The sequence below is a fragment of the Eulemur rufifrons genome, chromosome 9, assembly GCF_041146395.1.
Source record: "Eulemur rufifrons isolate Redbay chromosome 9, OSU_ERuf_1, whole genome shotgun sequence".
In the NCBI taxonomy this organism is placed as follows: domain Eukaryota; kingdom Metazoa; phylum Chordata; class Mammalia; order Primates; family Lemuridae; genus Eulemur; species Eulemur rufifrons.
Genome location: NC_090991.1, coordinates 51,934,056 through 52,003,082, shown reverse-complemented (window position 1 = coordinate 52,003,082; position 69,027 = coordinate 51,934,056). Strand labels below are relative to the sequence as shown.

The 69,027-nt window shown below is 49.5% G+C and overlaps 4 protein-coding genes, 1 long non-coding RNA gene and 3 other non-coding genes across 11 annotated transcripts; 3 read left to right on the top strand and 5 right to left on the bottom strand.

Moving 5' to 3' along the window:
• The first annotated feature begins 20,338 nt into the window (after positions 1-20,338).
• Positions 20,339-36,326, top strand: ST6GALNAC2 (ST6 N-acetylgalactosaminide alpha-2,6-sialyltransferase 2). Its single transcript, XM_069481738.1, has 9 exons — positions 20,339-20,463; positions 23,559-23,619; positions 28,380-28,554; positions 29,189-29,357; positions 29,775-29,913; positions 32,383-32,486; positions 34,248-34,331; positions 35,229-35,328; positions 36,159-36,326. Exons 1-9 carry the CDS (start codon positions 20,339-20,341, stop codon positions 36,324-36,326), a joined length of 1,125 nt encoding a protein of 374 aa, XP_069337839.1.
• Positions 33,387-34,247, top strand: LOC138391772 (testis-specific serine/proline-rich protein). The gene has a single exon (XM_069481739.1). The coding sequence runs from the start codon at positions 33,387-33,389 to the stop codon at positions 34,245-34,247; it is 861 nt and encodes a 286-aa protein (XP_069337840.1).
• A 2,363-nt stretch (positions 36,327-38,689) lies between the features above and the next one.
• Positions 38,690-42,802, bottom strand: LOC138391770 (uncharacterized). 3 transcript variants are annotated; one of them, XR_011234856.1, is made up of 6 exons: positions 42,750-42,802; positions 42,158-42,239; positions 41,568-41,665; positions 40,225-40,353; positions 40,066-40,133; positions 38,690-38,794 (listed from the first exon to the last, which is right to left on the bottom strand). It is a non-coding gene; the product is annotated as an uncharacterized lncRNA (long non-coding RNA). The 3 variants fall into 3 exon arrangements; XR_011234854.1 differs by having other exon boundaries at positions 40,091-40,133; XR_011234855.1 differs by having other exon boundaries at positions 40,091-40,133; positions 40,225-40,341.
• LOC138392757 (small nucleolar RNA R38) lies at positions 39,957-40,029 on the bottom strand. Its single transcript, XR_011235034.1, has one exon. It is a non-coding gene; the product is annotated as a small nucleolar RNA R38 (small nucleolar RNA).
• Positions 40,475-40,558, bottom strand: LOC138392758 (small nucleolar RNA R38). Its single transcript, XR_011235035.1, has one exon. It is a non-coding gene; the product is annotated as a small nucleolar RNA R38 (small nucleolar RNA).
• LOC138392756 (small nucleolar RNA R38) lies at positions 41,746-41,823 on the bottom strand. The gene has a single exon (XR_011235033.1). It is a non-coding gene; the product is annotated as a small nucleolar RNA R38 (small nucleolar RNA).
• An 11,499-nt stretch (positions 42,803-54,301) lies between the features above and the next one.
• On the bottom strand, positions 54,302-56,773 carry PRCD (photoreceptor disc component). Its single transcript, XM_069481831.1, has 3 exons — positions 56,700-56,773; positions 56,353-56,421; positions 54,302-54,323 (listed from the first exon to the last, which is right to left on the bottom strand). Exons 1-3 carry the CDS (start codon positions 56,771-56,773, stop codon positions 54,302-54,304), a joined length of 165 nt encoding a protein of 54 aa, XP_069337932.1.
• A 2,903-nt stretch (positions 56,774-59,676) lies between these two features.
• On the top strand, positions 59,677-68,469 carry CYGB (cytoglobin). 2 transcript variants are annotated; one of them, XM_069481736.1, is made up of 4 exons: positions 59,677-59,837; positions 64,199-64,430; positions 64,774-64,937; positions 67,248-68,469. In XM_069481736.1, the coding sequence occupies exons 1-4, from the start codon at positions 59,695-59,697 to the stop codon at positions 67,279-67,281; spliced, it is 573 nt and encodes a 190-aa protein (XP_069337837.1). In that variant the 5' UTR covers positions 59,677-59,694; the 3' UTR covers positions 67,282-68,469. The 2 variants fall into 2 exon arrangements, with proteins under 2 accessions (XP_069337837.1, XP_069337838.1); XM_069481737.1 differs by having other exon boundaries at positions 64,774-64,949; positions 67,248-67,293.
• Positions 68,470-69,027: the final 558 nt, after the last annotated feature.

The window sequence follows — 69,027 nt, the reverse complement described above, 5'->3', positions numbered from 1 at the left end:
TAGACAGAGTCTCACTCTGTTGCCCGGGCTAGAGTGCTGTGGCGTCAGCCTAGCTCACAGCAACCTCCAACTCCTGGGCTCAAGCGATCCTACTGCCTCAGCCTCCCAAGTAGCTGGGACTACAGACATGCACCATCATGCCCAGCTAATTTTTTCTATATATATTTTTAGCTGTCCATATAATTTCTTTCTATTTTTAGTAGAGACGGGGGTCTCGCTCTTGCTCAGGCTGGTCTCGAACTCCTGAGCTCAAACAATCCACCCGCCTCGGCCTCCCAGAGTGCTAGGATTACAGGCGTGAGCCACACGCACTCAGCCTATGACTTATGCTTGAGGTCTTCATGGGTCAGGCCAAGGTGAGATGTGAGACTTTACCTGAGACCTCACCTGGATTGTCCCTTTCCTCTCTCCCTTACAGGTGTTTCCTGAAGAGTCCTCCCTCAACAAACCACAAATCCCTGGCTCGGGCTCTGCTTCTGGGAAAGGCAGCCTAAAGCTGGAGGTCTTTCTGGGTGGTTTGTAACCCACACAGCTGACCCTAGTTCTGGCACCTAACCAGACATGCCTTTCTTATTCCTGGTCTCATGATATTATCTAGTCTCTCTTTCTTGTTGTGAAAACTCTCTACTAGAAATAAATTTTAAGCTGGCTTACTTGGAAGCCTAGTTCTCTTATAAATGTGAAATAAAATTTTAACAGGAACACACAACCAGTTCAATGAGAGAAGCTGTCGTAATACACAGCTCCCACTCTTTGCGTTGACTCATTCCAGTTTAGACCAAGAACCCCAAGTGCAAGTTCATGTTTCCAAACCCTAAGGTCTCCAGCCAGGTCCTCTTCCCACGAAGAGTGCATTTGGAAGGATTCAAAGCCTGGCCAGGAACAGAGCGTTTTACCGACGGGCACACCGAGATTTGTCCGTTGGGTTTGTGGCATAATTCGGCTCATTATCCTCACCCTCTTTCCCTTCCTCCTTTCAGGAGTCACCGATGCAGGTACTCACGCAGTTTCCAACTGATCTACCATTAATTAATATTGTTCCTCCCTCCCCACAGTCCTGGGGCTTATGCGACTAATTCATCTGTTGTAGAGGATTTAAAAGGTTAAAGTATAACCTCGGTAATGCTCACAATTCCTGCGTTGTCTACCTCTGTTCCACCCAGTTGCTCCTGGGTCAGCGGTTTTTGTTCTTGCTCTTTTTGCAGTGAGGAATCATTTGGAGTTTTTTGAAGTTTATGAAAATGACAGGCAAGAGGATGCAGAATTTCTTCCCCGGTCAAGAGTGCATGAGAGAGATCAAGAGGAAGTAAGAACCAGGACAGATGTTTGTGTTAGTAATGGAAATTCTGAGGTGTACTTAGAGGGGCTGGTGTCTTATCCACTCTGATCCCATGGTAGTCCTTACATGTCCTGTTGACCGGTATTTACAGGAAAGGTTAAAGTCAAACACTCATGCTCACAGAAGGAGGAAATTACACCTTACCAAGCTTAAGGGTTTGTACTTGTCCACAAAATTGTTTGCAAATCAGTTTATACTAAAATGTGGCATTCTATCACATTCTGGGCAGGCATGAAGAGCAGTGCTGTGCTGGTACCTGGGAGCCAGGAAACCAGAGGCGTTGTCCTGACCCCCTTCACGCACGCACGCACGCACATACACACACACACACACACACACACACACAAGCGCTCGCGCTCGCGCTCCGGCTTTCTCAAGATCTCTATGCAAATAGCACAGCCAGGGTGATGCATGACATAGTTTCTACCATTAGCCAAGCTTGAGGGCAGGAAGGAACTTGGTTCTGCACGCCCTTCCACTCCGTGTAGGCACCACACTCTTTCTGAGTGTGGGGGTAGATGAAAGACAATTTCTTGGCATAACCAAACCCAGCTCCTGGGTGGGGAATTCCTCTCTCACGGATGCATCATACTTACCTGGCATTGCTTGTCGTTTGGGGGTGTCAGATAACCGCAACACGTATCAGTGTCTCAGAGTTAGGGGCTAATGTAATCAGAAGAACTGTGTCAGGTAATCTGATTTGGGTGCGAAAGAGAGGCTTGCCAAGAAAGGTGTTTGGGATAAGGGAATAGGTAGGTTTCGAGCTTAGGCAGACACCATTTACACAACCAGAGCAGAATCACTCATCACGGTGCTTGCCTGGGCGTGGAGACACACATTGCCTCTGGCTGCGGGAACTGATGAATTTATAAATACACCCCCACAGCTCACAGGAACCTCTTTCTCCTACCCTATTAGCTTCCAACCTCTAGTGTTGGAACAAGAGAGTCCAGTGCTAGGCTAATTCTCTTAACCCTTTTAAAGAACCTGCTTTTGCCACTGGAGGCTTGTAGTATTTCCTTTTTCTCCTTGGAATTCAGGAATTTCACCAGGGTAGGTCTAGACATTTATCTTTGCAGATAAGTGAGCCTTTCTAATCTGCTAACCCAACTCTCTTTTTGTCAGAGCAGGAAATCTTTATCACCAACCTGCTAATGTATCTGTTTTCTCCACCTTCTCTTGTGTTCCCTTTTCACCTTGGGGCTCTCTCTGTCCTCCAAGTCTCTTACTTGTTGTTTTATAACATATCTTTTTAATTTAGTTTTTCCCTGTGTGCCAATTATTTGGATTTCAACAAAGACTATTGTCTTTTTTCAGGTCATCTAATGAATTTTTAAATCTGAAAATTCATGGGAGGTTTTTTAATTATTTATTAAAAAAAGCAAGACTAACCATATGCTGTTTACAAGATGCCCATTAAATATAAAGACAAAGATAGATTAAAAGTAAAAGAATGAAAAAAATATACCGTGCAAACACTAATAATAAAAATGCTGGAGTGGCTATATTAATGTCAAACAAGGTAGACGTTTGTATAAGGAATATAACCAGAAATAAAGAGGGATATTTTATGACAATAAAATGGTCAAAACACCAATAATATAGAACAATCCTTAATGCATAACAGAGCTTGAAATTACATGAAGCAAGAACTGACAAAACTAAAGGCACAAATCCAAACCCATTTTGGAAGCAAGTCAGGCATTTTCTTCTAAAGTTAAACATATACTTTCCTTGTAACAGAAATTCCACCTCTAGATATTTACCCCAGGGAAATTAACACAAAGATTTGTACAATGATATTCATAGCAGATTCATTAATAATAGCCAGAAACTGCAAACAACCCAAATGTCCATCAGCAGAATAGACTAAAACTGTGTAGTGTGTTTATACAATGGAATAAACACCTACTATAAAAGGGAACAAACCACTGAAGCGTGCAATTACAAAGAATACATGCTGTATGATTGCATTTTTATGAAGTTTGAGAACAGTCAAAACTAACTTCTACTGAAAGAAATCAGAGGTGTGCTTGTCTATAGAAGGAGTGGTGGATTGACTGGAAGGTCATGAGGGAACTTTTTCAGGTATTGGGAATGTCTATATTTTGATGAAGTTCGTGTTACGTAGGTGCATTCAATTATCAGAATCCATTGAACTGCACCGTAAGATGTATGTATTTCACTGTGCATAAACTATTGCTCAATTTAAAAATATGGGATGGGGCCGGGCGCAGTGGCTCACGCCTGTAATCCTAGCACTCTGGGAGGCCGAGGCGGGAGGATCGTTTGAGAGCAGGAGTTCAAGACCAGCCTGAGCAAGAGCGAGACCCCGTCTCTACTAAAAACAGAAAGAAATGATCTGGACAGCTAAAAATATATATAGAAAAATTAGCCGGGCATGGTGGCACATGTCTGTAGTCCCAGCTACTGGGGAGGCTGAAGCAGAAGGATTGCTTAGGCCCAGGAGTTTGAGGTTGCTGCGAGCTTGACGCCACGACACTCTAGCCCGGGCAACAGAGCAAGACTCTGTCTCAAAAAAAAAAAAAAAAAAAAAAAAAAAAATGGGATGGAAAAAAGCAATGTAATCCACATTAATACAGGAAAAAGAAAATTAATGTGATAATCTCAGTTGATGCAGAAGATGCATTTGACAAAATGCAACACCCATTCATGATTTTTACATTTTTAGCAAACTAAGGGTAGCTCACGCCTATAGTCCTATCACTTTGGTAGGCCAAGGTGGGAGGATTGCTTGGGATCAGGAGTTTGAGGTTACAGCGAACTGTGATGACACCACTGTACACTCTAGTCCAGGCAACAGAGCAAGACCTTGTCTCATAATAAACGTAATAAAATAAAATTTTTCACAAACAAAGAATAGAGGGTAACTTCTTTAATCTGATAAAGAACAGCTACCAAAAAAGTTAAGCTGGCAACAAATATCATTCCAAATGGCAGAATATTGAAAACTGCCCCCCAGAAATTGGGAAAAAGATAAAGATACCAGTTATTGCCACTACTACTTAACGTTAAATTGGATGTCCTACCTATTGCAATAAGGCAAAAAAAGGCATAAAATGTATATGGAGTGGAAAGACATAGTGTCTTCATGATATGATTGTACACATAGGGAAAATCCAAAATAATCTAAAAATTATTATAATTAATAAGTGAATTTAGCAAGATCTCAAGATACAATTAAACAAACCATTGTATTTCTGTCAGCAACTAACAAATAAGAAATGAAAATTTAAAAATAACATTATTTACAATAACATTAAAAAGCATCAAACACCTAGGACTAAATCTAAGGAAAAATGTGCCCAACTCTATGCTGAAAACTACAAACTATTATTGAGAAATTAAAGAACCCAAATACATGGAACTATATGCAATGTTCATAGATTGAAAGATCCAATAGCGTTAACATATCACATCTACCCAAATTATAGATGTAACGTGATGAGGATCAAAGCCCAACAGGATCTTTGCAGAAATAACAAGTTCATTCTGAAATGCACGTGGAAGTGCAAAAGGTCGAGAATAGCCAGGACAACGTTAAAGAAATACCCTCCTGGAGGATATTTCTGGAGGCCCTCCTGCCCAGAGACCCCCACCCCAAGGGAGGCATCGTGGTATTGGCGCAAGGGTAGAGCAGCCTAAGGAACAGAGTTGAGCCCAGACAAGATGAAGAAAACCGAGAGACTTGTCCCCGGCAGAACTACCCTGAGAGAATAACTGAAGGGAGTTCTTCAAACAGAAAGGAAATGATGAAATAAGGAAACAGGGAACATTGAGATTGAAGAAAGAACAATGGAAAGAGTCCACATATGGGGAAATATATTAATAATAGACTATCGTTCTCCCCTTGAGTGTTCTAAGTTATGTTGGATGGTTAAAGCAAAAATGATGACATTATCTGAAGCGGCTCTAAATGTGCGCAGAAGAAGCATTTTAAACAGTTGTACTGCATACAGGCGGACTCAGTGGTGCACACCCGTAGTCCCCGCCACCCGGGAGGCTGAGGCAGAAGGATCATTTGAGCCCCGGAATTCCCGGGCAACATAGGAAGATCCTATCTTTAAAAAAAATGTATTATAAATGGGGGAAGGTAAAGGACCTAGTTGAGGTAAAGTTTGTACACTGCACCTCAAGCTGGTAAAATGCAGAAATGAGATCAGACGAAAAGGGTGTGATCCGACACAAATAGGCTGGGTGGGAACACACAGCGAGGCCTGTCTGTTCAGATTCTTCCTGGCCTCTCTGTGCAGCATCCTTCCTCCAGGGTGTGGGGCACGCCCCTTCTGAAATGGGGGTCTTATGACCCACGATCAGACAAGGCAGGGCAGAGAATTTCTTTACAGCCCGAGGCCGGGGAAGATGAGAGTATATTTTTAGTTGCTAGGACTGCCTTGGGGAGGAAAGGGAGCAGGTGAAAGGAAGGCATGAGGAGTTCAGAGGGAGAGATTCTGTCTTCTGAGGCCTGCTTCTGAAGCCTAAAGTGCCCCAGCATTATAAGAAAAGACTGTGACAAAGGCTATGGGGGTCATAAGCCTGGAACCATGGATGAAAACCAGTATTATAGCCCCTGCCCTATTATACATATGCTTTAATAATTTATATTATATATGTGTGCAATATCACACCAACGTTTCCAACTTAATCATTCCATAATTTCGTTTAGTCTAGATTCCAGTGTTCCTGTGATTGCACTGTGTAAATGCCACCCACAGCTGGGCCACGTAAGGACCCATAAGTACTTTTCTTCTCTTGCATAGCTTCTCCCTCCCGACATTTACACCTGCTATGTTTGGGGATTTGCTTTGTTTTCTGTGCACTCCTCAGTAATTCCATCCCCAATTTTCTGCCAGTCGTCTGAATATCCAGTCAAGCTGTTAATTCACACTCGAGATTCCGTCGTTTCCTTATTTCAAAGAAGGAATTCTCTCCCTGGACTTCTGACTTCTTGCAATTTGACCTGTATGTCTTCCTCACCTGGCCCACGTGTCACCGTCGTCTTGGCAACTCTCTTCCTGCCGAATCTCCTCTTTGTGCCCCATGACTTCTTCCTAGTGTACATTCTCATGTTGGGTGAGCAGGTCCTCCGGTGGCTTTTGAAAGGGAGTGTGAGAGAGGAAAAGTTCTGAAGACATTAACTCTGAGAAAGCCTATTTCTCCATGGCATTGACAGTTTGGCCAGATACAGAATTCTAGGTTGTAAAATTTTCCTTCAAGGCTCTCAAGGCTCCATGACTTTCTAGCCTTCGGTTTTGCCTTTGAGAAACTTAAAGCCATGCTTGATCTTTTTATTGTGACCTGTTTTTCCATCTCTGGAATCTTGTAGAATCTTTTCTGGGCACTGGGGACCCCTTGACTCTGGAAAGTCATGTCCTTTGATTCCGGAAAATTTTATGGAATTATTTTCATTGATGATTTGAGGTATCGCCAGATCTGTATTTTATGTAAATCACACTGGCAGCTAGCTGAGTAGAAGGTGAATTTGGGAGGACAAGATGGGAGGCAGGGAAGTGAATTAGAAGACAGTTGTAATCCAAGTGGATTAGTAGGGTTGGAGAGGTGAGCACAGATTTGAAAAATATTTAGGATCAAGATTCAATTCAATGGGTTCAATTTGGATTCCAAGTTAATTTTTAAAAACACTGTGAACAATTTTAATACAAGCATCATAGACAGAAAAATTATAAATTACTATTATATATTTTGAAATAGTTAATGAATTATATGTACAATATTTATGGCAGCACAATTAAGGTTAATGATGAAATAGTTTTAAGTTTTATAATTTTAACATTTTTGTTTCCTATTGTTACCAAGACCAATTAGAATGGCGCAAAATTTTATCACTTGTACTGTGTGATACAAGTAGGCAAATTTAGGCCAGGCGCGGTGGCTCTCGCCTGTAATACTAGCACTCTGGGAGGCCGAGGTGGGCGGATCCTTTGAGCTCGGGAGTTCGAGACCAGCCTGAGCAAGAGCGAGACCCCATCTCTACTAAAAAATAGAAAGAAATTATATAGACAGCTAAAAATATATATAGAAAAAACTAGCCGGGCATGGTGGCACATGCCTGTAGTCCCAGCTACTCGGGAGGCTGAGACAGGAGGATCACTTGAGTTCAGGAGTTTGAGGTTGCTGTGAGCTAGGCTGACGCCACGGCACTCACTCTAGCCTGGGCAACAGAGTGAGACTCTGTCTCAAAAAAAAAAAAAAAAAAGAAGAAGAAGAAATATTTTTATAAAAAAAAAAAAAAACAAGTAGGCAAATTAAATAGCTATTGTCAAAATTAGTTTCTCATTCATAACAAAATAACATTTATTTTTTTCAAAAAGTTGACATTTTCAAGAAGTTCAAAAAAACTTCTCATTAATGGGTCTATAGAAAAATATAAAATGGAAACTTTTTTCAATCCTGATAAGCATTAGGCTCTAATTGTGTGAATCACAAGTGCTAATCCATTTTCTGACTGATCTAGAACATCCTGGCTCATATTCAAAATTTAGTCATCAACTGCATTTTCTTTTTGCAAACTCAATTTCTATGCAGCTTCAATTCAATGCATCAAATTGCCTTTTTATAAATTCTTGAAATACAACTGGAACAATTTTCATCATTGTTTTTTTTTAATAAAATAATCATCTAAAAATGGTTTGATTGAAATGACAAAAAACCAGCCTCTGATACATAATTAGAACATCCAAAAAATTTTGAGTAGGAACTTGCTTGAAATTCATGCCATTTCAGAGGCTGAGAAATAAACTGATTTTAGTAAAAATATGTTTTTACAAAGATGCTTACACATGATTGTTTCAGAACATAGAGTATTTGAAGTTTTGATCTCTTGGTTTTGCAAAACCATAATCCATAGTCCATCTTAAGTGAAAAACGTGTACATATACTTTTAAAGATTTTAATTCAAGGTAATGATAACCTTATAGTTTTATATTTTCTAATGATGTGTATTTCAGATGTAAACAAAAGAAAAAAATTAGCTTTTCATTATGGAAAACTTCAAACGTACATGAAAGTAGAGAGAACATTGTAATGAACCCCATGTCCCCATCATGCAGCTCCAACAATTATCGACCCATACCCAATTTTATTCCATCTGTATTCCCCACCCAGACCCCACTTATAGCCTGAACTTGATTATTTTTACAGAATCTGACATATTGTTTCCTCTGTAAATATTTCAGTGTATTTCAGTATTACTGAAATATTTTACATTCTTATTATAGATAAGAACTCTTTAAAAGAATAACCACAATGCTATTATCACACATTTAAAAGTTAACAATTCCTGGCCCAGCACGGTGGCTCATACCTGTAATCCTAGCACTCTGGGATGCTGAGGTGAGAAGTTCACTTGAGCTCAGGAGTTCGAGACCAGCCTGAGCAAGAGTAAGACTAAAAATAGAAAAAATTTAGCCAGGCAACTCAAAATGGAAACAAAAAATAAAAATTAGCCAGGTGTGGTGGCACACACCTGTAATCCCAGCTACTCGGAGACTGAGGCACAAGGATCGCTTGAGCTCAAGAGTTTGAGGTTGCAGTGGTAGGCTGACGCCATGGTACTCAACTCTATCCTGGGCAACAGAGCGAGATTCTGCCTCAAAAAATAAATAAATAAATAGAATAAAAGTTAACAATTCCTTAGATTCACCAAATATCCAGTTCATATTCAAATTTTCCTGATTCAGAAAATAGAATGTAAGATGACAAATCAACAATGAAGCTAACATTAAATCAAAAAACATTGCAAGAGATTCACTTCTAGTGTGAGGAACTCTGCAGACCAACTCCCCAGTGAAACATATGAGAAATATAAAAAGACAATCACTTAAAGTATCTGGAGGCCAGGTGTGGTGATTCACACCTGTAATCTCAGCACTTTGGGAGGCCGAGGTGGGAGGATCCCTTGAGGCCAGGAGTTCGAGAACCCCCATCTCTACATAAAATAAAAAAAGTTAGCAGGGTGTGGTCGTGTGCATCTGTAGTTCTAACTACTGGGGAGGCTGAGGCAGGAGGATCACTTGAGTCCAGGAATTCCAGGTAACAATGACCTATGATCTAGCCACTGCACACCCTGGGCAACAGAGCAAGACCCTGTTTCCTAAAAAAAAAAAAATTAAAAATAAAATAATGTATCTGGAAATGATCCTAAGAGTATATGGCAAATGAAGAAACATCTATTCAAGAAAAGCTACTAAAATTTGATGTCTGTGGTATTCGAACCAAATACCAAATAAGGATGGTATTCGAACCAAATACCATCCTTATTTGAACTGCACTCTCTCTCCTTACTCCCAGCTCCATGAGAAAAAAACTCCACCTCAGATTGTTGTAGCCAAGAACTGAAGGCTCCCCTGCCCCAGCTCCCAGTCAGAGGGCTTTATTCCTGGGAGAGGCAGGACATCAGCATTTCACATCCTGTCCCCAGCTACCTATTGCTGAGGGTAACTTAAGAGCAAGAGGACTCCCTCCTTGTGCTTAGCCCCTATGGAGACTCTACTGGGGGCACGATACCACTGAGGATACTGGGGTTTATGGGGCAATGGTTCCATCCCAAGAGAGGCAAGCCAAGAAGACCTGAGGCTACTGCCTCGTTTCCACCTGGTGCTCAAATCCTAAAACAGGGGTATCATTTAGAGGAAGCACACCAGGGTCTCCACTGCAGCCTCAGAGCCCTGATTTTAGAAATTTTGCCTGGGGGAGAAGCAAGCTATAAAACAGATAGGTCCTAATCTCTCCCCAACGGAACTGGCTTCATTTGCAACAGAGGGTGAAGTTCAAGCCTAAGTGTGCTCTCAAAAATAGTGGGGCTTGTGGTAAAAGGCAATTGGGAGGAGATTAGTGTGATAAGCAGACGTAAATTCTGGTCTCTTCAGTTAGGCAGAAGGCCAGAGTCCACCCCAGATGCAGAGAAAAGAAAGTCTCGGAATTATTGACTATGTTGATGATTATCTGCTAGCATAGTACGATGGGTGAATAATCAAAGTGACCTAAGGCAGGTCCTAGGTCCAAGGGAAGGCAGAGTAGATTTAACAAACACTGCCCAGCTATATGAAGTTAAATTTTACAATGCTTATTTAGGTTGTAGGAAATTGTACTTTGTTCTAACTGATGCTATCTGCTTCTGTAAACCTGCTTGCTTTTTACTTGATTGCTTAAAATAGTTAATCAGATAGGACCGGAGAGTCTTTAGATGATCTCATAACCTTAAAGCTGGAAATTGTTGCCTAAGATGTCCCAAGATGTATATGTTTAATGTTCCATATGTGCAATGGTGAAGGGTATATAAGTTGTCACAAAACCCGTGCTCAAGGCCGCACTCCGAGCTCCATAGGATTCCCTGCGGGAGAGCGTGCTGCTGGCCAGCTAATAAAGACTCACTAAATTTCAGTCTTTTGTGGTTGACTTTTTCCACTGTGGTCTATAACAATTAGTAGATTGAACGAACATACAGGCTAAAGTGTAAGCCAGTTACTGTGCAGGAAAGAACTGGGGAAAGAGATAAGTGGGAGGAGCCTCCTGCTGTCAGAATGAAAGTCAAACACTAAAAAGGAATGATTCCTTCAGAGGAGTCTCAATTTGATTGAATTGGTCTATAGAGCAATTTCTGCCCAGGGCATTATAAACAATAGAGCAAACAGCCGGCAATTAGTGGAGTTTAACAACTGGGTGTGGTCAGGGAAAGAGATGAAGAAAACCTAGCCAAAACCACTGCCTTCCCAAGATGACTGTGAACTTAACCCCAAACTGCACCTCCCTGTGGAAGAACAGCAGAGGTTTAACATGGCAGGGGGTGGGGAGACAGACTTCACCAAAATAACCCGGCCAGTCACCACCAAACAAAGAAGCAAAGAAACAACAAGCGGGAGGTGGGAGGGGGGGGGTACCAGTACCTAGAGTTGCTACAATATCTTATATAAAATGTCCAGTTTCCAACAAAATACATGACATAAGCAAAGAAGCAGGAATGTATAACCCTTGTACAGGGAAATAAGCAGGCAAGGAGACTGACTGTGGGAGTGGCCAGATGTTAGATTTAGCCAACATGAACTGAAAGTAGCCATTATAAATATTTCAAAGAACTAAAGGAAACATGATTAAAGAAGTAAAGGAAGGTATGATGGCAATGTTGCATCAAATAGAGATTATTAATAAAAACATAAAATATATGTTTTTATTAAGGAAATTCTGGAATTTCAAGATACAATAATACTAAAATGAAAAATCCACTAGAGAGGCTCAACAATAGATTTGAACTGTCAGAAGAAGGAATTAGCAAACTTGAAGATAGATCTATAGAGTTTATGGGATCTGAAGAACAGAGAGAAAAAAGAATGAAGAAAAGTGAACAAAGCCTCAGAGAAACATGGGACATCATGAAATACACCAACATAAGCATTCTGGTAGTACCAGAAGGAGAGGAAAGAGAGAAAGAAGCAGAATTTTTTTTTCAAAGAAATAATAACTGACAACTTCTCAAATTTATTGAAAAACACTAACTTACACATCCAGGAAGCTCAACAAATGCAAAGAGATCCACAGATACATCATAGTAAAATGCTGAAAATCAAAGACAAGGAGAAAATCTTGAAAGCACCTAGAGAAAAATTACTTATCACTTACAGGGAACCCCAATAAGATGAACGGCTGACTTCTCAAAAGAAACAGTGGAGGCAAGAAGGCAGTGGGATAACATACACAAATATTCAAAGAAAAAACTGTCGGCGGGGCACGGTGGCTCATGCCTGTAATCCTAGCACTCTGGGAGGCCGAGGCGGGTGGATCGCTCGAGGTCAGGAGTTCGAGACCAGCCTGAGCAAGAGTGAGACCCCGTCTCTACTAAAAATAGAAAGAAATTATATGGACAACTAAAATATATATATACAAAAAATTAGCTGGGCATGGTGGCGCATGCCTGTAGTCCCAGCTACTCGGGAGGCTGAGGCAGTAGGATCGCTTGAGCCCAGGAGTTTGAGGTTGCTGTGAGCTGGGCTGACGCCATGGCACTCACTCTAGCCCGGGCAACAGAGTGAGACTCCGTCTCAAAAAAAAAAAAAAAAAACAAAAAAGAAAAAACAAAGAAAAAACAAAGAAAAAACTGTCAACCAAGATTCCTATATCTAGCAAGTTATCTTTCAAAGATGAAGGTGAAATAAAGATATTTCCAAGTAAACAAAAAGTGAGAGAATTTATTGTTAGCAAACACACCTTATAGGAAATTCTTCAGACTGAATGCAAATGGTAAATCAAATACACCTGGAACAAACCAATGTACATAAATCAGTAGCATTTCTACAGACGAATACCACTAAAGCCTAGAGTCAAATCAAAGACTCAATACCATTCACAATAGCTACAAAGAAAATAAAATGCTAGGAATATACTTAACCAAGGAGGTAAAAGATCTCTATAAGGAGGACTACAAAACTCTGAGGAAAGAAATCACAGAGGATACAAACAAATGGAAAAACATAGCATGCTCGTGGATAGGTAGAATAAACATTGTTAAAATGTCCGTGTTACCCATAGTGATTTACAAATTCAATGCAATCCCCATCAAATTACCAAAGTCATACTTCACAGATCTAGAAAAAATAATTCTATACTTCGTTTGGAACCAGAAAAGAGCCTGAATAGCCAAAGCAATCTTAAGCAAAAAGAACAAATCTGGAGGCATCACATTGTCAGACTTCAAACTATACTACAAGGCTATAGTAACCAAAACAGCATGGTACTGGTACAAAAATAGAGATATAGACCAATGGAACAGAAGAGAGAACCAGACATAAAACCATCTACCTACCATCCACTGATCTTTGACAAAGCAGACAACAACCTACACTGTGGAAAAGAAGCCCTATTCAATAAATGGTCCTGGGAAAATTGGATAGCCACAGGCAGAAGAATGAAACAGGACCCCTACCTCTCACCATTCACGAAAATTAATTCAAGTTGGATAAAAGACTTAGATCTAAGGAATGAAACCATAAGAATTCTAGAGGGAAATATAGGTAAAACTCTTCTAGATATTGGCCTAGGCAAAGAATTTATGAAAAAGACCCCAATGGCAATCATGGCAACAAATATTAATAAACGGAATTTGATTAAACTAAAAAGCTTCTGCACAGCTAAGGAAATAATCAACAGAGCAAACAGACAACCTGCAGAATGGGAGAAAATATTTGCAAGCTACACATCCAGTAAAGGGCTAAGAACCAGAATTTACAAAGAACTCAAGCAAATCAGTCAGAAAAAAAAATAACCCTATTAAAAACTGGGCAAAAGACATGAATAGAAGCTTCTCAAAAGAAAAAGACAAGTGGCCAATAAACATATGAAAAAATGCTCAATGTCACTAATCATCAAGGAAATGTAAATTAAAATCACAATGAGATATCACCTTATCCCAGTTAGAATGGCATTTATCAAGAAGTCCAAAAACAATAGATGCAGGTGTGGATGCAGAGAGAAAAGAATACTTACACACTATTTGTGGAACTGCAAAGTATTACAAACTCTGTGGAAAACAGTGTAGATATTCCTCAAGAACTCAAAGTAGACCTACCATCTGATCGAGCAGTCCCACTATTGGGTATTCACACAAAGAAAAAAAAAGACTTTTTATCAAAAAGACACCTGCACTTGAATGTTTATTGCAGCACAATTCACAACTACAAAGATGTGGAATCGACCCAAGTGCCCATCGATTCATGAGTGGATTAGTAAAATGTAGTATACGTATACCATGGAGTACTACTCAGCCATAAAAAAATGGATCAATACCTTTTGCAACAATCTGGATGGAACTGGAGACCATTCTCCTAAGTCAAGTGTCTCAAGAATGGAAAATCAAACACCACATGTACTCACTATTTAATTGGAACTAACTGATAAGCACACATGTGCACAGAGGGAAGTAAAATTGAGTGTAAATCAGCCAGGGGGGAGGGGAGAAGAGGAGAGGGGCAAAACCTACCTAACAGGTACGTGAACACTATTTGGGGGACAGACATACCTTTAGCTGGGACTCAAGCATTATAAAAGTGATCCATGTAACCTAAAACATTTGTGCTCCCTTAATATTTTGAAAAAAATAGACCTGAAACAAAAAACAAAAACACCCATAAATGGAATTATGTAATTACAAAATACCATATAATTTTATAATTATATAGCCTATAATTAATTTATATACAGTCATCCTTCAGTATTTATGGGAGATTGGTTCCAGGACCACCCACATGACCAAATCCATGCATACTCAAGTCCCACAGTCAGCCCTACAAAACCGGCGTATATGAAAAGTTGGCCCTCCACGTGCTTGGGTTTTGCATCCTGAAAATACTGCATTTTTTAATTGAGTTTGGTTGAGAAAAAGCCACATATAAGTGGACCTGTACAGTTCAAGCCCATATTGTTTAAGGGTCAATTGTATTTGTAATTATACAGTATAACCTATTTTCTCCTTTCTTCCCTTAACTAATTTTAAAAGCAATTATATAAAATAATGTATTAGTAGTCTTATATAGAAATGTAATATATTTTTCAATAATAGCACAAAGGAGGTGGGTGAGGGAAAAGCTGTATTAGGTTAAGAAAATTACTCAAATAGCTTTTCAACAAAAAGTATACCCTTTTCAACAAATGGTACCGGAGTAATTGGATACCCATACACAAAATAAATGAACCTCAACCTACACCTTATAGCTTATAAAAAAATTAACTCAAAATGGATCACTGACTTGAATGTAAAATGTAATTGTATGAAACTCTTGAAAAAAATAGAAGAAAATACTTGAGACCTAGGGGTCTGCAAAGAGTTCTTAGACTTGACACCAAAAACACAATCCATAGAAAGAAAAATTGCTGAATTGGACTTCATCAAAATTTTAAAACTTTTGCTCTAGAAATACCCTGTTAAAAACATGAAAAGACAAATTACAGACAGGGAGAAAATATTGGCAAACCACACATCTGACAAAAAACTAGCATCTAGAATATATTAAGAACTCTCAAAACTTGAAAGTTAAAAAAAATAGAAAATGGGCAAAAATCATGAACAAACTATTCACTGAAGAGGGTGAAGAGATGGTAAATAAACACATAAAAATATGTTCAACATCATTAGCCACTAGAGAAGTGCAAATTAAAACCACAATGAGATACCACTACATATGTGTCCAAATAGTTAAAATAAAAAATAATGATAACACCAAATGCTGGTGAAGATGTAGAGAAAGTGGATCACTCATATATTGCTAGTGGAAATGTAAAATGGCACAACCACTCTGGAAAACTATTTGGCAGTTTCTTTAAAAAAACTAAATATGGCCGGGCGCGGTGGCTCACGCCTGTAATCCTAGCACTCTGGGAAGCCGAGGCGGGTGGATCGCTCGAGGTCAGGAGTTCGAGACCAGCCTGAGCAAGAGTGAGACCCCGTCTCTACTAAAAATAGAAAGAAATTATATGAACAACTAAAATATATATATATACAAAAAATTAGCCGGGCATGGTGGCGCATGCCTGTAGTCCCAGCTACTCGGGAGGCTGAGGCAGTAGGATTGCTTAAGCCCAGGAGTTTGAGGTTGCTGTGAGCTAGACTGACGCCACGGCACTCACTCTAGCCCGGGCAACAGAGCGAGACTCTGTCTCAAAAAAAAAAACCTAAATATGCAACTAACTACCATACAACCTAGCAATTGCACTCCTGGGCATTTATCCCAGAGAAATAAGACTTATGTTCACACAATAACCTGTATAAGAATGTTTATAGCAGCTTTATTCAAAACCAAAACTGGAAAGAACATAAGTATCCTTCAATAGGTGAATGGCGGCCGGGTGTGGTCCCCACGCCTGTAATCCTAGCACTCTGGGAGGCTGAGGCGGGAGGATCGCTCAAGGTCAGGAGTCCAAGATCAGCCTGAGCAAGAGCAAGACCCCGTCTCTACTAAAAATAGAAAGAAATGATCTGGACAGCTAAAGATGTACATACATACATAAATTAGCCAAGCATGGTGGCACATGCCTGTAGTCCCAGCTACTTGGAAGGCTGAGGCAGGAGGATCACTTGAGCCCAGGAGTTGGAGGTTGCAGTGAGCTATGATCTCACCATTGTACCCCAGCCTGGGTGACAGAGCAAGACCCTGTCTCTAAAAGAAAAAAAAAAAATTGTAAAGCAAAGACTTAGCATTCAAACCCCATGCCATGATTTGAAACTGACATATATATAATACTTGAAACAAAGAGCCCAAAAGCACAGCTGACAGGTAGTTGACAGATGACTACTATACAATATTTAGCCAAGTCTATTCAGTGCACTCACACGTAAGCAAGTTACTTAGCATACAGATACACACACTCCATTGCATCATACTCCACCTGAAAATATGTCCATAGCTCTGTCCCCAGCAAATTCACTCTGTAGTGACAAACAAAAGTGAATCCATATTCATAAAAATAAAATCTGAGCGGAAAATCAATTTGCTAGAAATTCAACCTTTTCTTCCTTTCTTTTTTTCTTTTGCATTTAAAAAATTGTGGTAAAATACACATAACATAAAAGTTGTCTTCTTAACCATTTCAAGTGTTCTGTTCAGAAGTGTTAAGAACATTCACATTATTGGGCGATCAATCTCCAGAACTCCTTTCATCTTGCAAAAACTGAAACTCTAAACCTATTAAACAACAGCTCTCCGTTTACCCTTTCCCTAGCCTCTGGCAACCACCGTTCTGTTTTCTGTCTCTGTGAATCCGACTAATCTAGGGACATCCTGTAAGTGCATCTCACACACAATATTTGCCTTTTGCAACTGGCTCATTTTGTTTAGTGTTATGACCTCCACGTTCATCCATGTCGTAGCATATGTGAGAATTTCCTTGCTATTTCAAGCTAAAGACCATTCTACTGTATGGCTATGCCACGTTTTGTTTATCCATTCATTTGTTGATGAACGCTTGGGTTTCTTCTTCATTTCTTTTCTGTTTTTTTACTGATACATAATATTTGCACATATGTATGGGGTACATGTGATATTTTGTTGCATGAATAGAATGTGTTTCTCTATTTCTTTTTAAAGTTGAATTGAAGTGCCTAAGTAAATTTATAAATAAAGTTAAGAAACAAAACAAAACTCTTAGATATTCAGAGTACTAAGAGGTGGCCTGCACCTAATGGGTGCGGTGCACACCGTCTGGGGGATGGACCAGCTTGAAGCTCTGACTCGGGCGGTGCAAAGGCAATATATGTAACCTAAACGTTTGTACCCCTGTAATATTCTGAAATAATAAATAAATAAATAAAAATTTAAAAAATAAAAAAAGAGTTGGCCTCCCTGTCATGTATGTGCTAACTTGGGAAAGAAAACGGCCACCACTTGATGAATGACCAGTGTTTGTGGGGTGGGGTGAGAGGCGTAAAGGAAGGAGAGGCACAAAGGTGACAGGGGATGTGATGCCAGCCATTGAGAGAGAGGATACAGAAGAAGAAATGGTCCCAGGAAGATGAAGGTGAGGTGCCCCTAAGAAACTCGAGTCTCCAGGCGTGGCCCTTAGAGAACTGAACGGGTGTGCAGCTCCAGAGTCACTGACACAGAGCTGATTGTTGAGAGCAAAGTGCTCCCAGCTGGAGATTATGAGGAGCTCAGAGTCAAAGTCAGAGAGGAAGATGCAACCACAACTGCAACCGCATGGGAACTGGAAACCGCCAGCTCGGTTTGGAATGACGACGCTCCCTGGCTGCAGAGGCACCATAAGTAAGGAAGCCGGACGCAGGCAGAAGTGGAGACAGAATATATTTCTCCCCACCAAGAACTTGGATGAAAAGAAAAGAGAGTAGCTAAGAAGCATGCCAGCTCAACAGAGTTTTTGTTTGCTTTGCTTTGCTTTTTAGGACAAGCTGTTTGAGGGCATGTTTATACGCTGGGATAAGGCCCCTGCAGAGGCGGTGGGATGGCCGCTAAAGCAAGAGCTGAAGGGTGGGAGGAAGGAGAACTCCAGGAGGGCAGATAAGAGGCTTTGGGGTGCTGGGGTATTGCCATTTAAGGCCTTGGAGGTGGACCTGGATCACTAACTCCCACGCAGGAGGAGTGCACCCCCTCCACCCTAAGGCTGGAGTCCAGGCAGCAGAGGCGGGGCTATGGTGGGGGCCAAGTTCGTAGGTTTGAAGATGGAAAGGTAAAGAAATTACTAGATAATGATGCCCCTTCTCTCCATGAAGTAGAGAGTGAGGAAATTCCTAAGAGGCAGGGGTAGGAGGGGGATTTATGGGCTCAGAGAGAGGGTCTGAGGTTTTATTAACCACTGAGGAAAGGTGAGAAGGTGATGATCGAGGGATAATTCACATCCACAGGGAGTTTGACAAATGAAACCATAAATTGCCAAGTCTTGCCCATCAGCAGGGTAGCAAGTGTGTCCCACTCACTGCTCAGCAGTCTTGGGGTAAGGGAAAGGACTGGCCCGATGTGAGTGACCTCCAGCGACCTTGACTCAGCCCACACCAGACCAGGCAGACAAACTGAGTGGGAATGACCTGAACGATCCATTTCTGACCACAGGCACAGGCCCCAGGACGCTTTTCTGGAAGTCTTGCAAGTGGACAGATACCTGTTGCTGCACCCAGACTTTCTTGGATACATGAAGAACAGGTGAGGTCAGGAGCAGTGGCTCATGCCTGTAATCCTAGCACTTTGGGAGGCCAAGGTGAAAGGATCACTTCAGGCCAGGAGTTTGAGACCACCCTAGGCAAAATAGCGAGACCCTATCTCTACAAAAATAAACAAATTAATTAATTAATTAATTTAGCGGGGAGTGGTGGTGTGCCTGTGGTCCAAGCTGCTCCCAAGGATGAGGCATCAGGATCACTTGGGCCCAGATGCTGGTGGATTGCAGCGAGCTATTATGGTGCTACTGCACTCAAACCCAAGCAAAAGACTGAGACCCTGTCTCAAAACCAAACAAACAAAACCCCCAAAAAGAGTTAAGAGCAGAAAGCATGTGGACACGTGGACAAGCATGAGGTCCCTCTCATCCTTGCAGACTTTTGGGGTCTGGGGCGTTTCACAGGTTTCTGGGGCCAAAGACCCTGGACCTGGGTATCTGGGTGTCTGGGTGCCTGGGACCTGCTCACTGCCTGGGTGCCTGAGCTTCCCCAGCCCTTCCTGGTGACCCTGGAGCCCTGCTAGGGCTTTCAGTTGGTTTCTCTGCTGCGGTGCTCTCCTGGTTGGCCTCATTTTGTAACAGGAATGAAATGTGGTTGAAGGGCCTGACCCTCACTCAACCTGGTGTCTGGATGGTCACCAAATAAAGGGATGACAGCCTCAGCTCCCCCAAGGCGTCCCATCACCGCAGGCTCCCTACCTCACTCCTCCACCTCCAATTCAGGTGAACCAGTCCCTTATTACGCCCCCAGTTCTGGAAGGACTGGAGGCGCCAGGGCCCAAACTAACAGGTCTGAGGATCCTTCCCAGGGTAACAGGGCATGTCGCTTCACGGCTACAGCCCACTGGCCTCGGGAAGTCTGGAGCCGGGGCCGGAGCGCGCAGTGCGCAGCCAACGCGGCAGGTGGCGGCGTCTCCCCGCGCCCGGCCTGTCCCCCAGACCGTGAGCGCCAGTCCTTGACAATGCGGGGAAAGAGCCCTGCCCAGTCCCGGGCTGGCGGGAACGCAGCTGCAGGAGTGGCCGCTGTCGAAGTTCCCGGGGCAGGAGGCAGGGACCGACGGGCGCGCGCTGCTCCGGGCGCCAGGGGCGCACTCCAGCCTCCGGGACCCGCCGCGAAGCCCCCGAGGGTGCGGCGGCGTGTGGCGGCTTGGCCGGGGCAGAGGGAGCTGCAGGGCGGGAGGAGCCGCGGGGGCCGGGGTTGGGCAGGGCGGGGCGAGGCGGGGCAGGGCAGGCGGCCGCCTCTGTGAGCTCAGCCGGCTCACACGGGCCTCTCCCCTCCGCTCAGGACAGCGGCGGGTCCCCGGAGGCTGCATGGGGCTCCTGCGCGGCCCGCTCTTCTGGCGGCTGCTCCTGCTCGTGGCTGCCTTCTCTGGGATCGTCTTCGCCCTGTACTCCTCGGCGGTGCGGCGATACCTGGAGCCCCGGTCCGGAGCCAGGTAGGGCTGCCGCGCGCTGACCCGGAGGGCGCAGGGGGCGAGCAGGGCGCGGGGAAGGCGCCGCCCGCAGCCTTCAACCCTCCCTCCGCGTCCACCCCTTTGGGGTGGCTCACAGAGGGGACTCGGGCCGTGGCCCTTTGTCTCCAGAGCCGCCGCCTAGGTTAACTTCGCGCGGCCAGGACCGTACGGCCCCTGCCTGGGTGCAAGAGGGACCTCGCCCCCTGCGCACTGGCGACCTGTCCGGGACACAGTGGTTGGTTAATTCCCTCTGGGCCTGATTAGAAACACTTTCTATGGTCAAAATTTGGCAAGGTCTCCTGAGTCCGATAAAAAGTTCCTTTTTTGTCGGAAACTGTCCCTCGCTAAAGTCACACCTTTTTTCCAGACTCTACCTTTTGGGCAGGGACCCGAGTCTCCGGTTTTCAACTTTGCCGGGATCCTCAGCCCGGCCGTGGCCTGTCGCCTTTCCCACTCGCTCTGGTCTCTGCGCTCCCCGCGCCCGCTCCCTTCTGTCCGGGCCTCGGTTTGCTCGGCTGTTTATTTTGATAAGCTCCGTCTGGGAGCGATCGGGCGACAAGGTGGGCTCCCCGGGGAACAGGGGCGGAGTCGGAGTTCCATCCAAGTTCCCTCCTTGCGCCTCCTGCGCTGCGCCCCCTCCGGCTCGCCCTGGACACCTTGCTTTTATTAATGCCCACGGGGAGAAACCTGAGAGCCTGCCTTTGGCAGGTGATGCTTCCGTCGCGATAGAAGCCTCAAAACGGTTGAGCGCGGTGCCAGAGCGTGGTGCGGGACAGAGCGTGGGCCTGGGAGGCCGGAAAGGCGCCCACAGCCTCCTGCAGAGGCCTCTGGGCCCGGCCTTTCCCTTCCTGGCGCGTCCCCACCTGCGCGCTCCTCCCCAAACCTTGCTGGAGGCATAACGGGGTGAAAACAAAATTTGTATCTACTCTCAGGAGATGAAGTCAGAGGACACATCCAAAGTTGTAAAGCAATATGAAACAGCTTGCGACGATTAGGAGCCCGGTCATCTCAGAACAAAGGGCGCCCGCAAGTGATACCTGAAGTTACTAAATCTCCTCGCAGTCAGAAACCGCGAACGAGGACTGAAAAGGGTTGAAGGCATAAAGAAAATAGATCCTTGTCAATGTTACGTAAAAATGTCTAAAAACACAAAGTATCCCAACAGAAAGATGATAAATTCTTGAGGTGATCGGTATGCTAATTAGCCTGATTTGATCATTACAGGTTTTATACATGTATTTGAAAAATCACCCTGTAACCCATAAATATACAATTATTATGGGTCATTTAAATATAATTTTTTTAAAAGAGAAAGAGAGGCTGGGCACAGTGGCTCGTGCCTGTAATCCCAGCACTTTGGGAGGAGGAGGCAGGAGGAGGATTGCTTTAGGCCAGGAGTTCAAGATCAGCCTGAGCAACACAGTGAGACCTTGATCTCTACGAAAAAATAAAAATTTAAAAATTAGCTAGGCATGGCCGTGTGCATCTGTAGTCTTAGCTACTTGAGAGGCTGAGACAGAAGGATCACTTGAGGTCAGGAGTTTGAGGCTGCGGTGAGCTGTGATCTGGCCACTGCACTCCAACCTGGGTGACAGAGTGAGGCCCTGCTTTAAAAAAAAAAAAAAAAAAAAGGAGAGAGACGTGAGCTAGCACTTTTGTCGCCCTGGCCATGTGATGCCCTGTGCCACCTCAGAACTCTGCAAGAGAGTCCCCACCAGCAAAAAGGCCCTCACCAAGATGTGGCCTCCCAACCGTGGACTTCTCAGCCTTCATAACTGTAAGAAGTAAATTTATTTTCCTATAAACTTTTTAAAAGCCCACAAAGTAAACATCCTTTAAAAGTACCTAATACAACTTTAAATAATAGGTTTGTTGTACTCCTATGCCCATTTATACCCGAACAAAGCTGGGTTTTTTGTTTATTTTTTTAAGATCTTTCATCCTTTCAAAATTTAGTATGACCCAAGAACCTGGCCATTTCCTTGCTACTTCTGGTCAGGTGTTTGCACTGTAGCTTACACCCGAGGTAGGTCAGGACTCAGCCTCGCTATAGGAGGTGGACAGTTAGTCCGGGACAGCGATGTCATTCTGTGCAGGGCCCGCAGGCCATGTGAGCTTCCCCAGCGAGGAACCGCAGGCTTGGAAAGGAAGGCCGCTGGGCCAGGGTCTACAGAGCCAGAGGAAGGGACTCTGTGCTCTTGCTGCAGGTGGGAGAGTGGAATCCAGTCTGGGATTTACTCAGGGCAGAATCTGGATCAGTGGTTCCCAGATGTGGGGATCTCTAGAACTGTTTTTTTAAAAAAAGGTTTTAAACTGAGCAGCAAGTGAGGGTCATCCACGTAGGGCTGCCAGTTACTGTCTCTTACCAATGTTGTTTTGTTGATTTTGTTTTTTTAAAAAAGGGGACACTTTAGAGCCAAAAATTCCTAGGGATACGATCTAAATTTCATTGAGTTAATTTAGTTTTATAAAAAATGCACTACAGCGTACGCATGTTCAAGAGAGAAGGGGGGGCTGAACCCAGCCTTTATCAGGAACTCACTCCCGAGACAGCAGCAGCAATCCACTGGTGCACGCAGGGCATTCCCGACCTAATCGCCCCTCAAACGTCCCACCTCTCAACACTGCGGCATTGGGAATTAAGTTTCCAACACATGAGCTCTGGGGGACACAGTCAAACCACAGCAGGAGCCATGCCATTTACCACGACTGTCCCGCAGGAGTGGTGGGCACAACCCACCCAAAGGAGGAGGGGACCCGAGTCATCTCAGACCTAACGCCTGCTGTGGGCCCTGGGCAGGGAGACCCTGCAAACAGTCACAATTCCAGGGACCTGGCAATGCTTTCTAGTAATAAATAAATGCAATAAATAAACTGACAGTATTTCACGTGCCTAAAGAGAGAGACATGGGCAAGAATAAAAGCATGGAAGTAGAAGGATCAAAAGAACAAACACATTTTGGACCCTGACAGACTTGTCAGCCCCCAGAGCTGAGGGAGTCAGTCAGTCCAGAAGCTTCCAAGGGGTAGGCTGGACCTGCTGACCTCTGCTTTACTTCTGCCTTCTCCCTCCCCAGGGATACCACGTCATCTCAAGCATTCTTTGGACCCAAGGCATCAAATTCTAGGACCAGAAAGGTACAGTGGTCGGCTGCTCTGTGGCAGTTTTGAACATCCTCAGGTTAGCAGGGAGGAGGGGAAAGGAAAACAAACAAGAACATTCTCACGAGATTGCTGGGCTCTTTGGAACACTCCAAGCACAGAGCTGAGCAGGACTTCCATGCAGGACTTCTCAGGCTGGGGCACTAGGGTTCCTGCACCCCAATACCAGGGAAGGATGGATAAATTTGTACCCTCAGGGTGTAGCCAGCTGAAAAGTTCTTGCAAGTCTTAAGATTTTCAGCCTGGCACTGTGGCTCACATCTGTAATCCTAGCACTTTGGGAGGCTGACACAGGAGAATCCCTTGAGGCCAGGACTTTGAGGCCAGCCTGAGCAAGAGTAAGACCCTGTCTCTACAAAAAATAGAAAAATTAGCCATGTGTGGTGACAAGTGCCTATTGTTCCAGCTACTAGGGAGGCTGAGGCAGGAGGATTGCTTGAGCCCAGGAGTTCAAGGCTTCAGTGAGCTATGATGATGCCACTGCACTCTACCCAGGGTGACAGAGCAAGACCTTATCTCAAAGCAAACAAACAAGGCCGGGCGTGGTGGCTCACGCCTGTAATCCTAGCACTCTGGGAGGCTGAGGTGGGCGGATCGTTTGAGCTCAGGAGTTCGAGACCAGCCTGAGCAAGAGCGAGACCCCAGCTCTACTAAAAATAGAAAGAAATTATATGGACAGCTAAAAATATATATAGAAAAAATTAGCCGGGCATGGTGGTACATGCCTGTAGTCCCAACTACTTGGGAGGCTGAGACAGGAGGATCCCTTGAGCTCAGGAGTTTGAGGTTGCTGTGAGCTAGGCTGACGCCACGGCACTCACTCTAGCCTGGGCAACAAAGTGAGACTCTGTCTCAAAAAAAAAAAAAAAAAAAAAAGCAAACAAACAAATAAACAAAAAACAGAGGCTAAGGGACACTTGGCCGGCAGGCTGAAGAGAGGCCCCAAGCATCTTATGAGTGCTTGGACAAGGTTATCTTTAAGTTTCCTAAAGTCCTTTCCATGGCTGGGCGCAGTAGCCCACGCCTGTAATCTTAGCGCTCTGGGAGGCTGAGGTGGGAGGATCGCTCAAGGTCAGGAGTTCGAGACCAGCCTGAGCAAGAGCGAGACCCTGTCTCTACTAAAAATAGAAAGAAATTATCTGCTCAGCTAAAAATATATATAGAAAAAATTAGCTGGGCATGGTGGCTCATGCCTGTAGTCCCAGCTAATCGGGAGGCTGAGGCAGAAGGATCACTTGAGCCCAGGAGTTTGAGGTTGCTGTGAGCTAGGCTGACGCCACGGCACTCTAGCCCGGGCAACAGAGCAAGACTCTGTCTCAAAAAAAATAAAAATAAATAAAGTCCTTTCCGCCTTGAGCTGTTTGATGCTAATTGACATATATTCCCACCTGATTTAAAAGAAAGGATTTGAGGTGGCTGTTGACACATATAACAAGGCAAAAACATAAAGTAGGTTAGGATAAGGAAACTAGTGGAGGAAAAGTAAAGGTAAGGAAAAAAGACAATGTGAGATAAGTGCAGGAAAAGTGTGCCACAAGGTGGAAGAATGGGCCATATATCTGGCTCTGAGCTTCCTGGTGGTCAGAGGTAAGAGGGAAACTTTGCCACCATATCCACGAGATAGAGGCAAGCCAGCTACCCAGGTGAAGCACAGACCTGAAGGTTTTTCTCCTGGAGTTTCATAAAGAGGCCCCCAATTTATCATCCCTGTGATAAATTGGATAATGAAATCATTATAGTCAGTTCTGCTATAATGCTTGCTTTGAAATTGTTAATTTGTTCCAATGAGGTTGATATATTAGGAAACAATTTGAGCATCCAACAAATTTCACAGTTGTTTGTGAGCAATTTTGTCAGTGACAACACTAGGTAAACACAGAAAACCACACCCAGCTAAGCAGAGCCACGTAGGAATACACAACAGCACACGCTTGCACACCCGAGATAGCCACCAGCTACGCTGAGTTGCGTGTGTTAGGGGCTCACCCGCCCGCTGAGCCTGGCAGTACACCTTCCCTTCCGGTTTTAGACAGCCTTCCTTCCACCATGTCACAATAGCTCACAAGCTGCTCCCTTCCAATGCCCACTTCCACCAGCAAACCTCAAGTATTTGTTTTTTTGTTTTTTTGTTTTTTTTTGAGACAGAGTCTCACTCTGTTGCCCAGGCTAGAGTGAGTGCCGTGGCGTCAGCCTAGCTCACAGCAACCTCAAACTCCTGAGCTCAAGCGATCCTCCTGCCTCAGCCTCCCGAGTAGCTGGGACTACAGGCATGCACCACTATGCCCGGCTAATTTTTTTCTATATATATTTTTAGCTGTCCATATAATTTCTTTCTATTTTTAGTAGAGATGGGGTCTCGCTCTTGCTCAGGCTGGTCTCGAACTCCTGAGCTCAAACGATCCGCCCACCTCGGCCTCCCAGAGTGCTAGGATTACAGGCGTGAGCCACCGCACCTGGCCTCTCAAGTATTTGTTTCTTAACCATGGAACATGTGTCAAACTGTGCTCTGTCTTTCTTAGGTTTTTATCTTTGGTTTTATGCATTCCTGACAAGGTTTTTCAGTGTTGTGCTTATGCTCCCACAAGCCCTTGGCCCCTGGGGTTTTCATTTGTTTGCTTGTTTGTTTTTAGAGACAGGGACTCTTGCTCTGTTGCCCCAGGCTAGAGTGCAGTGGTGTGATCATAGCTCATGGCAACCTCCAACTCAAGCAATCCTCAACCTGAGCTCAAGCAATCCTCCCACCTGAGCCTCCTGAGTAGCTGGGACTACAGGTGTGCACCACCATACATGGCTAATTTAAAAAAAATTTTTTTGTAGAGATAGGTCTCAATTTGCTGTTACCCAGGCTGGTCTCGAACTCTTAGCCTCAAGCGAACCTCCCACGTTGGCCTCCCAAGGTGCTAGGATTACAGGCGTGAGTGACTGTGCCCAGCCTAAGCCCCGTGGTTTTGATTGCACAGCGTTGCATAGTGTGCTGACCTTTTAGGCACTCATGTGTTGCATGATAGCAGAAATTACTGTACAGCCACTTCCTGTTTTGTCCTTTATCAAAGACTTAACAATGAGCCCCATTCAGTAGCAACAGTAGCCCTACCCAGGTCACCTATGTGTGGGATTCTGACGTCTGGGATTGCAGCAGACAAGGCAGGAGGCTGTTTAGTCACTGCTCCCTCCCTCGAGGCCCCCCATTGAAAAGGTGCTGCATTCCTTTGCTAGGACTGTAGGAGTAAATGGCCACAGAATGACTGCGGGTGCCTGAAACAACAGAAATTGATTCTTTCACCATTCTGGAGGCTGGAAGTCTGAGATCAAGGTGCTGGCAGGGCCACACTCCCTTTGAAGGCACTAAGAAAGCCTCCCAGGCCTCTTCCCAGCTCCTGGTGGCTCCAGGCATTCTTTGGTTTGTGGCCGCATCACTCCAACCTCTGCCTCCGTCAACACGTGGCCTCCTTATAAGGATCTAGTCTTAGGGCCCAACCTAAACCCATGTGACCTCATCCTAATGAATTACATCTACAAAGACTCCTTTTTTTTTTTTTTTTTTTTTTTGTTGTTGTTGTTGTTGAGACAGAGTCTCACTTTGTTGCCCAGGCTAGAGTGAGTGCCGTGGCGTCAGCTTAGCTCACAGCAACCTCAGACTCCTCGGCTCAAGTGATCCTACTGCCTCAGCCTCCCAAGTAGCTGGGACTACAGGCATGCACCACTATGCCTGGCTAATTTTTTCTATATAGATTTTTAGTTGTCCATATAATTTCTTTCTATTTTTAGTAGAGACGGGGTCTCGCTCTTGCTCAGGCTGGTCTCGAACTCCTGACCTCGAGCGATCCACCCGCCTCGGCCTCCCAGAGTGCTAGGATTACAGGCGTGAGCCACTGCGCCCGGCCTACAAAGACTCTTTTTTCAAATAAGGTCACATTCTGAGATTGTGGGTGGACATGAATTTGGGAGGGACATTATTCAACCCAGCATAGGCACCAACTAGAAGAAAGGCGACCATAAATCCCCCCACCATCCTGTGCACACACAGATCTCACAGCGAGTATTTCTAGAGCTAGGATTTGGGCCAGGCGCGGTGGCGCGGCCTGTAATCCCAACATTCAGGGAGGCCTGGGTGGGAGGATCTTTTGTGGTCAGGAGTTCAAGACCAACCTGAGCAAGAGCAAGACCCCATCTCTACTAAAAATAGAAACAATTGGCCGGACATTGTGGCACATGCCCGTAGTCCCAGCTACTCGGGAGGCTGAGGCAGGAGAATCGGTTGAGCCCAGGAGTTTGAGGTTGCTGTGAGCTATGATGACGCCACAGCACTCTAGCCCAGGTGACAGAGCGAGACTCTGGCTCAAAAAAAAAAAGAGCTAGGATTTGGATCCGGGCTGACGGATCCCCTAACCCAGGCTGGGACTCCTCCGCCAAAGGGGCGGAGGCAGGTCATACCCATTCACTGGAAAATGCCCCAAAGTTTGCCCAAGTGTGGGGTGAAGAATTATGAGGCCAGAGCCATCAGGCCATGGAGACCTGGCATCCAGGAGACAGAAGGCTAGGCAAGCTAAGTCCAGAAAGTTCTCTAACCCCCACCCACCAGCTCAGCCCGCAGATCCAGGGATGGCCCCAGCTGGAGGGGAAGGGCAGGTCTTCTCTCCCAAGCCCGCTGCAGGGTCTGCGAGCTCCCAGGGCAGCTACCCTCCACCCAAACCCCCTCCTAGTGGGGCTCAGTCCTGTCATCTTCCCACCCACAGAGCCGGCTCTGCCGACACCCACTTCACCTGGCTGTTCAGCAGCACCGCCGCTTCTGGAAGCTGTTTGATCTCTCCACTCCAGTGCTGCTATGGGGGGGCCTCTTCACCCCAGAGCTCTGGGACAACCTGAGCCAGCACAAAGCCCCCTACGGCTGGCAGGGGCTCTCCCGCCAAGGTAACCGGCCACCACTGCCTCCTATTCTGCCTTCTGCCTCAGCTTCCTGCTCTTGGCCCTAGGGCAGCCTGGTCCTCCCTGTGTCCCCCTCTCCTCCCAGAGCCCCCAGCTGTGCGACTCCGGCCTCACCTCCCTCCTCTGTCCAGGCACCCAGGGGTCTGTGAAAGGGCTGGGGCTGCCCCTACCCGGTGGCTCTCACCATCCCGGGACCTCCCTGGCATGAAAAGCTCCAGTGTCCAGTGGTGGCTCAGGACAGAGGCCATGGGGCCTCAAACAGCCTCCCTCACAGTTGCTGCTGCAGGGACCACCACTGTTCATGCCCAGAGGCCTCTCCATGTGACACCAATCTGTTCCCCCCACCCCACCCCCACCCTCTACCCACCCAAGCCTCGGATTCTTTTTTTGGAAAATACCAAGTCTTGAGAGGACGAGTTATTGGAGTTCTTAAGAAACTGAAGGCCCAGCAAGTCCCCCTCCCTCACCATCCCCCTTCCAGTCCTCTCTCATTCTGCCATTTCCTTCTCCTCCCACCCCCTGTGCTTCTTAGGAAGGGTTGGGCTCAGGCCTGGGGGAGGCCCCAGATGACCCTGCCGCCTGTCCCCTCACAGCCATCCCCATCCCCTCCCCCCCACAGTCATCACCTCCACCCTGAGCCTTCTGAATGGCTCAGAAAGCGCAGAGCTGTTTGCCACGTCCAGGGAGCCAGCTCCAGGCTGCATCCGGTGTGCCGTGGTGGGTAACGGAGGCATTCTCAACGGGTCCCGCCAGGGTGCGAACATCGACGCCCATGACTATGTGTTCAGGTACGAGGGGCAGGGGCCAGCCAGCCCTGGGGGCACATCTTCCCTGGGGAAAGAGAGTCAAGGCAGCTGTGTCCGTAGTGGCCTTAGGCAGCTCAGCAGTCATGATGGGCACACAGGCATGGATGAAAGCGTGTGCACACAGTCGGCCCTGAAGACAGAGTGTGGGTGCCCACGTGCAGGCAGACCCAGGAGGAAGGAGCCACCAGGGTCAGATTTACCTATTCACAGGGCGTTGTCCCTTGAAGTCTGGAGGAGTAGGGGTCAGGCTGGTGACCGGGCACTGGTGCTGCCGTGGGCAGAAGGAGTGTCCATCCAGACGCATGGGGACAGGAAGGCAGAACTGTGGAGATGAAAGTAAAACAAACAATATGTTGTAACCACGAAGAGACTGATGGGTCTCTGTGCTGATGCACACAGGCTCAATGGCGCTGTGATCAAAGGCTTCGAGCACGATGTGGGCACCAAGACTTCTTTCTATGGTTTCACTGTGAACACGATGAAGAACTCTCTCATCTCTTACTGGAGCCTTGGCTTCACCTCTGTGCCACAAGGACAGGTGAGGCCCCCAGTGGGCGTGCCGTTGTGGTTGACAGTGACCGTGGGGTGGACCACAGGGTTCACAAACCCCGGTCCCGTGGATGGAGAGGTTGTGCCAGCATTGCGGCTGCACAAGATGGCACCACTGAGGTGAAGGAGGATCCAGTCAGGGACTCGCCATGGACTCAGGTGGCACAGGACACCTGGAGCATGGCGTGTGAATGGCTAATGTTTACTGAGTGCTCATGGTGTGCCAGGCACTTGACAGATACCGTGCCAACCCCCTTTACTGGTGACTAAAGCTCAGTGCCCTTTTATTCAGCACACTGGCAATAGAGCCAGGATTCCAATAGCGACTGCCCACCAGAGCTCACATCCCGTGGGGAGATCAGCCAGCCTTAGCTGTGCGCAGGGGAAGGTATTACTACCTCCTCTGTTCCCGGCATCATACAGGGCATAGACATGGTCAATCACAGCAGTCTCGAATGGGATCACTGTGCCCAGTTCCAGGTGGCAGAGCTGAGACGCCGAGAGGTTTGGGAACATGTCCAAGGTCACCCAGCTAGAATCATCAAAATCCAGGCCCCTTTGACCCCAGTGCTGGGGTCTGTTTCCGTGTCCTCACACTGCCCACCCAAAGAATGGTGTGTGACCTCTCCAATTCTTTCCAACAGCTCTGTGTAAGAAACTGAGGGTCAAAGAGATTGAGGGACATGCCCCAGGTGACAGCTAGTGAGTTGGGGAGCCCACATCTGAGTCCATCTGGACTGGCCCTCAGGTTCTTTCAACCACACCCTATTGCCATAAATTCACGCTTCCCCCCTCAAGTGCTCTGGGTGTCACATACAGGGTTAGGGAGATCCCAGGAAAAGGGGTTCTGTGGTATTGGATAAGGCTGAGCTGGGTTTCTAGAATCTTCCTCTGACCAGGGAATTAGTATGTACACACCAAGTCCTCATGAGAAGAACCTCTCTTAGTTCCTGGTAGAACAAAACGCGGCAGTGGCCACAATGCCTGTATGAGTTATCTATTGCTGTGTAACAAGTGATTCCAGAATTTGTTGGCTTTTTTTTTTTTTTTTTTTGAGACAGAGTCTGGCTCTGTTGCCCAGGCTAGAGTGCCGTGGCGTCTGCCTAGCTCACAGCCACCTCAAACTCCTGGGCTCAAGCGATCCTCCTGCCTCAGCCTCCCAAGTAGCTGGGGCTACAGCCAGCCATATGCCACCACGCCCGGCTAATTTTTTCTATATATATTTTTAGTTGTTTGGCCAATTTCTTTCTATTTTTAGTAGAGACAGGGTCTCGCTCTTGCTTGGGCTGGTTTTGAACTCCTGACCTTAAGTGATCCTCCCGCCTCCGCCTCCCAGAGTGCTAGGATGACAGGTGTGAACCACCACACCCGGCCAAAACTTGGTGGCTTTAAACAACATTTATTATCTTACAGTTTCAATAGGTCAGGAAATTTGGAGGAGTGGTTTTGGCTCAGGGTCTCCAGGTGGTGGGCTGCGGTCATCTGAAGACTTGACTGGTGCCAGCATCAAGATGGCACACTCCCACACTTTGCCACCTGGGCCCCTCCATGGGTCACTCGAGTGTCCTCACGACATGGCAGTTAACTTCACTCAGAGTGAGCGAGCCGAGAGAGCAAGGAAGCCGCAGCACCTTTTAGAACCTAGTCTCCAAAGTCCCACATCATCACTTTCCACTTTCTTTCTTTGTTTTTAAGACAGAGTCTCACTCAGCCCAGCTAGAGTGCAGTGACATCATGATAGCTCACTGCAACCTCAAGCTCCTGGGCTCAAGCCATTTCCTGGCGCCTCTCGAGTAGCTGGGACTACAGGCCTGTCACCACATCTGGCTACCCACTTAATATTTACCAGGAAAATCCTATGTGTTAGTCACTCAGTCCAGACCGTACTCACGGGGATGGCAAATAGGCTTCCTCTCTGGCAGGGAGAAATATCTAAGAAGTTGTGAACACATATTGAAACTGCCGGCCGGGCGCGGTGGCTCACGCCTGTAATCCTAGCACTCTGGGAGGCCGAGGCGGGTGGATCGCTCGAGGTCAGGAGTTCAAGACCAGCCTGAGCAAGAGTGAGACCCCGTCTCTACTAAAAATAGAAAGAAATTATATGGACAACTAAAATATATATATACAAAAAATTAGCCGGGCATGGTGGCGCATGCCTGTAGTCCCAGCTACTGGGGAGGCTGAGGCAGTAGGATCGCTTGAGCCCAGGAGTTTGTTACTGTGAGCTAGACTGACGCCACGGCACTCACTCTAGCCCGGGCAACAGAGTGAGACTCTGTCTCAAAAAAAAAAAAAAAAAAAAAACAAAGAAACTGCCACAGTACCTCAGAGTGGACATTAAAGGTGTATAAGAGAAATCCTCCAGTCAGCCTACCCAAGATGGGGTGGACAGGTGTCCACACTGAGCAGGAGTTTAACGTGGCCTTGTGGTCCTCTGGGCTTGTCTCTGTTCTGACAGGACCTGCGCTACATCTTCATCCCCTCAGACATCCGCGACTACGTGATGCTGAGATCGGCCATCCTGGGTGTGCCCGTCCCCGAGGGCCGTGATAAAGGGGACAGGTGAGCAGCCGGGTGGTGGCGCGTGTTACATAGGGTGGGGTGATGCCGCAGCCCTTGTCTCCCCTTGCTCCCAGGGCCCGTTTCGGGGGAAGAGCCGCAAGAAAATCCCAAGCATTCAACAATCCCCGATTATTCAACATAATTCAGCCTTGGGGAATTATACTCTTTTTATCTACCCCCAGGAAAGCCCAGGTGACCCTACTGGTCCCCGGTAACCCTCCTGATGTGGTGGGCTGCTGGCCGGAGGGGCAGTGTTTCTGAGTGGAGCCAGCAGGCGGGCTCCTCGGCTGCAGGCTGCTGCCTCCATAGCCAGCCCAGCCGCCCGCAGGCTCGGCGGGTCTGCCGTCCTGCCAAGCACACTGCTCTAGAAACCAAGGGCAGGGGCCAGTCCACACTGCTCCTCCTGGGGGCACCTTCCCAGGGCCATGCCCAGGAAACGGGACAGCAGGCCCCGTAGGCCCCGTGTCCGGAGGGGAGGGAACAAAGGGCACTTTGTCTTCTCTCTCCCACCTTCCTGCATGGCAGGCCTGGGTCCAGCTCTTTTCAACCATGTCCTGACCCTCAGCTGAACCTTCTCCCTGCGGTTCTGAGACGATTTCTTGTCCCTGAGATCAGGTCCATAGAAATTTATGCCACTGCAGCAGCCCAGATGACCAGCCACTTATCTTGGTGCTCTCGGGACGTCTCACCCACCCCTCAGAGAGCAGCTTTCGAGGTGGTCCTCACTGGTTAAGTCCTCAAAAGCCAGCCCTGCCCCCGACCCACCCCTGCCCTGGTGATTACCCAACAATCACTCTGGTGCTGCTGCAGGTCATGACCTGGGCTTTGTGACACGCTGGGACTGGGCCTTGGGGGGGCTGCCCCAGAGACATCAGGTGGACATAAGCCTCCCCAACACCAATGAACTCCCCCTCCCACACCCCCATTCCGTCCCCTACCCAGTCCCCCTCCCAGTCCCGCTCTAACAATGTTGTCACCCCTCCCGGTCAGCAGCCCTACTCTAGCTCGGGGGGCTCAGCCCCTTCCCCTTCTCCACCTCGGGGCTCCTCCCGCGCCCCCTCACACCCTGCGACCCCGAATGGCTCACAGCCCTCTTCCCGGGCTTCCTCCCTGACCCCCAGTCCTCATGTCCAACATGTTCCCCGAGGGCCTTCCCAAAACCCCACTCCACCCGCCTCCAAATCTCCCTCCCAGTCCGGTTTTAAATCCCTCTCCCGAAACCCTTCTCTAACCCCTGCTGCGCCCATGCCCAGGTCCCTCTCCCACAGCCCTGCCACCTCAGCCTCCTATATCGGGCCAATGCGGACCATCCCATCCTACATTGCCCCCTATGTGCCCCGCTTTCTGAAGGAGCCTCCCTTTTTCCAGCCCCCTACAGTGCCACTCCCCCAGAACCACTGCTTTCCCTGTTCCTTTCCCTGCCCTGCCCCAGAGCGCCCACCCCCTCCCAAGTCGCTCTACTTACCTCTCCTCCCCCCGCCCCCCCACCAGCCCCATATTAACTGCTCCTACCCGACTCCTCCTGCTCTGTTCACACCCCCCTCCTCACTTTCCTACTCCCCACCCATTGAAGTCCTGGTGAGCGGGAAGCCACACGTGGTCCCCACCGTGCTGCCGGCCACCTTCTACACACCCTTCTCCCGCTACTACTCCCAACCCCGCCCCTACCGCAGGCGCCCCAACGCCTTGACCCTCCCCTCCATCTCCCACTTGCAATACGATGGGCCCGGGCGCTCTGTCCACTTCTATCGTGGGTCCTAGGCCTCGCACCTATTTCGGACCAGAAACCTCTGCCAGTAAATTCAAGCTGCTACATCCGGACTTCATCAGCTACCTGACAGAGAGGTATGGAAGTGGGGTGCCGGGAAGAACAGCTTCCCCATCCTTTCCCTCTTGCACACCTGCCCCACATCCATGTCCCTGAGAGCCCCTGCACTACCCAATAACCAGAGCTCGCCTGCACTGAGTGTTTTGGGCAAAGCACTTTCTATTCTTTCATGTACTATTTTATTTTATTTTATTTATTTATTTTTATTTATTTATTTTTTTTTTTTTGAGACAGAGTCTCACTCTGTTGCCCAGGCTAGAGTGAGTGCCGTGGCGTCAGCCTAGCTCACAGCAACCTCAAACTCCTGAGCTCAAGTGATCCTCCTGTCTCAGCCTCCCGAGTAGCTGGGACTACAGGCATGCGCCACCATGCCCGGCTAATTTTTTCTATATATATTTTTAGCTGTCCATATAATTTCTTTCTATTTTTAGTAGAGGTGGGGTCTCGCTCTTGCTCAGGCTGGTCTCGAACTCCTGAGCTCAAACGATCCGCCCACCTCGGCCTCCCAGAGTGCTAGGATTACAGGCGTGAGCCACCGCGCCTGGCCTCATGTACTATTTTATTTAACACCTCGATGGAGGTGGTGTTGTGTATCGGTCAGGTCCAACAGGAAATGGATGGGAAACTCAGGATAGCTCAAGGAGGTTTCTTTACTAGGGACTGTTCACAAAGGCGTAGGCTGGGTCTGGGGAGCCACAGGTGTACGGCAGTAGTGGGGCCATAGAAACAGAGCTGTCATCACTTTGAAGTCAAACCCAAACACAGCCAGCCCAAGGCAACTGGCAAGGAGGAGCCTGGGGAGCAAACAGCCTGATGCTTTCGCTTTCCCTGCCCTGCCCCAGAGCGCCCACCCCTCCCAAGTCGCAGTTGTCAAGTGTGAGCTTTCCCGAATTTTAACCTCTTTTTTCTTCCAGGTTTTTAAAATCAAAGTTGATTAACACACATTTTGGAGACCTATATATGCCTAGTACTGGGGCCCTCATGCTGCTGACAGCTTTGCACACCTGTGACCAGGTAAGAGGGCTTCTCTTTCAGGAGGCCATGGCTGCAGAGCACAGGTGTGAACAGAACCCAATATAAAACTTGCTCTCCCTTACCCGAGGCCTGCCACCCTGAGACCTGGGACTCCCGGCCTCTACTTGTGGGGGATTCCCCAGCTGCAGGAGTGCCACTGCCACTCACTTCCACGCCTGCCATACAGTCATTTAAAGGGAGGTCCTGCGCTGGCCTTGCCTTGGCTCCCACCAGCACCTGTTTCCTTCTCCATCTTCCCCAAGGCAGGTACTTAATATGGTATTTAAGGTGCAAATTATCAACCTTGTGAAAGCAAAATCTTCTCAACAGAACTAGGGACATCCTTTTATAGGGACATCTGGGGTGGAGCAGGTTTAGCGTCCCGCACACAAAAACATACAGAAATTCTGAAATCATCGTATGAGACATTCCCGATGGGATGCTGCCCATATGGACATCTAAGGAGGCAGAGTTTGAGAAGCAGCTTTCAAGGGGAGGCATATGCTAAAGCCAGTCCGAGAGCTAGGGGCCAAACACCACGCCATGCCCCTGGCCTGCGCCTCTTTCCTGTTGTAATGCAGGAGTCTCTGGACTGCAGTGATGGGCTCTTGCCTCTATCCTTGAGTTCCAAACCCAGCTCATGTTTACTTACCCCCTTGAGCCTGTTTCCCATGTGTTAAATGGCGATAAGCCCTTTCAAACACATTATCGGCATCTTCACCCAGACACCCCAGCAGGGGGACCACACCTTTGTGAATTCATGTCATTTCAATCTGTCTACATACAATAGGAGCTCAGTAAATACTAACCCAGTGACTGCCCTTGTCCAGGTCAGTGCCTATGGATTCATCACAAGCAACTACCGGAAATTTTCTGACCACTATTTCGAACGACAAAAGAAGCCACTGATATTCTATGCAAACCATGACCTGCTCCTGGAAGCCGCCCTGTGGCGGGACCTGCATAAGGCAGGCATCCTTCAACTGTACCAACGCTGACCCCAAAGCACCAAGCCCTTTGCTTCTTGAAGAGCTGTGGCCTTGGTCTCCTCAAGTGGCCAAACGCCTTTAACTTTTCGGCCCCCCTTGTTCCCAACACAGGGCACTGGGGTAGATTTTTGACTATCACCAAGACCTGTCCAATGCAAGACACCCTATCCTGTCCTTGGCTCACCAAGAAAACTCTCCAGGTCTGAGACAGACATCCCAACCTTGGCCAAGGGAAAAGGGACTGCTTTGCTGGGCTTGTTCCAGGTGACTTTAGGAACGTCAGCAGAGCAACGCGGGGCCTGTTGGTTGACCATGATGAAGCCCCAGCCCACTACTGTGTCACACCCCACACAAAGGCCAAAGCGATTCAACTCCAGGACACCTCCTAAGAGCCTTTCTGAGAACATGATAGACTTCTGCCCCGTGGTTGTGGGAGAAAAGGCAGAATGTAATGAGACTAGATAACTGCATAAACGATGGATGACCGTTTTGTCTTTCTGTCCTGGGTACGGTAGAGAAATCATATGTAATGCAGGTTTTCAAGATGGAGATCACTCTCCAAATCCAAGAACACTGGTACTTGATAGGAACAATTACTCAGTAGCCTTCCTGCCACCGAGGGAAGTCCTATTAGAGATATATCACCATCTTGTCACCAACAGGGTAACATTACCAGGTAATAAACCCTCATTCTCACATCATGGCTTCAGTAAATTTGAACTTAAATAGCTGATAGGTGGTTTTAAGGAAGTGTCATCCAAACAAGTTATCACACCAGCCCTTAAGCAAGCCATTATTTACTGTCTTGGTAACTAGTGGCTTTGGACAGTTTGAGATGCCACACCTCGCGGGGCTGGTGGGTGGAGTGGGTGGGGCGGTCTCCACAGGGAGAGCTGGCAAGAGACTTCCCAAGGCGGCATCAGGCCATGTTGGTAAGTTCACCAGAGCCCAGAAGCTAGCTTCTGGAAAGCTGATTCTATCAGAACACTTAACAAGAAGAATGGGGATTAACTCAGTCACCAAAAACAAAATATTACTTTAGAAATTCAGAGACATCTGATCAAGAGAGTGGACATTTGAGCTTTATTACTAAAGCAGCTACATGGGGAAACCATAGCATCCTGCCGCCTGGAGAGGAGGAATTAGAGATATTTCAGAGTTACTGGCACCAGGATAAAGCCTTCCAGCTCGCTTTATCTTGGCAACACCAAACAGTCCCTCAGTCTCCAGGAAAGCGGTATGTTCCTTTCGATGGAGAATGGTAGGTTTGAAAAGAACATAGTCAAATGTGGGGCATGCGAGACATTCCTTTGACATTCACAATCTATCCTATTATCACACCATAGTGATCTTTTAGTAAAGAAACTCAACTGCCTTGGCAAGTCAGTATTGGAAATTTTCTGACCCCTATTTCAAATGAAGAAATAAACCACTGATGTTCTATGTGAACCATGATCTATCCCGGGAAGCCACTCTGTGGAGATACCGGTAGAACGTTTATTAATCCTTCACTAGAGTTCAAGTAAAAGCACTAAAGCAATGTTTATGGGTGACAACTCATTAATGGAACACAAAATCAATTTAGTGGGTAACTAAAAAACAAAATATCAGATGCCATTCTGTATAACTGGCGTTAAGTATTATTCTCTAAAACTCATACGAATGTGTTTACTGAGTAACAGAATAAAATATCATTCTCACATTCTCCGTCAATCTGAAATCCACAATGCCAGTGAGTCAATTAAAAAAACTTTTATTTGTGCTTCAAAGTTTAAACCCAACACACAATGATCTCATAGGAAATACATTTCCCTTTAGTCTCCCCTAACAGAGTATAAACGTTAATTAATTTCAATTTACAATCACTGCAGAACTGTTGATTTGTGAGATTATACCCAGATCACCCAAACTGGAGGTCTGAATATTCTTAGTTGGACCCTAATTTCACTAACTGCCAAAGGTTTTCTGGGATAATCTCAGTCACTTGAATTCCTTTAAAGATGAAGAATTCTTGGCCGGGCGAGGTGGCTCACGCCTGTAATCCTAGCACTCTGGGAGGCCGAGGCGGGTGGATCGCTCAAGGTCAGGAGTTCGAGACCAGCCTGAGCAATGAGCGAGACCCCGTCTCTACTAAAAATAGAAAAAAAAAATTATGGACAACTAAAAATATATATATAGAAAAATTAGCCGGGCATAGTGGCGCATGCCTGTAGTCCCAGCTACTCGGGAGGCTGGGGCAGGAGGATCGCTTGAGCCCAGGAGTTTGAGGTTGCTGTGAGCTAGGCTGACGCCACGGCACTCACTCTAGCCTGGGCAACAAAGTGAGACTCTGTCTCAAAAAAAAAAATAAAAATAAAAAAAAAATAAAGATGAAGAATTCTTAAATGATTCTTTTGGGCAGATTACTTTACGGGCCTTAGCAACTGGCAGCAGAGGCAGGGCTGTGCTGATCCCATCTGACATCACCGACAGATAACCTGTAAAACCAAAGAGAGTAACTTGAAATATGCCCAAGAGTGACTCAAAACTGAAAGCTACCTTATAACAACTAATTCAGGAGAAAAAGGCAATCAGAAGCATTCATTCTAACCACGATTAGGCATGTGTGTGGGCAGCACAATCTGGCACTATCAAAAAATTTAAAAGAATTCCCACGAAGGACTAGAGATATTTATATTCAAACTCACTCTGGATGTAAACATTTTAAAGTCAAACCTTCAGGTTTGCTTGAGTTCTGTAGAGCAGTCCAGTCCACTCAAAAGCAAATGATAACCAAGGAGGCACATATTCCCCACTTGCTACGCTCTTTCACTTTGTTTTACTTGCAGGCTGTAAGCTGCTAGAGCCAGTTTGTAGACTCATTAAATCTTACCCCAAATACAGCTTCTTTGGTGACCAAGCAAAAATGTGACCTTAAATATAAAGAGTCTGAACACACCTCCCAATTTTGACAGAAAAGAAAGGCAATCTGTGTCCACTTCAAGCCTGGCATGTAAATGGGAACAAAGCCAGGCACCCAGCCCATAAGTGCCACTTTGTTTCTTTCTTGTTCATATGCCAGCCTCTGCTGCCCAAGGAGCAGCCCCATGCCAGTCACGGCAGACAGTATGTAAGAGGAGAGCTTCCTGGTGTTAACAAAGCACCTGGAAACCAGTCGGCTCTGCCAGTGCCATGGTACGTATCCCTTCTCCCTTAAATGTCAGGTCATGGGTGCAGAGGCAAGGTCAGAGTTGTTAAGCATTCTTACTGCCAGAAACTGGCAGACATTTCACATTCCCATCTCAGTTTCAAAGAACTTATTCATTTTCTTGAAATGTGACAAGCACTCTTTCATTTCACAATAAGAGCATAAATCAAATCCTGGCTACTTGTCTATTTCAGCCACCTCTTACAGCCTGTACCCTTGTGCCATCAATCAAGGGGCTAGGGCATTAACAGGGCAATGACACATTTGGTATTCAAGTTTCAGAGGGCTGAGGCACTAGATTGGGCTCTCAGTAGCAGGGAAGGTTTCTTTGCGGGGGAGAGGGGATCCATTCAATTTGATCCCCTAAAATGCCTGAATTTCTTTTAAGAGTATTGGCGGGGGTGGCAAAAAAAAAAAAAAACAAACAACCAAACAAACATAGGGCCAAACCGTTAAGCCTCAGAATACATTATTTTCCCTCAGTCAAGACTTTCAGACAGGGATAACTAAACATCATAGGCTTGTGGGGCTTCTTAGGGACATGAAAAATATAAAGCTTACAAACAGCAGGAATCATTTCACTTGCCTCAGGAAAAGCAGTTCACAGTTCTCGCTCACACTGCAGACACCTAGTGAAGAAAACAAGACTCTGCTAAAGTTTCGCTGTCACTTAGCACAGCCTTAAGTCCAAAGCAGGGGAAGCAAAAAGAAACCACCCACCTGAGCCTGTATGGAAGGTCTTACGTGCTTACAAGCATGTGACAGTCTCCTTCAGGTCCAGGGCCAGGGCAGCTGCCAAGGTGTAGCTGCTACAAGATCCTTTTTCAGCCTCAGAAACTGAGGCTGAGACTGCACCCAATGAGGAAAAGAATTAAAAAAGAAAAAAAATCTACTCAAGAAGATATACAAAGTAACTCTCAGCCATTTTTAAAATCATTGCCAAAGTCTTCTGTAAGACAAACTTGGGAAACTGAGTTTCAGACATCCACATTCCACACAGAAAGGCCTCTCTTTGCCTTCAGACAGGGATAACTTCACATCATCATGCACTCAGCTCCCACCAATCTGCTAGTCCACGGCGCTGACAGCCATAGCACATGCAAACTATTTTTTTTAAATCGAATTGTGCTTTACTTCCCTCATGAGAACTCTCAATCTTGTCTATTTTATTTCAGATCACTCATTGTTCCAGCTGGCCTATTGAAGGCCAACACACAATACCAGCTGCTAAGAGGCAACATCACAAGGTCACTTTCCCTTCACCCACCTGTATATATAATACAAAACTACCCCGCAGAACAAGTATGTAGGCTTCCAGTTTTTGAAGATAGAGGATTAGAGATCTGTCCCAAGAGCTACTTAAAAATAGCCAGCACTATAATCTTGCTCTGATAAAATCCTTGAGCTAAAAGCAGATCAGATAATCTAATTGTTCCCATACACCTGCTCTTGGACTGGCTACACGTGATTCCTGGGCTCCACTCCAGAACCACTCTCACCCATTGCTGAAGGTGGGGCCCAGGAATGTGTACATTTTAACACTTTGTAGCTGGTTCTGACATACAGTCAGGTTTGGAAACCACTAACCCTGTTTTACAAATGCAGAAACAAGTTATCTGCTCAGACTAAAGCCCAGATCTCTAGCCAGTCTAATATACAGTTCTGAGAGTTTCTCAACCTCAGCCTCACTGACATTTTGAGTGAATAAATTCTTTCTCATGAGGGCCATCCTGACCATTCCAGGGTATTCAGCAGCATCCACGAGATGCCAGTAACACCCTCCACCCCCAGTTGAGAACCATCAATCCAATCTAACTCAATAACTGGTTGTGTAACTTTGGACAAGAGCACTCTCTAAGCCTCATTTATTTACTCAAAAGCAAAGTGGGAAAAAAACTTACCTCACACACAGTGGTTATAACAAATACTGTTTGTGCGATTGCTTGGCAAGGAGCCTAGCAAAAAGAATTCCATACTACTTCCATTGTTTGGGCACAATCCTGGAAGGCCCACACAACCCTGAATCTAACAGAGCAATACTTAAAAGCTTAACCTATGCTTACCATTTACAGAAATATCATCGTGAAGATTCCGACAGTCAACAACTCATGATGAGTTTTCACATGGCTTTTTCTTAAAGTCCACAACCAACACTTTTAATCTGAAAGAAAAGGATAATATGCTTTATTCTAACAGAAACAACCTTAAAGTGTTTATTTTCTCGAGATTTGTATTAAAAAGCTGAGCCTCAGTAAGTTAGAACTCCTCACAAGAGATGTCATTTCAGACAGGGATAACTTTAAATCATCCTCAGCTCACCCAGTGACAAATATTCCTAAATGCCAGCCAACTGAAACTCATTTTCCAAGTCTCCTTTTGAGCCCTGTGCAGTGACATCCATGCTGGTTGCAAACAGTGACACCTAGTGGCCCCTAATTACAAAGGCACAATCCTCCTCATTTTTACCATTAAGAGAATTAGCATTTTGAATTCTGGGCAGATTTCGTACCCTAACTAGACTTCTGTGTCAACACGTACTGATATGCTTGCACTTAACTTCAGAACAAAGTATGAGGCAGATGTCTCTGACAGCAGAGTTATCTGTTTTCTCATTTCCGATGACCACTCACGCCGTGCCTGCACCCATTCTTACTCATTTTAGGGCTCCGTCCATACTCTGAAGCTTCAACCTGCCGCTCTGCTTCTCGCCATCTCTGCAGATGGCAAACAAAGGCCTTCGGGGAAGGAAAAAGGGTTCGTTATTAAAACTACAGATTTCCAAAGAAAGTCTACAATCCCATTGATTACTGTCTATAAAGTGAAATGAAAACCTCTGACTGGGGCTGTCCTCAAGGCACCCCATGTGGAGTCATGTATTCACACGTCAACAGTGCTGATGTTGAATTAAGAACTGTCACCGTCAGATAGTTTGCCCGTGGGAGGAAACGGGAGAGACCCGGGCGTCCTCGCTCAGCACGCGCGTGGCTAGGTTGAAGACCTCTCTCCCCAGGAGGGGGCCCTCGATGCCAAAGACCGGCTTGAGCTCTCTCCCTACACACAATACAGTTTCTTGCCGTCTGGAAAGCATTTTGTCATCCAGTATCTCAGTTAATCCTCTCAACCAACCACCCTACGAGAAAGAAACCGGCCTCACTGTCACCACTTGGTCTCTGACGAAGGGGAGGCCGAGTGTGTTAGCACCATGTCGAGGAGGTCCCCGTTTTCCCACACCTCCACAGCCTTACCATCACCGCAGGCCCGAGGCTGTCAACTAAGTTCAGCACCGACGCGAACCACCACGACTACCAACCACGCGGTCGACCCCAAAAAGAACAAGAGACTGCGCCTGCGCGCAAGTCTTCCCGGCAGTCTCGCTGGAGCTCTCGCGATGTTTAGAAAAGGCTGATGGGAAGTGTAGTTCAAAACAACCGTCGCTGGAAGCCTGCTGGGTTTCATCCTTAGCGCGCCTCTGGAGCCGGAGGTAAGATGGTGGCCGTCACCAGGGGCAGTAGAGGGTCCGGGGTGGGAAGCCTGTTTGTGGAGAACCACTGCAGGGTCACTTCTGCCGGAAAGTCGCTGAGCTTCGGAGTGAACAAGTTGTTCCTGGCTGACACTGGGGAGGCGCAGAAAGTTTGAGGGGGCAGGGACCGATAAGGAAACTGAGGCCCGGCCGAATTTCATTTTTATTCTCTGCGGATTTTATCTTGTCCTGAGAGGGGTCACTGGGGTGGTTGGTTGGGTTAGTGAAGGGGAGAGAGAGTCCGAGGGCATCGTTCAACGTCCCGCTCAGGTAAAATTGGGGGTAGACGGGCGAGGCCCAGGCGCGGGCGGCAGGGGGCGCCCGAGAGCGCCGGGCCGGGTCGGGCCTCCGCGTCCGCCCAGAGGACCCGGGAGAGGACGCGGGAGCCCGGCGCCGGCGCTGTGTCCCACCGGCGCTGTGTGGCTTTAACTCTGAGAAGGGAAAAAACCGGGAAGAGTAACACATTATATTATGAAAAGAACGGAAAGCATTGCAACACCCACTGCTCTTCTGAGTGTTTTCAGGCAGTCGCGCTGGCTTCGTTTTTGAAATATTAATAGTAATAGGGCAACAGACAACTGCAGTCAGGGCCTGAATTTACACCTATTTGGAAGTTACTTTAAATTTGCAAGGCCACGGAGCCTTTTACGTTCCCCGCTCCCCATTCTCGTCCACCCATTATTATTATAGCAGAGATCTCTGTGGCATTTGGTGTGGATTACGTTATTCTGTGTTTGGCAATATGTTGCAGGTACTTATTTTCAAATTCTCGCATTTATTTATGTTTACTTCCCTTAATTTGATTGAAAGCTCTTAAAAGACAGGAGATACCTCCTTTAATTTTTTTTTTCTTTTTTTGAGACAAGGTCTTGCTCTGTCTGTTAGCCAATCTGAATGGAGTGCAGTGGTGTCCTAGCTCACTGCAACCTCAAACTCCTGGGCTCAAGCCATCCTCCTCCTGCCTCACCCTCCTGAAGTGCTGGGATTACAGGTGTGAGCCACCGAGCCCAGCTGGTTTTTTGGTTTTCCTGTTTTTTGTTTTTCCCCTCTCTTTTTAATGTCTTTACAGTGTTGGGTTTGTTGCTGGCCTGCTCTGTGCTCAGTCAGTATTTAGCAAATAATCATTCAGCAGTAACTTTGGTCATTGGATTTCTCTGTCTTACCCTTGAAGACAAATTATTTTGTGTAATACTGAAAGGAAGAATGTCTTCTCTCCCTGCAAAGTAAGTGCCTCTCACCTGAGACTTGTAGACAGAATTCTAAGTGTGAAATTTGCCAAAAACTGCTTGTGAAACTAGTGGGATGGTGTCCTGCTCTAGGCAAGGTATAATGGTAGCTAATGCTTCATAGCACTTGGCGCCATTCGCTACATCAGTTACTTTATGTATATGAACTCATTTAATCCTGACAACTGTACCATGAAATACTGTCACTATCCACATTTTACAGATGAGGAAACAGAAGCATTGAGAGATTAAGTAACTTACCCAAATTCACACAAATAGTAACTGGCAGAGTCAGGGTTTGATCCCAGCCTGTAGCGTTCACGTGTTTACCAATCAGTTGTACTGCACCATGAATAAGTTGATCTTATATCTAAGGACTTGAGACAAGGTCCTTAAGGAGGACGCAAAAGAGGAAGGAAGAGGATTTTTGTATGTTCATAGGGGTGGCTAGGGACAAGATCAGAAATGAGGTTGAAAGGAGGATTGATGGACACCTGCTCCACCACTCTGAGCCACTTCGTGTCAGGAAGAGTGAGGATGAGAGGCTGCAGGAGCTGATGTGTGAAAGACTGTGAGGCTCTGGGCTCCAGCAGGGCCATCCTGGGCCCCTAACTAGTTGTCACTCAGTGTGCAGTGAGGGCCATTCTTCACAGCTGCTCACCCTGCCATGGGCCACTGTGTAGCTTTCACACCTGACTGGGCACCGCTTCCCCTGCAGAGCACGTTTGTGCCTAGTGAAGCAGCAGCAGGCTCACAGTGGATGGGGGTGCCAGGACAGTTGGGCAGTGGCCAAGACGCTGGAACAAAATATAACAAGAGGCCTTGTGCCTGAGCACATGTGAAGTACACTGTGTGGGCAATCCAGAAATAACTGGAGAAACTTCAAAGAATGCATCAGAATTCCTGAATGAGCAGGAAAGGACTCAGAGCTTGTTGAGACGGAAGTGTTAATGTTACTGTGATCTCATTTGCACTCATTACTAGTGAAATCTAGTACATTTCAATTTCACATACACTAGAATTATTATGTAGCCATTATACAAGGCTAGTGCAGATCTATATTTATTGACATGGAAAGAGTCACAATCTACTGATAAGTGACAGAAGTAGATCACAAACTGAACAGAGCGGGAGTCCCCAGTGCTATTCAGGGAGGATCTGGGCTCTGAGTCCAAGGAGAAAAATCCACTCAGCTGGACTGCTGTGTTTGGGTGGTCACTGACAGGTATCCAAATCCCACAGTAATAGAAAACAGAGTCTTTGGAATATTGAGGTTAATTTCTTAACCCAGAAAGGAATCTTTCATTTTATTAATAAGAACATGAAGGAGGGTGGGTAGTATTCCAAGCAGTTGGCTGCCTGCATCCAGAACATTTGCACCAGTGATATCACAGGAATGGCCGGCACTGTTGGTGGCTGTCTTGCACCTATTCTTCCTCCATCTTATGAACCTAGATTCTGTTCAGCTATGAAGCAGCGGTCTGCTTCAAGAGGGGCAAACCCCACCTCCAGCTCCAAGGGGCAGATCTTGCTTAGATCTTGCACCAAACATGATAAATCTATTCCGTTTGTCAGGTATTGTTTTAAGAAAAGCTCTGTGATGTGCAATTCTGGTCAAGTTTAGGAATATTTTCTTGCTTTTAAAAACAACATCCTCTCTTCTGGCTTTGGGACACTGTGAAGGTGTGATGCTTGCGCCTGCCGTAGCCATCCTGCATCCGTGAGGCTTCTCTGAGTAGGCACCGAAGGCTGCCAGAGTGGAAAGGAGAAAGAACGCGAGTCCCTCATGATGCTGTTGAACTGCAGAAATCGCCAGTCCTGAACCCCCAACCCTCAGACGTCTTGTTTTGACTCAGAGATACATTTTTACATTTTAATATCCTTGAATGTGAGCTGTATCTTTAATGGCATCTTAGTTTCAGTACAATACACAATGTCAGATTTAGAAAAGAAATCTCCTTATTGTTTATGTCATTTTAAGTTGGCTGTTCTGTTAGAGTCAAATCAGCCTAAATGATAGCAACATTGTCCAAATCTTTTTTTACAATAATAATTCCCTGGAAGGAATAGATCATGGCAAAATACAGAAAATGAGCTGATGTGTGCATATTTCCTTTCTGAAATAATAACAGCTTATGTCCATGAAGTGTTTGTGCCAGGCACTGCTGTTAAGTACCTTTTATAAGCACTGTCTCATTTGATTCTCACAAAAACAATGTCACTATCCCCCCATTTTGCTGCTGAGGAAACCAATGTACAGAAAAGTTAAAGGAATTCTGAGTGGAAGCATCGAGATCTGAACTCAGACAATGCAGCCTGAAAACCAATGGTATGAACCACCATGCTGTGTTTCCTAAAACATTATACTATGACAGTGGAACGTTTTTGCTTAACTACAGTGATTTTAATTCATCCACCTAGAAAGCACATCATGAAAACATAGAGGATTTTTTTCCCTAAGACTTCTCAGGACCATGAAACAGTGCCATAAATCCTGTTCAAAAATCTGGGATCACTGAACATGGCTTTAACTTTCTAGAGAAAGAAAAATATAACAACATAAGCCCTGTTTATTGAGAATAGACAACCATGGAGTTGTGGATTGTTTCTGTGTGTTACCAATAGTGTCCAGGAAGAAAAGCAATGCATTTCACTCACCTGCTTGGCAGAGCCATTGCCTCTAGATTATTACTTAAAAATGGATTTTTTAAAAATAAAAATAAATGAATTTGAAGAATATGTAATACTCCACAGACCTCTTCTGCTATTTCCCGGACATGTCTTTCCTTTCCCAGAAACCTCTGCCTTCTCATAACTGTTGCATAACCTTTGCTTGAAGTGTTGTTTGTCCCTGTTGCCTTGAAATTCCCCTCCTTCATCCTTTTTTCTGCTTAGCAAATTCCAACTCATATTTAATGCCTCTTCTATGAAGTCTTGGCTGGGCTGCTGCAACAATCCCCAGGGGGTTTCCTCGTAGCACCTTTCTTGTGGCAGGTAGTCTAGCACATGTTCCGCAATCAGGCCGACCTGGAGGAAAGTCCCAGCTCTGCCCATGCTATTGAGTAACCCTGGGCAAATGTTACCTCACCTCTCTCTAAGACTCATTTTCTCATCTGTAAAATGAGGAGGAGGATGATCATCTGAACATCACAGGACTGTTTTAAGACAGTGCCTCGCAAGCAGTTAGCACAGTCCCTGGCACAAAGTAAGCGCCCAATAAATGGGAGTTCTTGTTACTTGAACATACTTCTAACACTCATCCCATTGTTTATTTGTTCTTACGTCTGGCTTTTCCGCTAGACTGTAAGCAAGACAAGGATCAGATCTTCATTCTTGTTTTGTTTTGAACTCTTTAGGTCATCTTTATTGAGGTATAATTTACGTACAATGAAACCCTTTAAAATGTGTGGTTCAGTAGTCCAATAAGCATATACTCCATGTAACCACAATCTCAATTAAGATTGAGAACATTTTTGTCATTCCAAATAGCACCTTCATACCCTTTTACAGTCAGTCCCCGTATCCAACTCTGACCCCAGTCAACCACTGATCTGCTTTCTGTCACTATCAATTAGTTCTGCCTGTTTCAGAATTTTATAAAAAATGTAATCAAACTGTAGGTACTCTTTTGTGTCTGGCTTCTCTCAATTTACCCATGTTCTTGCTTATATCAGTTGTTCGTTTCCTTTTTATAGCTTCGTATTATTCTGTTGTATCAATATACCTGTTTGTTTATCCATTCACATGTTAATAGATATTTGAGTTCTTTCTAGTTTAGAGTTAGTATTAACAAAACAGCTGTGAACATTTTTGGAAAATCTTTTTTATGGATGTAAGTTTCCATTCCTCTTAGGTAACTTTGTAAGACACTGCCATAATGGTCTCCCAAGTGTTTGTAGCACTTTACCCTCCCCCAGCAGTGTGTTACAGGGCTAAGATGCTCCACATCCTCACCATCACTTACTATGGTCAGTCTTTAATTTTAACCACTCTAGTGGGTGTGTAGTGGTATCTTGCTAGGCTTTTGATTTGCATTTCCCTGATGATTTATGATGTTGATTATCTTTCTATATGTTTATTGGCCATATGTATATTTTTTGGTACAGCGTCTATTAAAACCTTTCTTCCCTTTCTTTATTGGGCTGTCTTCTTATCATCAAATTGTGAAAGTTCTTTATATATTCTGGATACAAGTCCTTTCTCAGATTTTTGTTTAGAAAATATTTACCCCCAGTCTTTCCAAGAGCAGAAGTTTCATTTTGATAAAGCCCAATTTATCAATTTTTCTTTTATGGTTAGTGTTTTTTGTATCCTGTTGGAAGGACCTTTCTTTCTCCATTGAGTTACTTTATCCTGTCTGTTTTTGGATCCCATTGATCTATGTGTATGTCCTTATGAAAGTCACACTGTCTTGACCTCTCATTTTGTTTCTTCATCTTAGCAAGACCACTGTGGTCTGCTTGGGTTTCCCCTCCTAAGCCAGGGAATGTCTCGAGGCAGTCATGGGTCACCATCCTGTGTGCTGTCTATTGTCAAGTGTCTGTTTCTTATATTTGGCCCAGTTTTCTGGTTGTTGGTGGCAGAAAGTCTTAATCCATTGCTGTAACCACAGTGCCTGGCACACAAGCACTCTGTAATGTTTCTCAGCACCTCCAGACACCGTCCATTATAGTGTCTTTTGATTGGGAAGATCTGTGGAGCCCCAGAGATCATCTGATCCATCCCCTTCACTTCACTGCACAGTTCTTTTCCTGAGGAGGTCATTAGTCCTTTGCATCCTGGGCACCAGCCCACCCAGTTTCAACATAGGTTTATTGAATGGGGAAACTGAGATGCAGAGAACAAAAGGTCACGTGAGCAGGCAGGGCCGAGCTGGCAGAGCTAGGTTTCCCAGGCTGGGATCTTTCTACAGCACTAACCGGCAGCAAAAGGACTGTCTCTTTCATCGCTCTGTCACTCCCAACACATAACACAGTGTTTGCACATTGTAGGCTCCCAATACATGCTTGTTAAATAAACAACCAAATGAACAAATTAATTTCTTTTAATGCGTAGTTTGAATGGCTTCTGCGTCTGCATATGAATGTTAAGTGTGCCTGTGTGTTTTCACATAGGAACAGGACTGGCCCCTCCTGCCCAGGCTCATAGGCTCAGAGTATGTCAGTAAATCTTTTTTTTGTTGTTGTTTTGTTTTAATCCCCACTAGGGGGCACATGTGTACCACAAAGAGGGTCTGTCCTCATTAGGTACAAGGACTCAGTGGATCCCTCTCAAAGCCACCTTTTGGTCTCCATGCCCTGACCCTCCCACTGACAAAACAAATAAAACAGCCTTCCTCTCCAGCTCCCCCATGCCAGCCGGGCTGCTGGCTGCCATCCTCTTCTCTCCCCAGGGCCCTGCCCCTGGCCGAAGGAGGCAACAGAGTGGCAGTGGCAGTGACTGTGAGTGATGGCCTCATCTGTCATCTCTGCCCAGGGCCACCGCTTCCTCCCTGAGGGAGACTGATGGGTCCTAGAGAGGCAGCTCTCTTCCCCCGCTCACCTGGCAGGCAAGGACTAACCTTTCGGGGCCCAGAGTCTGATCTGCCTTTGAATGTGAGCTCTTGTGAGAGAGAGCAGTGGGAATGACCCTGGCCAACATAGGCATGGCCAGGGCGGGTCCACAACTCCATTCTTTGTGCCCTTATAGGCAGGTCACACCCAGAATTTCCTCACAGTCCCTGACTCTAGACTCAGGCCCTTTCTACCCTGAGCTTTGGCATCAGATTTCCCAGGCACAGGGCCTCACTTCACTGCTAGCTGGGAGTGACCTTGAGCAAGTTCTGTGAACTTCACTTTCCTTATTGGATAATGAGGATAACAACCGTTCCTGCCTCATAAATGAGACAATGCATGAGATAAAGCAGTTGGCACACTGCCTAGTCATAATGAGTGTTTGGTGTATGTTAGCCATTATTAATCATGTTACTAGTATGGCCATCATTTTATTAACGTAAGCTTCGCTGTAAGCCACTTTGCCATTCTCCTTTTTTGAGGTTCATGAAGAAACATTATTTTCCTCTAGCTCTAGACCGTGGGCTTCTTCCTACCAGGCTCTCTGCAGAGGGGCTGCAGGAGCTGAGGCAGCTGCTCTCCCACCACATTTTGTCTGCCTCGGATCAGGCACCACGCCTTGCCCATCGGGTCTTGGACCAGGGCCTCTGCTGTATGCCCTTGCCCAGGACTGTCCCGTGCACACATACATGCAAGCCCACTTTTGGGGTGGATGGGCATTCCCCAAGGTCGCATCTGCACCCTGGGGAGACACAGGACAGCAACAGCTGCTGCAGCTGCTGTGGCTACTTCCCGTGCCCCCCCCCCACACCCCCACTACCTCATTAGTTCTCTGGTCATGCTCCAATCTCCAGGAGAGACTGGCAGCAACCCTGAGTCTCGGTCACAGAAGTAGCAGACAGCAGCACTGCCCTGCTCCTGGCTGCTGCCCTTGGCCACCCTGCAGCTCCCAGCAGCCTTGTCCCTGTCACTCAGGCTCCCACCAGCAGAGAGATTAGCATTCAGATGGAGGAAGGGAAAGCATCAGGGCAACCACCTCCTGTCTTCTCGAGGGGCTGAGACTCACTCATGAGGCAGAGCCAGTTGGGGAGGTGCCCAGGCCAAGACCCTACTGGAGGTTGGGGCAGGGCTCTGGGCACACAGAGCGGCCATGGTGGTCCCCTAGTACAGGCTTACTGGGTGTTCTCCCCACTCCAGCAGTTCCACCCTCTGCCACGCTCTAGTTTGTCTCAGAATTGCCGATTGCCCAGCTCTATATGTGCAGAGAGACAGGGCAGGAAGGACCGCAGGGCAAGGAGGGCAGGAACTCCAGCTGTTCGGAATCTACCACTGTTCAGTAACTTACAGTTCACAGATAATTGTACTAGCTCACATGCATGGGACACTCACTAAGCGTGCTAAGCACTTCATGCACATTATCAAATCAACCCTTACAACAACTCTAAGAGATAGGTACTCCTATTACCTCCTCTTACAGCTGAGGAAACTGAGGCACAGAGTTGTTCAGAAACCTACCCAAGGCCACAGAGAGGAGGTGTGGTAGAGTCACGATTCAAATCCAGGCTGACTCCAGATTCCTTGCTCTTTCCCTCAGCTCTGTCTCTCTGGTTGCCCTTAACTCCTTCTCTACCGAGCCCCTGAACAGTTCTGCTCCCACTTCCAAGCAGCAGCTCTTTGCAAGGAAACAGGAGGGGAGAAGACTCAGCCTCTGTGGGGACAGTGTCATAGTCGGGATTTAAGTGACTCCCCCACTGAAAGGTCCACCCTTGCACAGGCTTCACCGCAACCCCTGTGACAGGAGCAAGTGGGCTGAAGAAGGGACGCCTGGGTCCTGGGAGCCTTCTGTAGTGGAGTCCTAGGCTGAGGGAGGCGACTTTCTGCAGCAGTAGCTGCAAATGTGCAGATTGCGCGGAGAGCCCAGGGTGGGAGAGGCCCCGGGAATAAGAGGCGAGCGTGGGCTGGGTGTGCGGGGAAGGTGTAAACACAATCTGCTCCCACCAAAGCCAGCCTGCTCCCTGGGGGACAGAGCCCCTCCCTCCCAGCCCACATGGCACCCCAGCTGCCAGGGCCCAGGCAACCTCCAAGCCCAGGCAGCCACATCCTCCCACTGCCCCAGCAGCCCCTTCCTCTCTCCTCCCCACCCTTCATCTGGAACGGACACCTGGAGGAGCCACCATCTCCAGCACAGGTTCTTACGGTGCTGCAAAGGGGCACCGCCTTGTGGAGTGTGTCTGGGCCCTGTGCCAGCTCCATAACCTTGGCCTGATGAGTCCTCAGAGCAGTGGAAGGAGATGGGCAACTTGGAAATGGCGGAAAGGATGAGGTGACAGGAACATGGCAAGTAGACCAGAGAATGAATGCAAAGACAGGATCAGGGAACACAGACTAGGTCCCGGGAACAGGGCCCTCTGGCCCTCAGCCTGACAGTCCTGTCACCAGGAAGGCTGATGCCTCCCAAGACAAAGACAGGTTGATAGGAGCTGAGACAGGTGGTCACGGGCTCATGGCCTGGGTCAGGTGGGCACTCTGGCTTTGACGGGCTCCTTGCCCTAGTGTGACCTCCCCCTGCCTCCTCCCTGCCCTACTTTGAGAGGCTCCCACAGAACTGCCTCTGCACACACCCCAGGCTCCTGCAGTACCAGCAGCCCCTCCCCAGAAGGCTGTGCCGCCTCCCCCATCATTCTGAGTGGCTTCCGAGTGGGTTCCCTCTCATCTGCTGCAGCTCTCACCCTTTTCCTTCCTTCCTTCAGATGTGGAGCGGCGGCTGAGGTGCTGTTGTCTAGAGAACTCCTCCGTCTCCTACTGCCTGAAAGTCAAGGGCAGGGGCCAGCCAGGCAGAGAGACATCGCAGCTGGGCCCGGCAGTGGGGGGCTGGATGGGGAGGAGAGATGCGTAGGCAAGGGGGGGCTTTTGAAGATTAATGGCTGTGAGACAGTCGGGAGCAGCTGCCTGCAGGGTCTGCGCTGGATCTCGGGAACAGAAGCGGAAATCTGCTTTTATCTCTGCTCAAGATCGTGCAGGGTTGTAAAGACAGAGAAATGGCAGAGCAGCTGGGGGCAAAGGAGGCAGCGACCGTGACTGAGCAGTCAGCAAATTGACAAAAACAAGTGTCATGCGTTTTCCCTTCCCACATGCTACTGCCCATTTGGAACACACGCGCGCGAACACAGAACACATTCAGAGGACAAGCTGTTGGTTGCTTCCCTCCAGCTGCAGGCAGACGTGTCACAGATCCAACTGGCATTTCTTATTGAAAATTTCAGCAGAGCAGCCAGTGCCAGGATGAGCTCTGGGGACTGGGGAAAAGCCAATGCCACAGGAGGTGAGTACCACCACGGCAAACCGACACTTGCACAGCCCTGGACCAGCGGCCCCAGGTCTAACAGAGTAGCTCCTGGGCTGACATACAGGCAGTCAGGCCGACGCCCCCTCCCACACCAGGCAGCTGCAAACTGTTAGGTGTCAGGGAGGCCGTGCCATGGTGGTTAAGAGCATAGGCTCTGCAGCTTCCCTGCGAGCCCTGGTGCCCCCACTTACTAGCTAGGCAATTTGGAGCAAATAATTGAACCTCTTTACATGTTTACTTATTTATAAAATGTAGATAATATTCCCAGTCTGTGTGGGTTACTGCAAGGATTGAATCAGAGAGTGCATGGAAGCCCTTGATCAGTAGATGTGAGTTACCGGCTGTCCCTTGGTTCTGGAGTCTCCTCGCTCCTCACTTTTCCTGCCCCTTGCCTGGGCTGCAGGGCTGTCCTGGAATTAACCTGGCTTCCTCCAGCTCAGCGGTCCCTCAGAGAAGCCTCAGAGAGAAGGGAACCCCTTCAAGAGCAATGGGCATCTCTGCTCCTCTTGCCAGCCCCAGCCAGGTCGTGGTCGGGAGCCCCACAGCCAGGGCCTCGCGGGGAGCGAAGACTGGCAGGTCCAGGGCCTGGGAGGGAGGCGTCTACCTTCTCACTGCTGCTTTCCCAGTCTCCCTGTTGCTGCTGCTTCGGCTCCCACAGCGTCCTCCTGGGCTAGGGGACAAACCAGGACTTGAGCTGAAACAGAAAACCAAAACAGACCATCACTTTCTCCCATGCTCAGAGATGGGACTTGTGTTTTAGAGTGGACATTCCAGAGCACCATCTCTCCCTTAGAAGTCCCCAAGCACTGCCCTCAGGCCTCCAGCACAACCGCCACCTCATCCCCAAGCCTAGAAAATGTGGTCGAGACCACACCTGGTTTGCTACAAACTAACCCTTGCCCATGACCTGGAACACAACAGGCTCAAGGCAGGAGCTGAAGGCGTGAGTCCACCCACCTGCCCTTACCCTCCATCAGTGACTGCAAGAGCTGAAGATTGCCTTCTGTGTTCCCATATGGCCAGGCCTTGAATATTTCTTCCTTCCTTGTCCCCAGCCCTGCCCTCTGCCCGCCCAGATCCCAGCCCCGCCCTACCTGCCTGGGCCAGCTGATCCCAGTCTCTGGGGCTGAGCCCCACCTGCAGAGGTCAGGGGTTACTTCAGAGGTTCTTTTTCCCTAAACAGAGGAAAGCACTGGAGTCAGGAATGAAAGGGGTGACCTTCCCATGCTTCTGGCTCTCCTTTTCCTCCTACCCCCATGCCTAGTGATTCACTCTAATATTGAGGGGCAGAAGCACATAAGAAACCAGTTGGAATTGATGACAGAGTAACTGGAGAGCAGAAATGTCACCCCACTGCCACCCCTAGCCAGCCCTCTGTGGCAGCCACAACCAGCAGGTGACTCCTCCATGTCAGACCAATTTTTCCAGTTAACTGGGTCCCAAGGAGTTAATAGGCAACTGCTTCCTTCTGGCTAAGTCACATCACGCCAGGCCTGGCCAGATGGTCCTCTGATTTGGCCTTTCCTCCCCTGCCAGGAGGTCCAGCCCATTTCATGTAGAAGAGACACTGCCTGAAAATCGGAGGCCTGATGCTCTCACATGAGCCGCAAATTAGATGGACAATCTTGTGCAAGTCATTTAAATCTCGCAGTCCCTTGGTTTCCTCAACCATTAACGAGAGATAAAAGGTACATCCTGCCAAACCTTCGGGGGTTAGGGAGACTTCCAAGTGAGTTAACAAATGAGAACCGTTTGGAGAACAAAGCACCGATCAAGTATAAAATAACAAAAGAACGGCTAGCTAGCGTTCATTGAGCAATTACTTCGTGCCCTCACAGAAACTTCACAACCACTCTGTTACTAACCCCAGTTTACATAGAAATAAAATGATTATGCAATTTACCCAAAGTCTCTCAGTGAGAAGCAAGCCAGGACTTAAATTCTGGCTGCCCAACCCTGGACCCAAACTCAATAGTGAGGACCAGTCAGCATTTGAGTGTCTCCTGTGGGTGAGGCCCAGTGACAGTCATTCTGTGTGTCAGCCCATTTAATCAGTAATATCAATCAGCCACTACTGTGATGATCTCAGCTAGCCTAGTGAGTTGAGGAAGGGTGTCCCAGAAATGTCTCTGTGTCCTGTGCATGCCCACAGCTTCCCACTGGGCCTTCTGACAGAATCCGGGAGAATCCCAGGACCAAGACGACAAGAAACAGAAAGACTCTGAGTTCTCTCGGTTGCCAGTTTCCACATATCTAAGGGACACATTGCAGGCAGGTCCCCACTCAGAAACAGACATAAAGGGTCACAGGCATGCATGCTACTGTACCCGCCATCTGAGAACACCCTGTGTGGAGACACCCTCCTGCCAGTGGGCCCTGGAGCCCAAGGACGTCACAGGATCTTTTTTTGCTCTTGTCTAAAGAGTAAGAGAGTCACTTTTCAGACAGGTCTCCCATGCTAGGTGGGTCCCAAGGCACAAAAAGAACATCTCACACATAGGTACTTAGTAAATTGTTGGCTGATTCTTTTCAGTGTTTCCTTGGGCATAGGAGCCTCTATCATAGAATGACATTGGTCACCCAGGGAGAGAAAATTCTGTAAGTTCCCACAACTTCATCCCCTAAAGGCCACATGGCTTCAACCTAGGGAAGAGTTAACTTCCTGGCCACTGGAGACAGCGTCCTGCCCGAAGGGGCTGCCCAGCCAATGGCGCTCAACACTGATGATGTCATGCTGCTCCTGCGCCTTCTATTGGGGACTGGACAGCGAATCCTGCTGGAGGTTCAGGCAGTGGAGCTGCTGAGGCAGGCGGGGGCAGAGGAGGAGGAGGGGGAAGGGAAGGGCGAGGAAAGGCAAGCAGAGCCCGCAGAGCTGGTCAGCCTTGTCCCTCTCTCCACTCCCCTGCACCCTCCAACAGAAGGTGCTCCTGGGGACCACCCGCGCTTGAAGGAGCCAGGCAGAGCAGCTTTGGTCCAGAGGAGGGGGCTGGGGATTCCCATTCCCAGCTGGAGAAAACAGACATCCAGCCTGCCTACCAGGCATACAGAAACAGGGCAACAGGGGAGAGGACCAGGATACAGTGCACACACGTGCACACACACACGCATACATGCATACACATGCACCCCCAGACATGCACAGCTTTGTAACAGCTTTCTTGGCAGCATCCTCCCTCCCCCACCCCCACCCCTTTTCTGCCTCACCTGACTGAGGACTGGAGGTCTGTGTCCAAGCTGCTGCCCATAACTGCCCCATCCACGCCACTGGGCTCTCTGTGGGAGATAAGAACAGGCAGGAAGGGCTGGGGCCAGTGCCCAGCCACTCCTTGCTCCTCCACAGGACCTAGCCACGTTGAGCTATGGGACTGGAGGCTGCAGCCTAGTGCCTGGGAAGCTCCAAATTCCCTCCATTCTGAGCTTCGCAGGGGTTCCTGGCAAGTGCCCTCCCAGCCCCCTGGAGGTCCAGGCAACCCCTGCCCACCTTCAGTTTGGCTGGAGCCCAACTCAATAGTTGCTCCCCCACCCCAGCCATAGCCCAGTCAGTTTCTCACGGTTGGACGCGGTTGGCAAATCGGCGACGCCAGAGCATGGCCAAGGTGCTGAGCAGGAGGAGGGTGGTGCACATGGCTCAGCTGCCCCATCCCCTCCCAGACCAAGTCTGCAGAAGACGGCCACAGGCGAGGGGCCAAAATGGCCCCGCCAGCTCTCAGGAGCCACTGCTGTCTGTCCTGAGGTTCCTGTTGGGGATGGATTAGGAGGCTCAAGCTTCTTAGTAGGGTCAGCAGCCTGACCTTGTGAGGACTGATTAAGCTCACCGGGCCCAGGTTCTGCCCTCCAGTGGCAGGGTCAAGGCATGCACCATGGCACTGAGCAAGTATTCAGAACGTAGAGTTGATAAGACTGGGCCTTGCCCTCAAGGAGCGGACAGTCTAGATAAATGCTCTGTCAGGTTAAATAAGTGACTGCAATAGAGTGACTCAGGAGCACTTTGGGAGTTGCAAGCATCAGGTAAAGGTTCAAAGGAGGAGCTGGGGGCATCTGAATGTGCAGGTGCTCAGGGAAGGATGGGCCCTCAGGCGGAAGACTCTGCCCAGGCTGCTGACATGAGAGCACGTGGCATCTTCCAGTACCTGAAAGTTGAGTGGCAGTGGACAATGATGTCACAGTGGAGGCATCAGGAGAGGAGGAAGAAAGGGGAAGAATATTAGATGATGAAGGCAGAAAGACAAGGGAGACCAGAGAGCGAAGGGCTGGCTCAGTTTTACCCTCTGGACAATCCCTCCAAACTTCTGGGTACACACCTTCTTCTGGGAAAGGCACAAGTGTGCACTCACAAAATAGATACATGCACCTACTTATAAACTATATGCTAGACTACGACACAAATACATTCCTGCACCTTAAGACTTACATAAAATTTGTAAAGGATGAGACGAAAAGAAATAGAATTAAGATTTCTCGGCCGGGCGCGGTGGCTCACGCCTGTAATCCTAGCACTCTGGGAGGCCGAGGTGGGCGGATCGTTTGAGCTCAGGAGTTCGAGACCAGCCTGAGCAAGAGCGAGACCCCATCTCTACTAAAAAATAGAAAGAAATTATATGGACAGCTAAAAAAAATATATATATATATAGAAAAAATTAGCCGGGCATGGTGGTGCATGCCTGTAGTCCCAGCTACTCAGGAGGCTGAGACAGTAGGATCGCTTGAGCTCAGGAGTTTGAGGTTGCTGTGAGCTAGGCTGACGCCACGGCACTCACTCTAGCCTGGGCAACAGAGTGAGACTCTGTCTCAAAAAAAAAAAAAGATTTCTCCTATCTTCTTTCCACATCCCAAGGAAACCTCTTGGGCAGCAGCTTGGGGGGCTGCCACCCCAGCTTTGGGAAACTGTCAGGGCAGTTCAGTGAGGCATGGAGGCAGCAACCGCCACGCCGGGACATGCGTCTGAGAATAATGTAAGAACCTGAACCATCCACTCACCTCCATCCCTTCCAACAGCCGCAAAGGCATTAGGCTTTTCTTCCGTAACAGAGGTGGAGGCAGTGTCAGAGGAACTGCCCAGGGGTCCCAGCAGGCATCTGAACCCTGAGCTCCAGGAAGGGCCCGGACAGGTATCTCACTGCCTCCCTTGTTCTCTACCTTAAAATTGGATTTTAAAAATAAATACACGAGCCAAAGCTGAAGAGGAGAGCTAACCCTTGGCAATGCTTAAGCAGTGGGACGGCAAGTCTTGAGCAGAACAAGTGTTACCAGGGAGCCTGAGGAAGAAACAGACACACCCCACCTGTCCTGTGACTTCTGTTTCAGACACTGCAGGCCCAGTCTGCCCTCAGGCTTCTGTGGACTAGGCAGCTGCCGCAGGGCGGGCACCCTGGGGCTCTCTGAGGCAGTCCCAGCCTCTGGCCCAATCTCACTCACACCTCCCTGAGCAGGGCCCACCAGGACGGATTTGTCCCTGCCATTCCCAGAGTAGGGACCTCAGTGGGAACTGAGACGAAGACTTCTCGACCGCGAGGTCCTCTCTGCCCTTTCCTTCGGACTTCCCTCTGCCACCGCCAGGGCCGGAATTCAGGGCAGCGCCTGGCTCTTGCCTGTCTGTGTCATTAAAAAGCCACCCAGGGACTTCTGGCCGCCGCCACCGCGTGCGTGCACTGAGGGGAAGGGGTGTTGGCCGGAAGGGAAGGGGGGCACAGGGCCCTGGCGCCGGGGGTTGGAGGTGTGCTCAAGTTCCGACAGCGGGAGAGGTAGGCGGGCAGGGTGACGACCCCAGTAACTTCTCCAGAGCCAGGGGTCCGGAGCTCTGGGAGTGGCGCCGTGGCCCCCAGCGGCTGGCTCCAGAGGCCGGGGTGAGCGGGGGCCCAGCTCGGTCCGCGGCGGCCGCCGGAGGGGCTCGCGTTCGCCCCCTCGGGCTGGCGGCGGCCGGCCGCGCCACAAATGCCCAGAAGTGTGACTTTGAGTCAGTTCCCCGCCGCGTGAAGGGTACACACCCGCACACCCGCGACACCGCACGCAGCAGGAGCCGGGACACTGTGCCCCTAGACCCGCACCAGCGGGGCGCACTCCTGTGCTGCCCGCGCCGCCCGGCGCCGCGCGACCGCCCCTTCCTCCCGGGACCCCCAGCACAGCGGCCACACCTACCCCCAGCCCCGCCCCGCCCCGCCGTCCCACTCCGCCGTGGCCTTGCGGTGGGCGGGCGGCAGCCGTGTAGCCCCCACCCCGCCCAGCCTTCACCTTGCCGGAATTGGCTCGCCGATACGGGCTTGGGGGTTCGGAGCGGATTTATTTTTTTAAACATTTTTTCAGCAGACCACATCTCCGCCCCCCGCTCGCGGTCCCCCGCCCCCCGCACATATACCCTGCACACCACACACACACACACACACACACACACACACACACAGACACCCGGCGCGCACAGACACACGCTCCCTCCCTCCGGCGCTCTACCCCTCGCCCGCCCGCCGCGCACGCAGCCGGCCCGGCTCCCCGCGCCCCGCGCCCCGCGCCCCGCCGCCGCCGAGCGAAGCCGGGCTGAGCTCCGAGCCGCTCATGGAGAAAGTGCCGGGCGAGATGGAGATCGAGCGCAGGGAGCGGAGCGAGGAGCTGTCCGAGGCGGAGAGGAAGGCGGTGCAGGCTACGTGGGCCCGGCTCTATGCCAACTGCGAGGACGTGGGGGTGGCCATCCTGGTGAGGTAGGTGTCGCCCCAGACCGGCCGGGCCCAGGGCAGGGAGGGCGGCAGCGGCTCCGGGCAGAAGCAGGCTGGGCCCGGGTCCGAGCTCAGCGCCACCTCCCCAGCTAAGATCGGGCCGGGCCGGGGCTGGCAGGGCACGGGCACGGGGCGCCTTGGGGTGGGCGAAGCCTCCGTGGAACCTTTCCTGGCCCCGGGCGCGGGGCTCCCTAGGAACTAGGAGCCAGATGTGGGAGGGCACCTCGGTCCCCCACCTCTCCTCTCCCTCAGAACTCCTGGCTCAGCGGCCGTTCCCTCCCACCAGCGACCCCAGCCACCCCGCCAAGCCGGCAGGCGCACACGTTTTACCAGCCTTTCAAAGGGGTCAGTGGGGGCTCCCCATTTTAGAGACAAGAAAACTGAGGCTCAGCCAAGAAGGGGGACAAAGAGGAGTAGACCCCTCTCTCCAGCTCAGCCACTTTCCCTGTTCAAAGCCTCTTGGAAGAACAGAGCAGAGAGCAAGAGAGTAGAGGTCAGAAGGAGTAGACTGCTGGGGTCGGATTTCCCAGCTGCCGCCTTCCTGCCGGAGGGTGAGCCAGCAGGGAGCTCCCAGGTGAGGCACAGGTGAGTGGAGAAGCAAACAGTCCTCTAGGATACAGTCCCTGCTGAGTGTGGTGGAGGAGGGAGAAGAGAGAAGCTTCAGGAGACAGGGCCCAGCCCTGAAACCCCCACCTAGGAAGGAAATGCTGTCTTGGGCTCAGGGGTCATTCAGGCACCACATGCCTCTGAGGGACCCACAGAGAGGCACTGTTACTCACACACCTACACATAGGTGCACGTACACCACTCTTGTATGGTCGATGTCCTCAAGCCCCACCAGCGAGTTACTGACTCTAGCTACAAATCCGTGCTCTTCCCACACGTGCTGGTCCCTGGGGTGCAGGCGGAGAGGCCCCAGACCACACTCACCCAGAGGCCCCTGTCCTTGGCAGAGGGAAGCTGTCAAATCTAGGACAGAGCGGGGCAGCCTTGTTCTGTGAAGATGGGGCGAAACCTGGCCTCTGGAAGGACAGCTTCAGTGCACGCCTGGCTCCCAGGTCGCTGCCTGCAGCTCCCATTTCCCCCCGCCCCCACCCCTGCCTCTCCCAAGCCTGGGACCTACCCAGCTCCCTATTGATGTGCCCTGATTCCTCCAACTTAGAAACAGATTTTGGAGGAAAAAGAGCAAGAAGCACTTCTGAGGAGTTAGCGGAGCTTTCCTAAGGAAGGGGCAGCTACCTCGGCAGCTCCCAGGCCCAGAAACACAGCTGGGGGGTGGGGGGCAGGAACCCAAGAGGGGATTGGGATCCTGAAGCCCCACACACTCGAGCTCCCACACACCACACAGTGGGCAGCGCAGTCACAGACGCGCCAGACTGCATCCTCCAGGGCCGCTCACAGCCATGTGTGTCCGCACTACAGGCCCCCAGGCCTCGGGGTGCACACATGGGTCACCAAGGGGAACCAAGGCCGGGTCCGCAGAACCTTGGAGATTCTCTGCCCCAACCCCTGCCATTTCCCGGTGAGGATATGTAGAGGATGTGTTCACAATCCATCTCCTGGGCACCCCTGAACCTCCCCAGGAATGGGACGGGGTGGTGGGGGGTGTACAGAGGAAAAACACTGAAGACAGGGCTGTTTCTGGGTAGTCTGAGCTCTTGTTGAGGTTTTCTTTCTCCCTCTACACCCCCTCTGGCTCCCTGTTCTTGACTTTTAGAGGAGGCTGGGCCTGGGCTGGGGGAGGTATTTACCAATGTGCTCTGTGCTCAGAGAAAGGCCCCCAAAACCTGAGGTTTGAGTTAGCAACTAGATCTAGCCTGCCACACTTCACTTGACCCCACCTCTGTGTTGACTAGAGCCCAGCCTGGGGGGACAACCTGGCCTAGCACAGTCTCAGCCCCAAGTCCCACAGCCTTCCCTTGCCTTTTCCCTCCTCCTGCTGCCTGCCCAGGGCCTGGCCAGTGAGGGAGGGGTGGAGAGGGAGGTAAGGGCAGGACCGATTAGCTTCTCAGGGCTCCCAAAGTCCCTTCCCAGATCCTGGACCCATCAGTCTTGTCACAATGCCCTGTCTTCCCACTTACGACACACATATCTTCAAGGACAAGGCCCCAGCTAGAGCCTGAAACCCATCCAGCCCTCTGACCCATCGCTCTCATATCCGCCCTCTGCAGTGGGCCAGGCCCTGGGCAACCCGTATCAGCCTGCAGGGCAAGGAGGAGGCAGCCGCACTCGGCACCCCCACCTGGAGAAGTTGGTGGGGGCGGAGGAGGAGTTACCTTTGGGGTCTGAGGCAGACCCCACACTTCCACTCCCTGCCAGGGAGGCGAGCAAGAGGGAACACCCACCCTCCCTCCTGGTTGTAACTCTGACACCTTCCCCCTCACACTCAGACAAGCCTATTTCAGGCTCTCTTGGAAGCCCAGATGCCTCTGGGAGCTGAGAAACTCCCCAGGGCTGAGGCTTCTCCCTGGCAGCACAGGCTGAGATGGGGTGGAGTGGGGTGGGGGGAATACAGAGGGGATGGGTGGGGGGTGGGGGTGGAAGCCAGGAGGAGGGAGAAGAGAACGTGGGCCCCAGGCTCCCCTGCCCAGAAGTGGGGGCTCCCTGGGGCTGTCATTCCTGAGGGCCATAACCCGGTGCTCAGCGTGGGGGCAGGAGATTCACCTGGGTCCTGGCCACGGTCCCCCTGTCTCTCCAGGCAGGATGGGGAAGCCATCAAAGCAGGGATGCTTGGGCTCTTTATTGGGCAACCTTGGGCGTCAATTTCTAATCCATAAAATGGGGATAAAAACAGTGCCAACCTCAGGAGCATATTGCAAGAATTAGTGAGAGCATATACTAAGTACTCAATAAATGTTCCCTGTTATTTCCTCATCAGTAAAATGGACATAATACTTGCTAAGTTGTGGCAGTTAAATACAATAACAGAGGTGGAAATGCTTTGCAAATTTTTACATACCAGGCACATATATATCATTTTTATTGCTATTGTAAAATCCCCAAAGTCTGAGATGCTCATCTAAGTTCAGACAGGGTTTCTCCCATTTGTCCCTCATTACGATGCTTCTCGAGAAAAAAAAAACAATACATTTTCAGACCCGTTGCCTCATTTGTCCTCTCACCAGTGTATCTGCGGAGCAGCAAGAGCAGGGACTCCTCTCACACTTCTGCAGACACGGAGGTGGGAAGTGGTTTGCCCAAGGTCACAGTTGGCCTCTGAGAGGGGCCCTCCCCAGTCTCCACAAGGACTGTGCCCGGTCACTGTCCGAACCTCCCCCGCCAATGGCAGCCCCAGCACCGGGAGGGACGGCCCCGCCAGATGCTCTCTCTGCATCCGTTCCAGCTCTCACATCTGAGACTCGACTCCCGGCCAGAGGGCTAGCTTGGCAAATAATCAGCTGTCTGAACACAGAGGGGGACATGCCAAAGGTGTGGAACAACCTCAAAAGAAATAGGTCCAAGACGCTCCGTACGTTTTCCGAGGATTAAGTCCGTGCATGTGTCTCATGGTGCCCAGCCCTGGCTGGGGGAGGAGGTACAAATGTCACCGTCATTCTGCACACTGCAGGGCCCCGGCCAGGGTAGGGGTCAGAGGGTGCATGAGACCTGGCTTCTGCAGATGGGTTTGGGATCCAGTCTGACAGACTGAAAGGGTTGGCAGGGAGTGCCACCTGAGTGGCACTGTGGCCTTGAGGGGAAAGTAGTATCCCCAGGCCAGGCTGGGGACCCAGGGAGAGGTGAGTCTGACACAGGGAACGAGTAAGGAAGGCATCCACTGTGTGGCCCACCCGAGGAATGCTTTACCAATGGCAAATGAAGCCGTTCGGCTGGAGCAGGGAGGGCTTGGGTGTAGGGAAGAACGTGGACACGAGGTTGGAGAAATGTGTATGGGACAGTCTGTAAGGAGCCCAGAATGCCCGGTTAAGGAGTTTTGACTTTGTCTGGTAGACCATGGGGAGCCACTGAATGTTTTTGAGCATGAGAGGGACCTAATGAAAGCAGCACTGGGGGGGAAATCTGACAATTTCAGATAAACTTGTGATTCTCAAACGCAAGCTCTTACCCTCTTGGCTGAGCAGGGCCCGTAGGGTTTGGGAAGGAGGCGAGGAGCAGGGAAGGCTGAGCCTGGGGGAGAAAGCGCAGACGTGGTGGGGCCGGGGAGGGGCCCCGTGCCAGGCAGTTTGGGTAGAGCGGGGTCTGTGTTGAGGGCCACATCCACAGTGGAAACCATCATGGGGGGCGGCTCCTGCTGCACCAGCCCCCAACCCCCACCACCATCCTGGCTGCGTCAGGGTGGGGCCCGAGGGAGCCCCCACCCTCAGTGTCCACCCCGTCCTTCCTGCCAGGTTCTTTGTGAACTTCCCCTCCGCCAAGCAGTACTTCAGCCAGTTCAAGCACATGGAGGAGCCGCTGGAGATGGAGCGGAGCCCCCAGCTGCGGAAGCACGCCTGCCGGGTCATGGGGGCCCTCAACACGGTGGTGGAGAACCTGCACGACCCCGACAAGGTGTCCTCTGTGCTCGCCCTTGTGGGCAAAGCCCACGCCCTCAAGCACAAGGTGGAGCCCGTGTACTTCAAGGTATGTCGCTGCGGCCCCCCCACCGCCCACCCTGCTCTGTTCCAGAGCCCCACAGGGCCCACACCCCAGCCACCTGCAGCCTGTAGGCTCTGGGGGGCTCCCTGGGGCAGCAGAGGTGACCACTGGGCTTCCCAGCCTCTTTCCCTGGAGTGCCTGTGACGGGGACAATGCCCGGCAGCCGACGAAGGGGCTGGGTCCGGAACAGCTCTTGTCTTGAGAGTGTCTGGTCCCAAGCCGCCAGGCTGTAGCGTTATGAATGATCCCCTTGGCCACAGGGGTCCTGGGGGCTGTGGGAAGGGGCAGGGTGCCCAGCGTTCACTCCCCCTTCCCCCTTTGCCCCCAGATCCTCTCTGGCGTCATTCTGGAGGTGATTGCCGAGGAATTTGCCAATGACTTCCCACCCGAGACGCAGAGAGCCTGGACCAAGCTTCGTGGCCTCATCTACAGCCACGTGACTGCTGCCTACAAGGAAGTGGGCTGGGTACAGCAGGTCCCCAACGCCAGCACGTGAGGAGGCGGGTGAGGGTGGGCCGGGCAGCCTCCCTGCCATGTCCTCTCCTGTCCCCCAGGTCTCCCATCTCTCCTGGGGCCCAGGGGCTGACCACCAGGGCAGGAACACTTGGGGCAGGCCAACTCTGGGGTCTGACAATTAAGAACAGGCGCAATAGGAAAAGGCCTTCGAGACGGCTCCCCCCTGACTTCAGGCCGGCTCCGCTCTTGGCTGCCCAGAGCCGTGAGATCCAGCAAGTTCTCCAACAGGGAGCAAGAGAGCGCTCGGAGCCCCCAAGGCCACAGCTGCCCAGGCAGAGAGGCGCCAGAGGCTCCTGGTGGGAAGGCTAGCCCATGAGGCTCAGAGGCAGCCGGGCTCCGGCCACTTCCTCCCTGGGCACCAATTACATGGGGCTGTTTTTTCATCCGACGCTGACCAATGCTCCTGCCCGCCCTCTGCCCCAGCAAGGGTTAGAGCCAGGAGAATCACGAGGACATGTACACACACACTCATGCCCAAGCCCAGGCAGGACCTACATGGGTGTCACTCGCACGCACGCTAGCAAGGGATTGTTTACTTCCAGGCTGACCCGGAGGCCAGGCTTCCAGTTCTGGGCCCAGAGATGGCTCGAGGAGGGTGGCCGGCCTCAGTGACTCCAGCCGACTTGGAGCAGGAGGGGAGGGCTACCCCCAGACGTGACAGCTGGGAACGCTCCGGCCTCCCTGGGCCCCCAAGGGGCAGCTGGTTCTGGGAGCTGAATGGAGGGGTGGAGGCAGGGCTGGAGTAGGAAGAGAGAGGAGCGGGGGCGGGAATGGGAACCAGGGGTCAGCCAGCGGCTCAGGACACGCGTTGTAGAGAAACATTCCCAGCAGTTTCCCATGGAAGAGGCGGCGTCTCCTCCCGGGCTCTGCACGGGCCCCCAGGGCTACCGGACTCCTGCCCACGGGCTCCCCTGAGGGCAGCCGGTTAGGCCAGGCCAGCTGCCCTTCCTGCTGCGACCACACTGGCCCCTGTGCTCCTGCTCCCCTCCCCCGCATCGGCACCGCCCCCAGAGAGTGGAGTCCTCGGAAACTGCTGGCTGTAGCGAGGCCAACTCCAGATGTGCACAGCTGGGCCCTGGCCTATCCCAGATCCTGGAGTAGATGAGAAATAGGCAGAGATTTTTACCTGCCAGAGGAGGGCATTGGCAGAGCCTGAAGAGCTGGGCTTACCACCCCCCTCCCGCCAGCTGTCACCCAGAGGAGCCAGGGGCAGAGGAGGGCTGGGGAGAGGAAGGGGCTCGCCCTCCCACCCCTCTCCCCGGGCAGGCTCTGCCGCCAAAGAAGAGTTTGTTTACAGCCAGGACACAAGACTTCCTGCTTCTAGAGAAAAAGGCTTTTTTATAGGGGCCTAGAGGGACCGGAGAGAGAGCTGGCTGGGCACGAGCCCCAGTGAATCAGAAACACATGGCTAAGGCGACGCCCCGCCCCGCCCCTCTCTGCCGCAGCAGGACCCCCGGGACTTAGAGCTCTCCAAACCCCAAACGTGTGGAAACTGCCGAAGTCTCCTCCACCCCATTTCTGCTCCTTGTGGACTGAATGGGCTACAGAGGGGACTGGTGAGCCCCAGCTGCCTCCCACGCAGGGGTGAGCCCCAGCTGTTGGGTCCTGGGTTTGTTCCTCATCCCTTTGCACCCTCAACCCCACTCCTGGTCTCCCAGGGGCATGGGTGAGGTTCCAAGAAGGAGTGTCTCTCTGGCCTGGGCCTGCAGACCCAACCTACTACCAGGGTCCAAATGGGCTCGGAGGGTGGGATGGAGTTACAGAGCCGAGTTCTAGAAGGCCCCGTCCAGCTTGTCTTATCAGGGAAGCAGTGGTGGGCCGGCGCCACTGTTTATGGAACCATCTCTGCTTCAGGGTGTGTGCGCCTCTGCGTGGGCGGGCGCGGGGGGCGGCAAGTACATGTGCAGAGAACATGGACAGACTGACGGGTGGCCAGGGGAGGTAGGAGGCCGGACAGAAGGCACCACATTCCAGATTTAGTAGAGAAAGAGCTCACATTTGTATGGTGCTTTGCAGTTTGTGAAGCACTTTAAACTTTTACAGTTTATGTCACTTGATTCTCACGCAGACAGGCCACAGACGTGCCTGAGGCCACACAGTAGGTCTGTGGCAGGAGGGGGACCTAGGACTCCGGTCTAATGGTTGCTTTCAGCTGCACTGTGCCAAGTCTCAGCAGAAAGCCCCTGCCCCGCCATGCCCAGATCCCTCTCCCTGGCCCCCCAGTTTCCCTGGTCTCCTTCCCAGCCCCTCGTAACCTGTTTCCTTCATTTCCTATTTCGTCCACAGCCCACCGGCCACACTGCCCTCTTCGGGGCCGTAGGACCCCTCCCGCAACCCCCCCTCCCTGGCAGCACCTTGAGCAGAAGGCCGAGTTCTGAAGACCCTCCTTGACCCACCATTTCTGGGTGCCAAGGAAGCTGGAGGAATCCCTGACTCGACTTCCTGGAAGGAGGCCTCTGCCACGCTGCCGTCCCCCTGGAGCTGCCGGGAGGCGGTGCTGGCTGCCTGGATGCTGACCCAGAGCGGCGGGCGCGGGCCCTTCCTCCTTGCAGGCCGGGCCCACTCTTCTTAGCTTTTCTATTCACTGTTAGAGAGAGAGACCTAGCTGAGCGCTGGTCAGCTGGCGGGAAGCGGGGACAGGAGTCGCTCCGGGGTAGACCGGCCCCATTTCTACGTGCCCGGCCAGCATGCAGGTCTTCACATCACCATCTAGAGCATCACGCGCACATCTACCGTATATACAGATATATTCTATATACAGTCTCTATATAAACATATATACACATATACACACGGACATATCTATAATGTGTATCTGCGGGGCCCAGAAGCCTCGGTCTGCCCACCCTCGTGGGGGGCAGGGAGGGGTCCCAGGCGAGCAGAGAACCAAGTGTTCTGGCGGAGGAGGAAGCCCCACAGCAGTGCAGAAAGGGTCTGGGCCTGGATGGACAGGGCTGGGTGACCCGGCTTGCCTGCCAAACCCAGCCCATCCTCTCTGACCAGCTCCCCACATGCCCGCTTTGTGCTTCCAGGCAAAAGGCTCTGGCTGGCTCCCCACTCTCCCTCGAAGGATCTGGCTCACTGAGTTGCCCCAGCATGGGTCAGGGCAGACAGAGGGGGCCCAGAAGTTCTGGGCAGGGTGGCCACACTGGAGAAGGGGACTTAGTACTAAGAAACCTCGAATGCCAGCTCCACCTGCCTTTGCCACAAAGACAGCGCTGGGGACATCCAGGCTGCTCCGGCAGCTGGACGACAGGACCAGATGCCTGGGTTTCACCCTCAGCACTGGGGACCAAGCACCCTGCCCTCCCCGCCCCTCCTCTGTCCATCCATCCGTGTCAGCCTTGCCAGGGACCCCCCACGTGTGCCCCTTGGTCACGTGTATCGTCCTCAAGGATGTTTTGCTGCTGTGGCTACTGTGCCTGTGTCCCCCGCCCCCTGTCCCATCCCCATGCAGCCATCCACGTAACTGCCTGTCCTTTTGTAGGTCCTGATGTTTGTAACCAGACCCAGCTGTGTCATTAAACAGACCCTTTCTTGCTGTACCTGTGCACACTCACTTGGTCTTTTCCCACCACCTGCCCTCGCCTCTGTCTCCCCTCCCTAGTTCTGGACTCGGCCCTTCTCGAAATCTCCCCCAAGGGCACCCCTCACCTGTGTCTCAGCCGCTCCTGGGCCCCTTTCTAAACTGTGGCTTAGAACGGCTGTGGCCCCCTCTCCTGTTTGATCAGGAACATGGAGCTACAGACTGGAAGCTGGGTTTTTTGTGAGAGTGGGGGTGTCTATACTTGTTAAAAAGTCAGGGACCTGTTAAGATTTTGTTCTAGAAATCTCTCGGCCAGGATAGGATCAGTGAGGAGGATTCAAGGGAGGGATTTCCAGCCAGAGGGCCCCCTTTATCCAAGCACTGTAGCTACAGAGCCGAGGATCAAACCTTGATCTTGTAGACCCGAACATTGGACGTCGGAGGGCCGAGTGCCCAGCCCTGTGGCTCAAGTCACATGTGGTGGGTCAGCCCTTGGGTGCTTGAGAAGGAAACCTGCTCTCATCAGCCTGAACCCCGCAA

What these genes read in the sequence shown, in the direction of transcription:
- ST6GALNAC2 (XM_069481738.1), top strand. Translation starts at nt 20,339, where the DNA reads ATGGGGCTCCTGCGCGGCCCGCTCTTCTGGCGGCTGCTCCTGCTCGTG. An exon ending in GCAGGGGCTCTCCCGCCAAG is followed by an intron (nt 28,555 to 29,188) that starts GTAACCGGCCAC and finishes TCCCCCCCACAG; the next exon opens with TCATCACCTCCACCCTGAGC. An exon ending in GGCCGTGATAAAGGGGACAG is followed by an intron (nt 32,487 to 34,247) that starts GTGAGCAGCCGG and finishes CGTGGGTCCTAG; the next exon opens with GCCTCGCACCTATTTCGGAC.
- LOC138391772 (XM_069481739.1), top strand. Translation starts at nt 33,387, where the DNA reads ATGAACTCCCCCTCCCACACCCCCATTCCGTCCCCTACCCAGTCCCCC.
- PRCD (XM_069481831.1), bottom strand. Translation starts at nt 56,773, where the DNA reads ATGTGCACCACCCTCCTCCTGCTCAGCACCTTGGCCATGCTCTGGCGT. An exon ending in TTTGCCAACCGCGTCCAACC is followed by an intron (nt 56,422 to 56,699) that starts GTGAGAAACTGA and finishes TATCTCCCACAG; the next exon opens with AGAGCCCAGTGGCGTGGATG. An exon ending in GACCTCCAGTCCTCAGTCAG is followed by an intron (nt 54,324 to 56,352) that starts GTGAGGCAGAAA and finishes TCCTCTGTTTAG; the next exon opens with GGAAAAAGAACCTCTGAAGT.
- CYGB (XM_069481736.1), top strand. Translation starts at nt 59,695, where the DNA reads ATGGAGAAAGTGCCGGGCGAGATGGAGATCGAGCGCAGGGAGCGGAGC. An exon ending in TGGAGCCCGTGTACTTCAAG is followed by an intron (nt 64,431 to 64,773) that starts GTATGTCGCTGC and finishes CTTTGCCCCCAG; the next exon opens with ATCCTCTCTGGCGTCATTCT. An exon ending in CAGGTCCCCAACGCCAGCAC is followed by an intron (nt 64,938 to 67,247) that starts GTGAGGAGGCGG and finishes TTTCGTCCACAG; the next exon opens with CCCACCGGCCACACTGCCCT.